This window comes from Balaenoptera physalus (assembly GCF_965194825.1).
Source record: "Balaenoptera physalus genome assembly, chromosome: 3".
NCBI lineage: Eukaryota > Metazoa > Chordata > Mammalia > Artiodactyla > Balaenopteridae > Balaenoptera > Balaenoptera physalus.
Genome location: NC_138890.1, coordinates 152,794,000 through 152,866,088, shown reverse-complemented (window position 1 = coordinate 152,866,088; position 72,089 = coordinate 152,794,000). Strand labels below are relative to the sequence as shown.

The window sequence follows — 72,089 nt, the reverse complement described above, 5'->3', positions numbered from 1 at the left end:
GCTTTGTCAATAACCATCAAACCTTAATGGCAAACAAGAAAATCTACTCGTCTCAAAGCATTTTATGATCTCCTAAAACTCAAAGCCAAACACCACTGGATCAAAAATGTTAGTTATTATATGATTGTAACATGCTATGTATTTTCTAATAGTGATAGGTTCAAAAAAAGACCACAATATTAGAGAAATATATTGCAGATGCTTTATATACATTTAAGAAGCATGAAGTGCCCATCTTAAACCATCAGAGAAAGCCCAGAAATTTCAATACTAGCAGTGGAAAATTGAGCAGATCTAATCTGAAGCAAGGGTATAATCCTTAGACACATATACTTCTCTTGTGTACTATCGAGGAACAAAAACTAAGACACTGATGTGAAACACAAACCATGGGACTGACTCTACCAAAAAGACCAACTCAACAACAATCCTAAGTAGCAAGAACCTCTGATGTACTTCTATTATCAAGGCTGTCCTTACCAACAGATTTTATAGGTGGAATTGTTTGGAGAATTGATGCCATCTTCTTTTACAAGTGCCCCATTGTAAATTCACTATTCTTAGTGTTTTAAGTAGCAATATATTTTATTGCCCATTTATAATGATATATAAAATAAAAACCCACCAGGGAAGGTCACACAATACCTTGTGTTTACATTAAGGATGCTCAGTGCCTATTCACAGACAGGTAAGCCTCTGTGAGAGAGAGAAATGACAGAGAAAGACTCACACAGGCTTAGCTTTGAGCAAAATGGGCCCTAGGACTTTTCTTTCAAATTGATGTTTCTATATTACTTCCTACCTCTCTCTACTAAGTAACTATTGCTCTTCTTTCATTAGGATACATTTTGATATTGCCTGGACATTTAGGCATGCACAAAATGGAGAGAAAGGAAAGAAAAAACAAAGTTCCACAAATATACTTTGAAATAATTAACACCAGAGTATCAAAGATGATCTTCACCTGCCCAACAAATTTCACATATAGAAGCCAATGGCCATTGTTTTGGCCCCTGAAAGTTCATTCTCTTTCAAATACTTCTGTGAATTCTAGAATGGTTTGTGCAGTCACACAAAGCACAAGCTCTGTTAGGTAGAAGGAAGTCGAATGGAGGTTTGCATATGGACACTTACTGTCCTCTTCCTACGTGGATGGAACAATTTGTCAGAAAGTGTTTTCTTTACTGAGGCCTAGAGTCATTTCGCTCTGGTGACAGCACTGGAAAGAGAGCAAAAGGGCAGCTAACCAGGGAAATCTGTGCCACCTCTCAATTGACAATGTAGTCCTATTCACAGACTCTGCAGAAAAAGAGAAATTGACTGCTTGGAAAAAATAGGCAGTGAAAGTCAAATAAATTGTTGAAAATGTGCTAGGGTTTGTCCTCCAAGAATGGGAAAGACTTGTCTACAGATGTTTTTACCTGTAAATTTCAAAAGTACTTGTACTAAAAATTGCAAACATTTTCAAGAAAGTTCTATTTATAAATGTTTCTTTCAAACATTCTGGATTAGAATAATATGGTGTGATGCTGGAAAAAAATAGCTATCAGATCGTGGGGAACTATAGAACTGGAAAGTCAAATCTGATATACACTTTCAAAGATGTGAAGGAACACATTAAAATGGTTATGTAAAGTATAATTTCCTCAGGAAAAAATTTAATATAGATTATAGGATTTAAGGGACGGATTTACTGTACACTGAGAAAAATATTAGTAATAAGAAAATATCAATTTTGTGTAAGATACAGGATGTTTTTTCTATCAAAATATCATCTTCCCCAAACTGCACTCCGTTAAGGAAGCTTTGGCTAATGTGTTACAAATTTACTGGGTGTAAGATGATATACAGGAAAGAAATAATTCACTAAGTTAAACATTTATTTTCCACCACGACCACCCCCAAAATATATTTAAAGTGAAATTTTGGAGAGAACAATGAGTGTCAGAGTTCCTCTGCTACTGTATCTTAGCAAGTAAATATCTGTGCAAAAAATTGCTCTATGAAAGTTTAGATGTTTTGATCTCATATGCTATTTTAGAAATTCTTCAGGAAACTTTAGTCTTATATACAGGAGTGATTAAATATCATGGACATATATACAAAATCAATTCAACTATGGGGATTCATATGTGAAATCTGAATATTTATTTTTATGTAATATGTTTTGATGGTGTTCCCTGTAATTTTTTTATTACTCATTTTTCCAGCACATGACTGTTGATTTTGTGGATTTATTCTTAGGTTTTAGGTTGACAGTTGAAAAATGTGATGTTTAAGTAATAAGATGTTCCAAATTTGAACTGTAACACTTTAAAAATTATATTTTAATTGCTAATACATATCAAGTATTGTTTTTATTCACCTGTTGTTATAAAGATTCATAAAATAAAATTTCAGTTCTCAAACGGCTTATGTCCTAATGAGGGAGGGAGTGCAGATATTAAATATATTACATTATCATAAGATCAATATAAAATTGTATAAAATGCTATTGGATATTATTAATCATATTTAAATTATTTAACATAAGTTGTGTGTTAAATGTTAAATTATTTAACATTTAACAATGTATTATGAATGATGCATACTGTATAATACAGTTCATAACTAACATATGACAATTTATAAATATATACCTGTTTATCTATAATCTATATAAATATATAATAAATGTAATGGACTTTCTAAAATGAATAACTTTAATATTATCAAAAGAGATCAAAAATTATTTATGAGCCACTGACAAAAGGACCATCACTGCAGCAATCTTTAAATCCCCCCAAACCTTTTTATAAAAGATCAAAAGAGATAGAAAAATAAGTAATTCACAGATGACACATTCACTGAAGCTATATGGCCAGATCCTCTAAGAACCTCTGAGGGTGAATGTGTGGCCAGACTGTTCCACAGTATCAGATCCCTGCTTGGTCAGCTGCTGCCCAGCGGTAGCAGAGAAGAGACAGGTGAACACTGAGGGACCATACAGGTCATGGAACCCAGGATTAACAAACAAAAACTTGATTTCAAAAGAATCTAAAACAATCTGCAATACTGTAAGAAGAACTTGCATGCTCCAGGTTTCTGACACATGTAAAAAAAAAAAAGACCCAGGGAAGCACACTGGGGCAAAGAAGAGATCAAACCATGACAGCCTAAATCCCCAGGCATCACTCAATGTACTGCAAATAGTCTTTTTCAGAAAGACAAAGACCTACCCTGAAGGAAAGCTGCTGGGGACATAATCCATGCTGAGAAGACAGGAGCACTAGGATCCCACAGAAAGATTGCTTAGATGCCAGGGGTAAATGGATCCAAAGAAAATAGATCTCAGAAAACAATATTCCAAAATAGCATAGTATTAAAAGTGAATCGTTACTTCAGAAGGCAAGGCCTATAGCATGCAGAACAACAGAGTTACAATCACACTAATCCTGAGATGTAGAGCCACGGCCACACAAAGAGGCCATGTTTTGAATACTAAACAGTAATGACAGACAAGGACATCCTTGAGCATGAAGTTCATCAAAACTCCTACAAAAGAAGCTCCTACTACAAAAACCTACTGTATTATTCAGGGTTCTCCAGAGTAACAGAACCAATAGGAGATCGGTATCTCTCTCTCTCTCTCTCTCTCTCTCCCTGAAGAGATTATTACAAGAAATTGGCTCACTTAATTATGAAGGCTGAGAAGTCCCAAGATCTGCAGTCAGCAAGATGGAGACCAGGAAGAGCTGATGGTGTATTCCAGTCTGAGTTCAAAGGCCTGAGCACCAGGAGAGCCAATGGTGTAAGTTCCAGTAGAAAGACTGCAGGCTTGAGATCTAAGAGCTCTTGACATTTCACTTTGAGTCTGAAGGCAGGAAAAGACCGATGCCCCAGGTAGAAGGCAGTCAGACAGGAAAAACAACTCAGTATGTTTTTGTCCTTTTCAGGTCTTCAGTTGATAGGGTGAGACCTACCTACCTTAGGGAGGGCAATCTGCTTTACTCAGTCTTCTGATTCAACTGTTAATCTCCTCCAGAAACATCCTCACAAAGGGACCTTCAAGATTGCGGAGGAATAATATGTGGAGGTCACCTTCCTCCCCACAAATACATCAGAAATACAACTACATGTGGAACAGAACACCTACTGAATGCTGGTAGAAGACCTCAGACTTCCCAAAAGGCAAGAAACTCCCCATGTACCTGGGTAGGGCAAAAGACAAAAGAAAAAACAGAGACAAAAGGATAGGGACGGGATCTGCACCAGTGGGAGGGAGCTGTGAAGGAGGAAAGGTTTCCACACACTAGGAAGCCCCTTCACTGGCGGAGACGGGGGTGGGTGGGGGGAGATGCTTCAGAGCCATGGAGGAGGGCGCAGCAATGGGGATGCAGAGGGCAAAGCAGAGAGATTCCCGCACAGAGGATCAGTGCCGACCAGCACTCACCAGTCTGAGAGGCTTGTCTGCTCACCCAACCAGGCGGGTGGGGGCTGGGAGCTGAGGCTAGGGCTTCGGTCAGATCGCAGGGAGAGGACTGGGCTTGGCTGCATGAACACAGCCTGAAGGGGTTAGCGCACCACAGCTAGCCAGGAGGGAGTCCGGGAAAAAGTCTGGAACTGCCTAAGAGGCAAGAGACCATTGTTTCCAGGTGCACGAGGAGAGAGGATTCAAAGCACCGCCTAAATGAGCTCCATAGATGGGCACAAGCTGTGGCCATCAGTGTGGACACCAGAGACAGGCATGAAATGCTAAGACTGCTTCTGCAGCAACCAAGAAGCCTGTGTGCAAGCACAGGTCACTATCAACACCTCCCCTCCCAGGAGCCTGTGTGGCCTGCCACTGCCAGGGTCCTGTGATCCAGGGACAACTTCCCCAGGAGAACACAGTTCTTCTCAGGCGGTTGCAACATCACTCTGGACTCTGCCACTGCAGGCTCGCCTCACATTCCATACTCCTCCCTCCCCCCAGCCTGAGTGAGCCAGAGCCCCCGAATCAGCTGCTTCTTTAACCCCGTCCTGTCTGGGCGGGGAACAGACGCCCGCAGGTGACCTACAGGCAGAGGTGGGGCCAAATCCAAAGCTGAACCCCGGGAGCTGTGCGAACAAAGAAGAGAAAGGGAAATCTCTCCTAGCAGCCTCAGGAGCAGTGGATTAAATCTCCACAATCAACTTGATGGACCCTGCATCTGTGGAATACCTGAATAGACAACAAATCATCCCAAAATTGAGGAGGTGGACTTTGGGAGCAACTGTAGACTTAGGGTATGCTTTCTGCATCTAATTTGTTTCTGGCTTTATGTTTATCTTAATTTAGTATTTAGAGCTTGTTATCACTGGTAGATTTGTTTATTGATTTGGTTGCTCTCTTCATTTATATATATATATATATATTTTTCCCCCTTTTTCTCTTTTTGTGAGTGTGTTTGTGCATGCTTCTTTGTGTGATTCTGTATGTACAGATTTGCTTTTATCATTTGTGCTAGGGTTCTGTTGGCCCGTTTTGTTTTGTTTTGTTATTTTAGTATAGTTTTTAGCTCTTGCTCTCATTGGCGGATTTGTTTTTTGGTTCAGTTGCTCTCTTCTTTCTTTTTTCTTCTTTTTAATTACTTTTTCCTTTTTTATTTTCAATACTTTATTTTATTTTTTATTTTAATAGTATTCTTTCTCTCCTCTCTCTTTCTCTCTTTCTCTCTCTCCCTCTCCCTCCCTCCCTCTCTCTCTCTCTCTCTCTCTCTCTCTCTCTCTCTCTCCCTTTTCTTCTGAGTTGTGAGGCTGACAGGGTCTTGGTGCTCTGGCTGGGTGTCAGGCCTGAACTTCTGAGGTGGAAGAGCCGAGTTCAGGACATTGGTCCACCAGAGACCTCCCGGCTCCATGTAATATCAAATGGCGAAAGCTGTCAGAAATCTCCATCTCAATGCTAAGACCCAGCTCCACTCAACGACCAGCAAGCTACAGTGCTGGCCACCCTATGACAAACAACTAGCAAGACAGAAACACAACCCCACCCATTAGCAGAGAGGCTGCCTAAAATTATAATAAGGTCACAGACACACCAAAACACATCACCGGATGTGGTCCCACCCACTAGAAAGACAAGATCCGGCCTCATACACCAGAATGCAGGCACCAGTACCCTCCACCAGGAAGCCTACACAACCTACTGAACTAATCTTACCCACTGGGGGCAGACACCAAAAACAAAAGGAACTACGAACCTGCAGCCTGCGAAAAGGAGATTGCAAACAGTAAGTTAAGCAAAATGAGAAGACAGAGAAATACACAGCGGATGAAGGAGCAAGGTAAAAACCCACCAGACCAAACAAAGGAAAAGAAAATAGGCAGTTTACCTGAAAAACAATTCAGAGTAATGACAGCAAAGATGATCCAAAATCTTGGAAATAGAATGGAGAAAACACAAGAAACACTTAACAAGGACCTGGAAGAACTAAAGACCAAACAATGATGAACAACACAATAAATGAAATTAAAATTCTCTAGAAGGAATCCATAGTAGAATAACTGAGGAAGAAGAACAGATAAGCGTCCCAGAAGATAAAACAGTGGAAATAACTACTGCAGAGCAGAATAAAGGAAAAAAAATGAAAAGAATTGAGGACAGTCTCAGAGACCTCTGGGACAACATTAAATGCCCCAACATTCAAATTATAGGAGTTCTGGAAGAAGAAGAGAAAAAGAAAGGGACTGAGAAAATATTTGAAGAGATTATAGTTGAAAATTTCCCTAATATGGGAAAGGAAATAGTCAATCAAGCCCAGGAAGCACAGAGAGTCCGATAGGATAAATCCAAGGAGAAACATACCAAGACACATATTAATCAAACTATCAAAAATTAAATACAAAGAAAATATATTAAAAGCAGGAAGGGAAAAGCAACAAATCAATACAAGGGAATCCCCATAAGGTTAACAGCTGATCTTTCAGCAGAAACTCTGCAAGCCAGATGGGAATGGTATGACATATTTAAAGTGATGAAAGGGAAAAACCTATAGCCAAGATTACTCTACCCAGCAAGGATCTCATTCAGATTTGACGGAGAAATTAAAAACTTTACAGACAACCAAAAGCTAAGAGAATCCAGCACCAACAAACCAGCTTTACAAAAAATGCAAAAGGAACTTCTCTAGGCAAGAAACACAAGAGAAGGAAAATACCTACAATAACAAACCTAAAACAATTAAGAAAATGGTAATAGGAACATACATATCGATAACTACCTTAAATGTAAATGGATAAAATGCTCCAACCGAAAGACTTAGACCGGCTGAATGTATACAGAAACAGGACCCATATATATGTTGTCTACAAGAGACCCACTTCAGACTGAGGGACACATACAGACTGAAAGTGAGGGGATGGAAAAAGATATTCCATGCAAATGGAAATCAAAAGAAAGCTGGAGTAGCAATTCTCATATCAGACAAAATAGACTTTAAAATAAAGACTGTTACAAGAGACAAAGGACACTACAAATGATCAAGGGATGAATCCAACAAGAAGATATGAAAATTGTAAATATTTATGCACCCAACATAGGAGCACCTCAATACATAAGGCAAATGCAAACAGCCATAAAAGGGAAAATCGACAGTAACACAATAATAGTAGGGCACTTTAACACCCTGCTTTCACAAATGGACAGATGATCCAAAATGAAAATAAATAATGAATGAAACACAAGCCTTAAATGATACATTAAACAAGATGTACTTAACTGATATTTATAGGACATTCCAACCAAAAACCACAGAATACACTTTCTTCTCAAGTGCTCATGGAACATTCTCCAGGATAGATCATATCTTGGGTCACAAATCAAGCCTTGGTAAATTTAAGAAAATTGAAATCCTATCAGGTCTCTTTTCCAACCACAATGCTATGGAATTAGATAACAATTACAGGAAAAAAACTGTAAAAATTACAAACACATGGAGGCTAAACAGCACACTGCTAAATAACCAAGAGATCACTGAAAAAATCAAAGAGGAAATCAAAAAATACCTAGAAAAAAATGACAATAGAAATTGAGGAAGGTATTAATGGTCTCCTTGTTCCTGGATGAATTCATGTCCATGTTCATAAGAGTGCACTCTCACTTGTGAATCCCATCATGTCACTTCCTTTCCCAAATCTCTTCAGGATAAACCATATATATATATATAACAAGACTGTACTATCTATTCCCCACCGAAACAGTAAACTCATCTCCTGTTGCTCCCTTTTGTGGCATTTTAAGTTCTCAAAAAATATGTAAATATAGAGAAGATCAATAATTATCAACATATGTCCAATCGTGTTTTGGCTCTACCCAAAACACGATTACTTGAAGGTTACTTTAGGATTACTTCAGGGTTACTTTAACCCCTGAATAGTATAGATGAAAATCCTAAACATAACATTTCATCGGGAAAAAAACAGCGTAAGGACTAAAAAAGTACAAAATAAGACAAAAGCTTTTCCAGCTATCCACCCACAAATTTAACAATAAACCCTTAATATTAAAAAATATAGTCAGTGTATATATCTGCATGATGTATCATAATTTATTTCCAAAGTTGATTTATTGAAATCAGAATCCCAACAGGGCTCAGAATATTGATAGCTTGGTTGATTATTCTCTTGTCTTTAAATCGATAGGTTTTCCCTCTCTCTTTTTTCCATGAAGTTTATTCTTCCTTGTGGGTGGTCATTTGCCTTGTAGAGTTAACAAAATTTTGCATTTTTCTGTGTGTATTCCTGTTTTATTTTTAACATATTTCTCTGATTTTCATGTTTTTCTTTTTTAACAAATTAGCGATTGGGGACTAGAGTTTTGATTCAGATTTGATTGGTAAGAGTTCTTCATAGCTGATGTGTTACACTTCTTATTTCTTCACATTAGGGAGCACATAATATCTGGTTGTCTCAAGTTTTATGTTCTTAAAATTAATCACTAGGTTCATTCACTTAAAATCCCCCTCAATGTGTTATGATTCTTAAGCACTAATACATTTAGATGTACTGTTTTCTCTATGGTTTTGAGTGCCCACAGCATACTTTACTTATATAGCATTATAATAATTATTTTAAAGAAATAAAGCAATTAACAAGGATTAATGTACAAGAATGCTTATTATAGAATGGGGATAGAAGAAATTAGAAACATTTAATATCAAGTAATAAAGGCACAGATAAATTATGTGGTACTTGCATAAGATGGAATGTTTTATAGGTATTAACATGCTTTCAAAAAATATTTAATAACATGGAAAATGTTCTTAATGTAATGCTACATCAAAAAGTGCTGAAGACACACATTGTTCCTTAAAAAAATACAAAAGCTTATCAAATGTAATTTCAAGAGCAAAGAAATAATTTGTAATTTGAACTTCCTAGTGTTTCTGACAGTCTGTAAATATACTAAGTTTTAATTTAGGATAATGGATAATAAGAACCAATATTACTAAGTATCAACAAACTGATTTGTAATTACATATGGCTGAATAAAGTTGTTTCTTTTACCCTTTTCTCAGTAATTTGGTGCCAACAACAAAAGTAAAAGTTAATGAAAAATATTTTAAGTGCATCTTCAGTAAGAATAAAAAATATTTTTTACCTCTCAAAAGAAGATTTTGTTAGCATAAGGAAATATGACCAAACTGAGGAAGAACTGTGAGATCATAAGATTAACAATACAGATCTCAATAACACAGAACAAAGTTCTAAAATTAGGTGACTATCCTTGTGATTCCTGAATTAAAGTTTGGGAAAAGGAGCAGGTTTCTTCAGGAGAATTAATGAGTGCTAAGAAAACACATCCAAACCAAATTGTATGGATAAGGTTGTCTCATATACAATTGCTGGCATAGCAACCAAGTGAGGACAACTCGAAATCCCCATAAGAATGACAAATTATGAAGAATCCAGAATATGTGCTATGAAGGTATTTTGAAAAAGTTATAAATCTATAAACAGACATGAAAAAGTCTCTAAATCTTACCATCAAATAGAAAGCAAAATGCAAAACAATACAGAATGTTAGTCCAATGTTTATATTTCCATCAATTTGAATAGTTTACATTTAACAAATTTCATGAATTAAACGTATAGACAAAACATTCATATTATTTTTATTTTAAATTTTGTTTTGTTGAACACTGGTTAGTTTGAGCATTTCATTGTATTTATCACATTTTTTACATTTGCTTTTCTGAATTTCTTCTTCCTGGCATTTGTTCAATATAATATTTACCTTTATTTTTTAATGAAATCTCTTGCCCCTATATATATATTTTTAAAATTAATTAATTAATTAATTAATTTGTTATTTTGGTTACACCAGGTCTTAGTTGCAGCAGGCGGGCTCCTTTGTTGCAGCACACAGGCTCCTTAGCTGTGGCATGTGAACCCTTAGTTGTGGCATACATGTGGGATCCAGTTCCCTGACCAGGGATTGAACCCAGGCCCCCTGCATTGGGAGCGCAGTCTTATCCACTGTGCCACCAGGGAAGTCCCACCCCTATATTGATTATTTTGCATTGCAGAAGTTATTTCTCTATTTTGAGATTTGTTTAAACTTTTTGAAGCTTTTGGTGTTTAACCAAATCATTATGTCTGCTTTTATTGTGTAGCTCAGAGTTTCAGTTATCTCCTGTATTATTTCAGTAATTTTATGCTCTATATATTTAAGTCCTTATTCCATCTGAATTTTATTTTGATTTGTATTTTAAAATCTATATAAGGAGACCAACCATCTGCTAACTAAAATGTACATATGTATTTTGCATTATCATATCATGATATTTGTGCCCTACAGAAATCTCAGAATAAAGCATACTACTTTATTTAGTAGTTGAGGGGAGGGGCGGGGTGACAGTGTGTCCTTAAAGAGAATAACTTACCATCAAGAGAAGAGTAGGTCCTTCAAGAGAGAACAGAAACTTAACAGAAAATGTTAACTTGCTGGGCAAGAGAAAACACATTTCAAGTTTCTCCTTAACCACTATTCTACAGAATGCCAAGCACTTGAGAGTATTCACTTTTGATAGTAGGTGATAGAGTGTATTAAATAATTTTGATACTCACTAGCTGATCCCATGAAGATGGGCTGCTGCTTTGGTTGCTTTGGAAAACCATAAATATCTATTTAAAACTCAGTTTGTGAACATCTGTGGTTAAGTTAATCAAATATTTTATCAACGTTTTTTCATGCATTCTCAGTTCCATGAGGTGAAAACGTGCTTCATTTTTCCCCCCTCAGTCCACCATTCACCAGAGGAAAGTTCTCCTTCGTTTGCAGCATTATGTTTTTATCAGATCAAATGTTGGGCAATTATCAGCTTCATCTTGACTTGTGTCTTCAGAAATGTTGAAAGGAATCTGAAACCAGTAACTGATAAATAACTATGTCACTTTCTGGATTAAAAAAAAAATCTTGTAATTTGTAAAAGTGACTGTTTCATGAAGTTACAATTTTCTGTAGATTGGATTTTATTTTCCACCTTCTTTCACTTAACTTTTCTCTCATCACACCTAGTTTCTATTATTTTCTTCTGAATTCTGAGAAAAATTGAGTATGTATGTATGCTGAGTATGTATTTCATTGCATTGATTTTCTAAGGAATATAACTTGCTGCTTACTGCTATCACAATGATTTTAAATTTGATAATTCTGTTTTTAATCAGGAATAATAATTTCTTTATAATCTCTAGAATAATAAAGAGGTAATGATAGCTTTGAATCAGGTCGAAAATGGAGTGGTGGTTAGACCCTGGGTTTCTGGGGTGCTAGGTATGTCCCAACCACATCTGGGGCTGCCCATGTCTAGAGGTGCCTCAAGCGAGGAGGGCTTAGCTCACAATTGGAAGGCCCCTATTTACTTTGTCATGTTCCCCAGGGTGGGAGTCAGCTTGCTGAACGCCTTCCTGTTTGCACCAGAGAAAACATAAGAACCCAAGTTTTTGCCTATCCCCATCTCTGCATCAGGTCCAAGCCCTTTTCCTAGAGATATGGTAACCATTCTTTATTCCATAACCCTCATTTGAAGCCACTTCTGACCTGCAATGAAGATGAATAAAGAAAACCTGGACCATTGTTCTACATCGTGGACCAAAGCTCAGATTTGGACTATTCTTGCACATGGACCAGTAAAATGTATAGGACCTTAAGCTCATGTTCTTTATTTGCATCAAATGATGACCAGTAGACTGATTTTCCATCACTTTTCTTGTAGCAGGAGATGAATTAAATAAATAACTTAGGTAAAAAAAGAAAAGGAGAGAAAAAAAGGTAATGATAAGAGGAAGACCATGTCTCACTCCCTCTTTTCTTTTTCTTGTTGCCCTAGATTCCGTCCTTCCAAGCAAGGAATCATAACATATATATATATATATATATATATATATATATATATATATATATATATATATATATATATAAACATATACATGCACATATATATACACACGTTATTTATGTTTTGTGCAAATAAACATTCTGCACACTACATAAAAGACAAAAATTGATCAGTTACAATTAAAGTTCCCACTACTCAGCACTGTGCAAAGAGAAAGTTGGAAAAATCAGTTTGAGATTAGTTCTCACTTTGATGCAATGGTCTCAGCAGAGGTGGATCTAGAGGAAGTGTAAGGTGGCAGGTCTTCTATGATGAATGGCTTATTAGAGGAGAGAATGAATTGGTAATAAAAAACATGTGATTTCAGTTCACAAGATGAGCCTACAGAGGTGGTCAAAACCTAAGTTCACAGGAAATGCAGGAGCATAACTTGACACCCTCAAAATATTGATAAAAGTCTTGAAAGAAAAGGCTTGTATCAATATGCAGCACAGTTAAATCATTGTCCAAAATATTTTAATATGTTGGCCTGGGTTGCCCTAGAAGGTGTGGTAGGGAAGGATGGGAAATTGGTGATACCTAGTATGTAGCACTGCATTTTTTGTTTGCTTTAATCAATTGATTTATTTCTGAAAAAATTTTAAATATATTTTATAATTATTGATTTAAGTAGTTTCTGTAAACTGGTTGCAAAAAAAAACATTAAAAGTGGATATCTTCAGGTCTCTAGTAATTAGCAATATTCTAGAACAGTAATAAAAATATTTTATGATGTATTTTTAGTCAAGATGAAAATTGGCAGGTGAAACTAAAGTAACATTTTAAAAATTTTCAAATGCATTGAGGATTTCTGCCATAAATAAACCTCAACATTTTTTTAATCCAACATTTCAAAATGCACTTGACTGCCCACCCTAATTTTTTTCTATCATAATATCTACTAATATATTGCATAATCAATGTTCCAGTGTTCTGCTTATTTTAGATTACTTATAAATATGGGCTTTAGAAACAGGTGTAATAAGTAAAAACACAAGAATTTGGAAAATCATCTGTTTTCCACTATTTGTAAGAGATTCATAGTTTGGTCTATATGAGAAACTTTTTCAAGAAGGTTGTGTTACTTAACAAAAGAGGTCTAGATAACATGAAATAATATGAAGTGTTAAAAAAAATTCAGCTGTGTTTAATGACTTCTCATATGTTAAACACTTTATTCAGTGATACAGAATTGCTGAAAATTCCCCAAGAGATAGAGGAAAGAGTGATTTAAAGGGGAAAAAAATATGCAACTTCAAAACAAAACTAGTTTTTCCAAAAAATGAGGGCCATCTTTTGCCCCCATGTAATGATACACTCCCACTGGCAAAGCTTTGTTTGTAAGTATTATTTGTAAATATATAATTTTAATCAGGAATTGTACTCAAATATTTTCATCACTTCCTCCTTGTGCATTGCATTTAACACTTAAAAACTTAATTTTATAATAAAATAGGATGCCTGCAGCTACACTGGTGAAGTATTAGAAAATTGCTTAAATTGTCATTATTTAAAACAAAACTTTCAAGTAAAGCTAGTAACAGTTTAAATCAATACAGGAAGCTAAATTTAAATAGAGTAAAAGGAAGCTTGATGTTTTCTTATGATTAAAAATAATAAGCTCAAATATGTAAAATGAATAAGGACATTCAATAATGTATTGACAATTCATATATAATTGTATTGTACATATAAATTAATTCAATTCTAGGAGCATTAGAGTTTAGGTGCATAGGTATTTGTACCATTACTTGAAAAGTGGAGACAACAAATATTATATTAAGGGGAAAAATTTGTTTTAAATCAACATTAGGAAAAAAATTATCAGAGGCTATGGAATCAAACAGAATAATTATTAAAATGAATCAGTGGTTTCGTGGATCTTCCATTGAGGAAGGGGTAGGAAGAAGGAAATAAATGCTTTGAAAAGCTCCACCATATTTCTGGGAATCTAGGAGGATATGTTCATGCACACACCCAGAAAAGACCTGAGAAGGTGCTCTGACCTCTGCCTGACCTTGAGACTTAACACAAACTGTAACTGAAGGTTATGACACCATTTTAAACTACTGGCTAAAGCATTAAAGATGCACCCCATCCCCCCTACACCAGAGCCCCTTGGCAAAGGCCCAGAAACTTATTAGTTCAAGGTGTTTATCTCTCTTTTGTGAGATTACTGAAGTAGAGACTTCAGTAGATATGCACAACAAAGAATACAATTATCAAGTTAGTCCCAGAAAAGTCCTAAACAACCAGCAACAACAAAAACAAAAACAGCAGCAAATAGCAACAATAACAAAATCAGAGGAAGAATATGATTTCCCGAGTTGACACATTGTATAATTTTAAATATCTTGTTTTCAATAACAACAAAATTTTTGAAACTCACAAAGAAACAAATTTTGGACCATATACAGACCAAAAGCAGTCAATAAAAACTGTCCATAATGAAGCTCAAGCACTGGATTTACTAGACAAATACCTTTAACCAGGTTTTTTAGATATGTTCAAAAGAACCAACAGAAACTATGACAAAAGAATTAAAAGGAAATATAAGAGAAACGAATCACCAAATAGAGATTATTGAAAGACACAGAATTCTAGAAAAACAATAAAAATTTCTGAATTGAAAAGCTTAATAACTGAAATAAAAATTTCATTAGAGGGGGCTCAACATCAGGCATGAGCTGGCAGAAGAAAGAAGCAACGCACTTGAAGACAGGTGAATAGCGATCACTAGTCTGAAGAACAAAAAAAAAAAATTTTTTTATAAGTAGCAGAGTGTTAGACAAATGTGGTATACTACTTTATTCTGCTCCCTGGAAGTTATTTCCACCATTTTATTTTCAAGCTCACTTATCCATTCTTCTGCCTCAGTTATTCTGTTATTGATTACTTCTAGAGTATTTTTAATTTCAGTAATTGTGTTGTTCATCACTGTTTTTTTGCTCTTTAATTCTTCTAGATCCTTGTTAAATGCTTCTTGTATTTTCTTCATTCTGTTTCTGAGATTTTGGATCATCTTTACTATCATTACTCTGAATTCTTTTTCAGGTAGGTTGCCTATTTCGTCTTCATTTATTTGGTCTTGTAGGTTTTTACCTTGCTCCTTCATTTGTAACATATTTTTTTGTCGTTTCATTTTTTTTTTTTTTGATGGGTGGGGCTGTATTCCTGTCTTACTGGTTGTTTGGCCTGAGATGTCCAGCACTGGAGTTTGCAGGGAGTTGAATAGAGCCAGGTCTTTGGTGCTGAGATGAGGACCTCTGGGAGGCCTCACTCCGACTGATATTCCCTGGGGTCTGAGGTTCTCTGTTAGTCCAGTGGTTTGGACTCAGAACCCCCACCACAGGAGCTCGGGCCCGACCTCTGGCCTGGGAACCAAGATCCTGCAAGCTTCGTGGCGCAGTAAAAAAAAGAAAAAAAAAAAAAAAAAAAAGGAAGAAAGAAAGAAAAAAAGGAGCAGTACAATATCAAAGAATAAAAAACAAAATAAAATTAGAAAGATAAAAAATATATTAGGAACAATAAAACTATAATTGAAACAACTGCAACAAGGTAAAATAAAACCACAACAGGAAAAAAAAAAAAAAAAAAGCAGGGGGGAGAAACAAGCCAAAAGGAGAGATCACTAACAAAGTATAAAGAATAAAATAAATTAGAAAAATAAAAGACTTATTAGGAAAAATGAAAGTATAAAAGAATCAACAAGGTAAAACCACCCCAATCTAAAAGAAAAAAGAAAAAGAAAGAAAAGAAAAAGCCTTGGCTATGGGGGTGGAGTTTAGGCAGGAGGTGGAACATAGGCAGAGGTGGGGTTTAGGGTGGAGCAGGACCTAGGCAGGTAGGGGAGTGACGTTTGAGTATGGGGCAGGGCCTCTGCTTAGGACCTGCATGTAAGGGAAGAAGCAGCATGTCGAAAGGAGGGCCTCTGGAATGTGGAATGTGGAGTTCCAGAGTTTGGAGGTAAGGCCCTGGGTGAGGGTGTGTGGGTCGGGTTTAGGCCCAGCACATTGGAGGGGTTCTCAGAGGGGGTCTCTGAGTGTAGAGGTAGGGCCCTGGGTGGGGGTGTAGGGGCGGGGCTTGGGTTCTGAGCAGCAGGAAGGAGGCTCTGAGGGCAGAGGATTAGGCCCCGGAGCCCAGCAGGCTTCCCGGTGCCCAAGTGGACAGGGAAAGCACTGGCCCCGTTCCCTTCCGTTCCTCCATGCCCCCCCCACCTTCTCCCCCAGGGTCTCCCCCATTGCCGCTGAACCCCTAACTGTGGGTGGGTCCCGCTGGGTGTAGGAACTCCTCCCCTCCCCCAGCTGCCCCTCAGGGGTGCTGGTCCCATAGGTCCGGCCTTTACTTTTGCTCTCCCTTCCCTCCCTCCCTCCCACTCGCTCAGGACCCACGAGGCTGGAGGGGGCCTAGGTGGGCAGAGGATCAGGCCTGGGATCTCAGCAGGTTCCTGGGGGCCCAAGTGGGCAGGGGAAACCTGGCCACACTCCCTTTTGATCCTCTGCCCTCCCAATGGTTCCCCAATTACCCCTTCTGGTGTGGGATCTCTTCCCCTGCCCCAGCTGCCCTCAAGGGCACCAGTCCCGTCCCGCCTCCACTTCTCCTCCCCCTTCACTCCCCCCATTCCCCATGTCCTACGCAGTTGCTGGGGGTTTCTCCCTGGGGACACCCCTTAGGTGTCCGTGGTCCCCCACCAGTGCCTGGTAGGTGCCCTAGTTGTGAGGAGATGCGAATTCCGTGACCTTCTAGTATGCCATCTTGACTCCACCCCCCCCCGTATACTACTTAATATAACAACATATGCTTATGAGAAGCCCAGAAGAAAAGATGATAGAGATATGGACAGAAGGAATATTTGAAGAAATAATGGCCAAAAACTTCTCAAATTTGAAGAGAAACTTTAATTTGCTGGTGCATTTTGAAATAACATCTTGAAATATGCTGAAGGGAAAAGTAACCATATTGAAACACTCTCAGTATTCTGTTTTGTATAACTTCCCTCAGAAGAAACTGCTTTATCAGAACCTAAACTATGTGGGGAAAGGTGAATACTCAACTCTAACCCCTCCTCTAGTATTTCTGTCTTACCTAAATTGAGGCATTAGATGATGGGGAAAGTTGAAAAACAGTTTTGATGATCACAACCCAGGGACACCACAGGCTCATTAAAAGAAATGACAGTGTATTACAGCAGAAATGACTGCAAGGTTAAACCTCTAAGAAGAAATTTATAGGGAAATCTTGATTGTTCATATTATGTGTCAACTTGACTAGGTTATTGCTTGGTCAAACACTAGCTTAGATGTTACCCTGAGGGTATACTTTAGATGGGATTAACATTTTAATAAATAGATTTTGAATAAAGCAAGTCACCCTGCTCCCCATAATGATAGTGGGCTTCATAAATCACCTGAAAGCTTTAAGAGCTAAGATGCTAAGACTGGGTTCTCCAAAGAAGAAAGGATTCTGAGATTCTGTCTCTAGACTGCAACTTCGAAATTCTGCCTGAATCTCCAGCCTCTGGAGTCAAGATTACAACATAGATTTTTGCTTGAATTTCCAGCCTTCTGGCCTGGCCTGCAAATTTTGGACTTGCTAGTCACAATTGCATGAGCCAATTCCTTAAAAAAAAAAAAAAAAAAAAAAATCTCTGAAATAAACTCATTAAATACTTCTTTTTCTCTCTCTCTCTCTCTCTCTCTCTCTTCTGTCTTTCTGTTCTCCTCCTCTCTTCTTTCTCTCTTTATCTATCTATTTATCTACCTATCTATCTTCCCTATTGGTTCTTTTTCTCTGGAGAACCTGACTAATACAAAATCAAAAGACAACACAGGAGACCAAAATAAATAAATAAATAAATAAATAAAACAAATGCACTAGAGGAAACAGAAGACTCTGACACCTACAGTTACATCAGATAATAAAAACAGGCTAACTCCTAGCTAGATAAACATAAACCTTCACACTAAAAGCCTATTTACCTAAGCTCTTATTCCCAATACAATATGTCTGGCATGCAACAAAGATTACAAGGAACACTAAAAAGCAATAAAAATCATAGTCTGAAGAGACAAACCAGGTAACAGAACCAAACTCAGAATTGGCAGACATCTTGAAGTTCTCAGATTGGAAAATTTAAGATAACTGTGATTGATATGTGTAGTGCTATAACAAAAAAAGTGGACAATATGCAACAACACATGTTAACAGAGATATGGAAACTCAAAAGGAAACACGAGAAATTAAAATCACTATAACAGAAATAAAGAGTGCCTATCATGAGTTCATCAGTAGACTGGATACAACTGAGGAAAGAATCACTGAGCTTGAAGATATGTTAATATAAACTTTCCAAACTGAAATTCATGGAGAAAAAAATATGAAAAAGGACTGCACAAAATATCTAAGAACTGTTGTACAATTACAACAGGTATAATACAGATGCATTGGGAATACCAGAAGGAGAAGAAAAAGAACAAAGAACAGAAATAATTTGTGAGGTGAAATTAGCTAAGAATTTTTCAAAAATAATGACAGACACCAAATCATAGATCAAGGACTCAGAGGAGTCCAAGTGGGAAAAATAATAAAAAAACTTTCACCTGGCATGTTGTGTTCAAACTACAGAAAATCAAAGAAAAAATCTTGAAACACACACACAGAAAAACAACACCTTACCTATGAAGAAAGAAGTATAAGATTTATAGCAGACTTCTTGTCATCAACAATGCAAGCAAAAAGAGAGTGGAGTGAAATATTTAAAATGTTGAAATGTTGAAATAAAGGAATCACCAACCTAGAATTCTGTATTAAGGAAAATTGTTCCTCAAAAATGAAGGGGAAATAAAGACTTTCTCAAATGAACAAAAATGAGGAATTTTTCACCAGTAGATCTGCCTTTCAAAAAATGTTTAAAGAAGTTTAATTTTTTTAAAGTTTAGAGAAAGAAAATGATGCAGGTTAGAAACTGAGATCTACGTAAAGAAATGAAGGGCATTAGAGAGGGAACACATAAAGGTAAAATAAACCCTTTTATTTTTCTTTTTCTTACTTGATTTAATATATAACTGTTCAAACTAACAACAGCAACAATATATTGGGTGAGTATAGCTTATTGATAAGTGAAATGAGCGACATCAATGTTAGAAGGGATGAATTTGAAATATTTTAAGGTACCTACACACTCATAAAATAATATAGACCTATTTGGAAGTGGACTTATAAATACATGTTGTAAATACATGTTGCCATCCTTAGGGCAACCACTAAAATCATTTTTTAAAAAGAAGTATAATTGATTTGTTAAGAAATGAGAGAAAACAGAATCATATAAAATGCCTAATTAAACCAGATAAGGCAGAAAAAGGGTAGAATATTTTTAAAAAAAAGAAATAAGAAGTGCAATGAATAGAGAACAGTACAGAAAGGGGAGAGATTAATCCAACTATACACATAATCACTTTAAATGTGAATGGATTAAATGCAACTATAAAAAATAAAAACAGAAAATGACAGAGGGGATAAAAAAAAACAACTGACTATATGTTGTCTGCAAGAAACCCACTTTAAAAAGAAAGACACAGATTATAAGTAAAGTGATGAAGAAAACTATACCACACTAACACTAATGAAGGGAAAGCTGGAGTAGCTATATCAATTTCAGGCAAAGCAGACTTCAAACAAGGAAATTTATCAGGGATAGAGAGAGGCATTACATAACGATAAAGGGGTCAATTTTCTAAGAAGACTTAATCCTTAATGTGTATGTGCATAACAGCAAAGTACCAAAATAAGTGAGGCAAAAACAGATAGAATGGCAAGATGAAATAAACAACTCTATTATTATAGTTAGAGACCTCAACAGACCTCTATCAGTAATTGACAGATTCTGCTTACAGAAAATCAGTGAGGATACAGTTGAACTGAACCACCATCATTATCAACTGTATCTAATTGACATTTATAAAATACTTATCCAACAGCAGAAGAATACAGTCACCCCTTGGTATCTGAGGGGGATTGGTACCAGGAGCCCCTGCATCAAACCCATGTTATTTAAGAGTCAAGTGCACATTCCTCTCAAGCTCACATGGAACATTCACCAAGATACATCACATTCAGGGACATGAAACACACCTCAAACACATTTAAAAGAATTGAAATCATCCAAAGTATGCTCTCAGAACACAATGGAACTAAACTAGAAATCAATAACAGAAAGTGGCTACAGAATCCCCAAGTATTTGGAGATTAAACAAACAACACACTTGTAAATAATACATGGGTCAAAAAAGAAATGCCAAGAGATATTAAAAATAATTTGAACTTAGTGAAAATTGAAATAAAACCTATCAAAATTTATGAGATGCAGTGAAAGCAATGCTTAGAGGGAAATTTATAGCATTGAATGCATATTTTTTAGAAAAGTAAAGATCTAAAACCAAAAATGTAAGCTTTCACCTTAGGATACTAGAGAAAGAAGAGCAGTATAAACCAAAAGAAAGAAGAAGTAACAAACTTAAAGCAGATATTAATGAATTTTAAAATAAGAAATAGAGAAATATCAATAGAGACAATGAGAAAATTAATGAAACAAAAAGGTGGTTCTTTGAAAACATTAATATAATCAATAAACTTCTAGCCAGGCTAAGAATAAATATAAAGACATAAGTTACCAATACCAGAAATGAAAGAGGGACCATCATTTAAAAATATAATAGACTATTATGTAAAACTATATGATCCCAAATTTGACAATTTGAATGAAATGGACTAATGCTTGAAAGACACATCATACCAAAACTGACACAAGGAGAAATAGATCATCTTAATAGGCCCATATCTATTACAGAAATTCAAACAATAATAATAATTCCAGAAGAGAAAGCACCAGGCCCAGATTTTTTCACTGGTGAACTCTACCAATCATTTAAGAAAGAAATGATACCAAATCTCTTTAGTATCCTCCAGAAAAGAGAAACAGAGGGCACACCTCCTCACTCATTCTTTGAGACCAGAATTACCCCAATATCAAAACCAGAAAAAGACAAGAAAACTACAGTCCGATATATCTCATGGGTAGCTGCAAAAACCTAACCAAAATTATAGTTCACTGCATCCAAATATGTATGGAAAGAATGTACTCCATAACCAACTAGGATTATCCCAGATATTCAAAGCTGTCTAAACATTCAGTAATCAATGTAATCCATTGCATCAAAAGGCTAAAGAAAATTTTGCAGCAGTATTACCTCAGACATGTTACCTTGCATTCTTGTGTCTCATTTTTCACATTTGTAAAGTATGGTTTATAACAGGACACACCTCAAACAAGGCAGGCTGTGAGGAGTAACTGCTGATTCCTTTTTCTCATTCATTTTAGGAGGAGACCACCAAGCACTAGTCTGAGTCTAGCAGGGGAATCAGACATGGCTGTCATAGAGTTCAGGAAATGATGGTACAGAGATACAAATACAGGCCTGGAATACAGTAGGTAATTGCTAAGTATTTGTTGAAGGAGTGACAAAATGAACATAATACTATCGGGACTCAGATGAGGGGCAGCTAACTCTTTCTGGTAGTTTCATGAAAGACTTCTTGGCAAAAGTGATTTTTGAGCAGGTCTTGAAGGATGTATAGGAAGCTATCCAAAGGAGGAGATGTATATACCAAATTTCATAGTCAAAGAGCAAGGGGGGTCCCAAGTGACAGGAAGTGAGGCAATGAGGCCAGGAAGAGCTGTAATGCCCCTCCCTCCCTCCTTCCTTCCTTCCTTTAGGTTTGTGGCTGGTATAGATTTAGGGCTTTATAGTTGTTGAGATTATCCGGTCTGGGAAACTTGCACTGTACCTGTTTTTGTAATATAATTTTCTTCCCATTGTATAACATAGCAAGACTTCAGGTACTCAATCTAAACATTTTGTCTTTGGGCTGAGCTGACATTCTGTTTTAGAAATACCACTCTAATATTTAGGTGTTATATAGTTATGAGCACTGCTTACTACTGTCTGCTCTCATTTGCCAGGTCTAAGTTCTACCAGTTGTTACATATTTAGAAAATCACACGATAAAAATACTAATTTTCATGCAAAATTTTGGCCAAGTGTAGACAACAGTATCCATTTGACATGACTTTTAAAAATCTTCTGCTTTTACTTTTATTTTCTTTTGCCTTTATTTTGACTGTGTAAATATTTCCAAAATTTTGATATTTTTACAAAGAAAAAATACATGCATAGTTCCATCCATTTTGTAAGTAGACTTTTAATTTTGTGTTTATTTCCAAGACTTCTTCTTTGAACACCACCATTTTGTCATTGAACTATCCAAACTATGTGAATTAAAAAAATTTTTGGTTATATATTTATTAGTAAACTTTATTTTTTAGAACAGTTCTAGATTTACAGAAAAATTGTGAAGCTGGTACAGAAAATTCCCAAATAGTTCATATTCAGTAGCCTCTATCAAAGCATCGTACATTAATATGGTACACTTGTCACAATTAATGAACCCAAATTGTTAATTATTAAATAATTATTAACAAGTTCCAAACTTTATTCAGATTTGCTTAATTTTTACTTAGTGTCTTTTCTCTCTTCCAGGAACTCACTGAGGATACATTACATTTAGTTGTAATGTCACCTTAGGCTCCTCTTAGCTGTGACAGATTATCATACTTTTATTGACTTTTGATGACCTTGAAAGTTTATTTATTAATTTTTAAAAATTTTATTGAAGTGTAGTTGATTTACAATGTCATGTTAGTTTCAGGTATACAGAACAGTGATTCAGTTTATATATATACATAAACTGAAGTTTATATATATATATTTTTTCAGATTCTTTGGCCATATAGGTTATTACAAAATATTGATTATAGTTCCCTGTGCTATACAGTAGGTCTCTGTTGGTTATCTATTTTATATATAAAATATATAACTGTGTATATGTTAATCCCAACCTCCTAATTTATTCCTCTTCCTCACCCTTCCCCTTTGGTAACCATAAAATTGTTTTCTATGTCTATGGGTCTATTTCTCATTTGTAAATAAGCTCAATTGTATCTTTGTTTTTCAGATTCCACATATAAGCAATATCATATGATAATAATCTTTCTCTGTCTGGCTTACTTCACTAAGTATGATGATATTTAATCCATCCATGTTGCTGCAAATGGTGTTATTTCATTCTTTTTATGGTTGAGTAATATTCCATTGTATATATACCACATCTTCTTTATCCATTCATCTGTCAGTGGACATTAGATTGCTCCCATGTCTTGATTACTGTAAATAGTTCTACAATGAACATCGGGTTGCTTGTTTCTTTTTGAATTATAGTTTTCTCTGGATATATGCCCAGGAGTGGGATTGCAGGCTCATATGGTAACTCTATTTTTAGTTTTTTAAGAAACCTCCATGCTGTTCTCCATAGTGGCTGTACCAATTTACATTCCCAACAAGAGCATAGAATGGTTCCTTTTTCTCCATACCCTCTCCAGCATTTATTGTTTGTAGAATTTTTGATGATGGCCATCCTGACTGGTGTGAGGTGATAACCTCATTGTAGTTTTGATTTGCATTTCTCTGATAATTAGCAATGCTGAACATTTTTTCATGTGTTTTTTGGCCATCTGTATGTCTTTTTTGTAGAAATTTTTATTTAGGTCTTCTGCCCATTTTTTGATTGGGTTTTTTTTTTTTTTTTCTTTTTTGATATTAAGCTATGTGAGCTGTTTGTATATTTTGGAGACCTTGACAGATCTGAAAACTGCTCAGGTATTTTGTAGAATGTTCCTAAATTGAGAGTTGCCTGATGTTTTCTCATTAGACTGGAGTTTGGGATTTTTTGGAAGGAAAACTATAGAAGTAAAGTGACACTTTCATGTCATATCAAGGGTACATATTATGAACATGACTTAGCACTGTTGATGTTGACCTTGACCACCTGGCTGAGGTAGTGTTTGTCCAGTTTTTCCACTATAAAGTTTTTACTATTTAAAAACTTTTATTTTAACTGCCTCCTTTCCTTGCTTATCTGTAAACTGCCACTCCAATTACATTCTTACTTTTCAAAAATAACACATATAAAACATGGAGAATACAAATGTATCAAGAAAACTGAAATTACCAAAAACCTCCCCACAAACAATACATCAAAATATTCTCAATTTTTTTTCCTGAACATAAACAGCTAAGATTAAGTTATCAGTTTTCTAGGGTGATTACTATCATAATAGTAGTCATGGGAAATTTCCCATATCTAATGGAATGTTTGATTTAAAAATAATTAATCCATGATGTGAAATCTACGAAATTTGCTCCAAATGGGAAAAAAAAGCTCATCTTTTTGCCCCCTTCAACACACCTGCATTTTAGCAATAGTAATAGCTACCATGAATTTCAATGAATCTTACATACCAGGTATCATGCTAAGTACAATGCACATATTATTTTCTATAATACTCAGAGCCATCCTTTAATATAATTATTTCTCTCATTTCACAAAGGAAACACCTGAGTTTTGTAGAGATAGAATACATTGTCTCATATAGTAAGTATGTAGCAGAAAACTGAGTCAAACAGAGCAAGAAACTAATTTCTTTACCACTCTTTTATATGACATCTTGCATTTTGGTCCTCTGTTCACCACTAGTACATTTAGAAACTACAACTGAATTGTATTGCTGATTATTTTAGTCATATAGAGTAGGTTGACATGATAGTGCCCTGAAATGTAGCAACTGTAGGTACAATTATTGTATGTGCACTTTACAGTTCAGAGATTATAGATATACTTTTATACATTGAATACTTAAAAACTTCTGTCAGGGTCACTGGCTAGCTCTAAAGGGGAAACCCAAATTAAAGGAAGTGTTTGATTATTTTCTGTCTCTATGCTACAATGAAGTTCTATGAGGGCAGGGAGTTTATTTTTTAAGAGATCTATTCCTAAATCCTAGAAAAGTTCCTGGCATGAAGATACAACGTTAAACATTGCCAAATATTTGTGGGGAAGTGTAAACTTAATATAGAGTTATTTTTCAATGTAATGCTACCAGATTTTGCTCCTATTTGTATAGATGAACAAAACCACAGCAACAAAATACTGCCTTCATAGAGCTCAAATTTCAGTAACTCATAATCATTCCTTCTCATTTCGCTGAGGATCCTTTCAATTTATTCATTTCTAGTGATATTTTAATGGAATTGGTTGCTCTCAATAAAATATAGTCTTAATTATGTTGAGCTTTTAAGAATACAATGGCCACTTCATTTCGTAGTTGTGAATATCTTCACAACAAAAAAGAGTATTTAACAGATATTTTAATGCCGGTTGGAATAAATTAAATGAAATGTGCAATACAAAATTATTTACAAAGCTCTTTTAGGAACTAAAATTTTGTTTCCATTTTGGTTTTATTCAGCTAAGAAAGTTAATTTTCTGTTCTGAAGTGCTGTGTGAAACAGGTTATAAATGAACTGAATTTCATAAGCCAAATGAACCTGCAATTCTTGTCCAAGTTTAAATAAAAATGTGGTATATAATACACATGCAATTAAAATAGTGAAATCGTGCAGGGCATATATTATTGGCTCTATATCTAAATACATATATCATACAAAATCGCAATCCAGAGGTAAAGTGTACTTATAGACGGAATTATGTCTCCCCCAAATCCACACATTGATGTCTTAACACCCAATGTGCCTGCATTTGGAACTAGGGACTTTACAGAGGTAATTAAGGTTAAATGAGATCATAAGGATGGGGCCCTAATCCAATAAGACTGGTGTTCTTACTAGAAGAGAAACCAAATAAAAGGTCATATGAAGACACAGAAGGCAGGAAGCCAAGGAAAGAGGTCTCAGGGAGAAGCCAAACTTGCCATCACCTTGATCTCTAGCCTCCAGAACTGTGAGAAAATACATTTCTGTTGTTTAAGTCATCCACTCTGTGGCATTTTGTTATGACATCCCTAGTTGCCTAATACCACTGCCTAGACTCTAAAGACACAAGAAAAAAATCCCCTAAGGAAAACTTGATAGTGCGTGTAGAGAGCTTTTTTCATGTATTTAATAGTTTTAGGGTTTATGCGTGCATGTGTGTGTGTGTGTGTGTGTGTGCTTGAAAATACAGCTCATGCAATATATACATTTATATGTATATATATATACACATATACCCCAAGCAACTTAAAATCGGCAATATGTATACTTTTTTTATTTTGTGTATTAAGAATGAATAGAAATTACTTTATAGGTGTTATACAAATGAGCCAAAGATGTCCCTTGTTTATTGTGGCCCCCATGTTTTTACTTCATCACAGCAGTCTAAACTGTTAGCTCAAAAGCCTACTGGTGCTAAACTCAAATTCTTACACATCCAATTGCTTTAAATATAGCCCTGATAGGCCTATTTTTAGTCATTTAGAAGCCAGTCTTCTCTGCAAACCCCAAGAAAATGCACCCAACATCTACTAGCCATAAATAAGGTAAACCATGGCCCTTTAAAGATCCCAAGCCCCTGCTGGCTTTGAAAGCTCTCTGACCCAGAAATCACCTAGACACTTAAGCCTCCTCTCCAGCTCTCTTCCCCAGTCATTTCTTTGTCCTCTTCCCTTTATGGATGGTGGACCTAGGCTGCTGTGTCTAAGAGGTCTCCTGCTGTGAGGGATCTCCCCTCACATGCATCCTGTCCAAGTGCTGCCCACAATGCAACTCCTTGTGTGCTACTGCCACCTCCTAGCATATGTCTTGTCCTTGATTAGCCACCCAAATCCTTCAATTCAATGCAATGGGTATGAGTATCTTAAATATGGATAGGCTTGTAGTCAAACTTAGAAATACATATGAATCAAATAGAAACCAAACATTTATTAGAAGTGGCAAAGCTCTTATAAAGTACAACTATCTCATAAGGGTGTTGGGAGGAGTAATTAATGTAAAATAGAATAAAGCTTGAAACACAGCAAGTACCTAATGATATTAAGCAAATATTAATAATCTTGGTAATCTAGACTCAAAAATGTGGATCTAATTTATTCATTTTTTTTGCTCTGCTAACTTTTTATTATCATTTTATAACTTATTCAGCAAACATATTTGAGTACTTTCATTGTGCCAGGTCACTACATGGTAGGAATTTTCCATAATTGTGCCTCTTAATTTAAATAGAGTATTTCACATGGAACTTACCATATGAAGAGAATTTCCTGTCCAGATTAGTCAATTTTAATCATAAATCATTTAAGAGATTGTTCTATAATCACTTAAAAAAGCTGACTAAGTACATATAGATTAAATGAGTTTAAAGTCATTAAAGTTATAATGTAAGAGAAGATGATTCTAGGACAATTTATAAAAGCCTATGCTTTCCTTCCATATTATTTCCTTTTGTGATCATGTTTACTATTTCCTTTTGGTTTGAGGTTTCTAGGGTACTGAATACACCGGTTTCTTTGATTCTTCAATTTTTATCAAAACTTATCTATTATGTCTATTTATCTATAATGTATTAAAAAACATCAAAACCAAAATGTATAAGAATTTTTGTATGTTAAATTCCTTTGGAAACGAGAGTCAATGTAAAAGACACATGGATTCCAGGTTGTGTCAGCACCTTGTGTCCAGGAATGTGTTAAACTTTATCTCAATTAACAGAGATGTTTATTAAAAAATTAATAGCAGTTAACACTGCTGTATGATATATCAGAATTGTTAAAAGAGTAAATTCTAAGAGTTCTTATCACAATGAGAATTTTTTTTTATTTCTTTTCTTTTTATTGTAGCTATATGAGATGATGGATGTCAGCTGAAACCATTGTGATAATCATTTCAGAATACATGTAACTCAGACCATCATGCTGTGTGCCTTAAACTTATACAGTAATATATGTCAATTATTTCTCAATAAAACTCGAAAAAAAAATAAGTGGTGGTTTTAAAAATTTACCAAAGTGAAATTTACTAATGGGAAACTAGAACAGCAAAATAATAAAATAAAAGCTCCCACATGGCAGTGTGAATTTTCTCTTTGCTACCTCTCTTCAAATATCAATATTTAAGCCTTTGAAGAGAAACTTTATAAACAACTTAAGTGTGTTTAAAAACACAGAACTATTTTGGTAGAAAGTCCTTTATATTTTGATTACATCACGTTCAGACTGAAAAACCAATAATTAAAGCTTAGATAATTAGGAGGTTAAAAATCTTCAGGTTTTGGGGCTTTTACTGAATTGCAATGCTTAAAAAGGAAGTTTGCAAATAAGAAGATGCTGAAGTGTACCAGTATGAAAGTAAAGTAAGGAACAATCTATGTGACCTTGAACTTGGTGACACATTTTTAGACGCAATACCAAAAGCACATTCCATGAAAGAAAAACTTGGTAGGTTGGATTTTTAAAATTAAAAATTTCTAAGCTGTGAAGCAAACTTTTAAGGGAATAGAAAGACAAGCCATAGATTGGGATAAGCTATTTGGAAAACCCATGTCTGATAAAGGCATTGTATGCAAAATACAGAAAGAAATTTTAAAACTCAACAATAAAAAAAAAAATTAAGGCAAAATATCTGGATACCTCACCAAAAAGGACATACAGACAGCAAATAAACAGGAATATGCTGAAAATTATTTGTAATTAGGGAACTGCAAATTAAAACAACAAAGAGATATCACTACACAACCATTAGAAAGATTTAAAATCCAAAATTTTAACAATACCAATTGCTGACGTGGATGCAGATCAACAGGAACTCTCATTCACTGATAGTGAGAATGCAAAAGGTTCAGCCACTTTGGAAGACAGCTGGCAATTTCTTACAAAGCTAAACATACTCTTACCACACAATCCAGCAGTCATGCTCTTAGATATTTACTCAACTTATTTTAAAACATATTCACAAAACCCCTGCAGACTTCAGGTTTTTGATCTACATGAAAGAAGCTTGGAAGTCACCACTCTGTCCTAACAACAAGTAAAACGCTGAACAGACTGGAAAATCAACAACTCTTCTTGAATTCATATGAGAGGGGAGGACACAGTGCAAACTGCTGTCTCCAAGACTGGAAAGTCAGACAAGTGAATACAGAGAGTCATGACTCACCTGAGCAGAGTCTCGCGGGCAGAAACTGGCAAGGGAACCAGTGCTGGAGCAGGAAAACCTGAACTGGAATTGTCTAATTGCTGGAGGTTCAGTGTGGACAATCCTGACGGTTAAAACCTCCAGGGGAACCCAGTCATAGTGGGGCTCCCATACTTTAGTGAGTTTTACCTCCAGGAGCTCAACTGGATTCTCACAGTAAGTATCAGAGAAAAATCCCCTTGTGCTGTCAGCAGCAGGAAGCGAAGAGGAACCATTTTGAAATACGCCAGAGCAAGCTGTTCTACTTAACAAGGCCTGCGCTCAGGAGAAATTAATTAACCAAAGTCTAACTGGCTGCGATATTAGCAGAGCCTAGCTCACCTGGGAGAAGGGAAATACCCAACTCTTGTCAGCTGTAGCCTTCCACATAGGAGAGGGGGAATACAAAGCTCTAGCCCACTTGAGCCATCCTCATTCACCTAAGGAGAGAGACAAAAACTGAAAAACACTCGTGAAGCTCATGATCCAAAGGCACTGGCCCACTAAACAACTGAGAGCTAGTTATTAGAGATTACAGAATTATAGGTATAGAATTATAGAACACTTCCCCTCCCCCCACACCTTACCACCACATTACTAATGGCCTGTTTACAGCAGTTCTTTGTTCAAATCTGGCTGTCAAGAAAAATTAAAGGCATACTAAAAGGCAAAGAAAACACAAGAGATAGAAGGAACCACACATTGCAGGGATTGGGAATGATCATACCAGGATTTTGAAAGAACTATAATTAATATGTTAAGAGCTCTAATGGATAAACAGCATGCAAAAACAGATGGATAATGTCAGCAGAGACATGGAAATCCTAGGAGAGAACCAAAAAGAAACACTAGAAATGCAAAACACTGCAACAGAGATGGGAAGAAAGCCTTTGATGGGATTATTAGTAGACTAGACATGACAGAAGAAAGAATCTCTAGAATATCCAAGGTCTGTGGGACAACTACAAAAGTTGTAACATACACGTATAAGAATACCACAAGGAGACAATAGAAAATAACAGAAGAAATATTTTAAACAATAATGACTGAGAATTTCCCCCAAATTAGTGTCAGTCACCAAATCACAGATCCAGGAAGCTCAGAGAACATCCAACAGAATAAATATCAAAAGATTACATGAAAAAAAAAAAAAAAAAAAGATTACATGTAGGCGTATCATTTTCAAACTATAGAAAATCAAAGATAAAAAAATCCTAAAAGTCACCTTCATGCAAATGTTTATAGCAGCTTTACTCATAATTGTCAAAAATCAGAAGCAACAAAGATCTCCTTTTAACAGGTGTGAATAAACAGTTGTGGTACATCCCAACAATGAGATGTCATTCCATGAGAAAAAGAAATGTGGTACCAAACATGAAAAGATATGCATAAGTTGTAAATGCATATTGCTAAGTGAAAGGAGCCAGTCTGAAAAGAATAAATCAAGAAAAATTGTATGACACTCTGGAAAAGGCAAATCTATAGAGATAATTTTAAAAAGTCAGTGGTTGCCAGGTGTTTGGGGACTGAGAAGTGTTAAATAGGTGAAGTACAGAGGATTGTTTAGGGTAGTGAAACTATCCTGTATGATACTGTAGTGGTAGATACATGATACTGTGCATCTGTTAAAACCCATAGAAATTTACAGTGTGAATACAGAGTGAACCTTAATATACATAATTAAAAAAAACATTCATTTAGATATTCTGGAGAGTCCACAATGGAACACAGAATGTGACAAAACATCTAACTGTATTACAAGTATGAAATAACTTCACTTAAGAAGTTTTGGGGAAAATGGGGTTGACCTAAGTAACTGTGGAAATGAATGGAGGCTGTAAAATGAAAGCCAAAGTAAACTATATAAAAGCACTGTAAAAAATTAATGAACAGATACTTTGCTAAGAAAAAATAACTCAGATAATATATTTACTTGAATTAAAGCATAACATCATTGATATTCCCCGTCTCTGACTAAATTGACACTGGATGACTCACCCTGGATTGTCACATCTGTTGCCTTTGAAGTCTGTGAAACACCAGTGTCTCAAGCACATGTTTAAGGCTTTACTTGAGATTTCACATACACTGATCTCAGGGACAAATTTACCTAAAATGGGATTTAAAAAATGTATTAAAGCCATGTAGGATCTTTACTTTGGTGCTGCCTGCACTCAAGTTGCAGATTCTCTTAAGATTCTAAATGTACACTTATCACAGCTGATGGGTTCAAGCAGATGTGTTGGTTGCAGAAGCTCAGAGACGAGAGAAGTTGAAGAAACCTGCAGAGATTTCTTGGAACCCAGCTCCTATTCACTAAAACCAATGGCAAATGTAAAGCAAACAGGAGATGACAAAGGTTGCAAAGACATTCATTGTTTATGTTTTCTCTGGTGTGTGCTGTTTGCCAGGAGTCCGTTCCCTCTGTCATCCATTCCCCAATACGGCATGAGTTAGAAATTTTATCAGTAAATGTTTTCACTCTCAATATTCAACCTGTTCTAATAGACCGTTAAAGACAGTTTTTAGGTTCACAGCTTGTCATCATTTGTCTATACCTGTGGCAAGGAATATGGAATAAGATGCTCTCAGCGCTTTTTGCACATTAAACTAAGGTGACAAATGCTGTGTATCAGAATGATCAGGTACATAAAATTCAGAGACCCAGCTGGCATGCTGTAGATATTTGGATTTTATTTAAAAAATGTTCATGATAAAGCGTTATAAGTTCAATATTATAAAGTCAGGTATACATTATAATGAAATGAACTACATGAATTAGCAATATGCACAGTACAACTTATTCTTTGATCCTGACTTTTAGAATTCATGTTATGTTTATCAATTTATACATTATTCTATTTAAATACAGTTAAACAGAGCTATAATAAAAAGCATGATGTTTTATAATTGGGATGAGCTTTCTCAATAGGCGGAGGGAAGGAATGTGACTGACATCTTTATTTTCTTCTTTGTGTAAAGGAAAATCACTTTATTTTGACATACCTCAGTATTAAAGTCAGCATTATAAAATATTCATTGTAATCCCTAATTTTCATACTGATAGTCAAGATTTAACAGAAGTTATAAGAATTGCACTGATATAGATTTACGGTACTCCAAATAAACATCAAATATGGGCTGTGAGCTAAAAGAGCCTATGTCATACTGCTTAGGTCAGCTTCAGAAAGACATAGTAGATTTCCAGATTCTTCAGCACTATAAAATATGCATTGTAATCCCTAATTACAATGCAGATACAAGTCTGTCGATGCCCTTTCACATATAACTCCTTTAATCACTGCTTCAGATATTGGCAAATCATGATTTACAATTAATGAAAATTTAGAATTACACAATTATTAATCAAATAGTGTACTATCAAGCAGGATGGACTAAATTATGCTGTGATAATTTACAATCACAAAATCTCACTGGCTTAACACAGTCACAATTTATTTCTTGCCAATTAAGCACATCTATTGTGGTACTGCAGGGGCTTTCTGCTTATAACTGTCACTCAGGAATCTAGGGTGATACAGACTCGTTCTGGACACATAATTCTACAACCATTGCAGTAGGGAAAAGGCTAGGTGGAAAGTTGCACCTTGATTTCAAATTTTCCAATTGGAAATCCATATAATACTCTGTTCACATTTCACTGGCCAAAGCAAATCACATGGCAATTCTTAATTTAAAGATAATGGAAGAGGAATAAACCTGGGATGATTCCAACACCAATCATAAGTACTACAATTATTGAGGAGGCCTCCCAGTGCACTTCACAGGCATACCTATGTTAAATTTATTCTAGCCGTTAGCTTCAGCTGAGTGCCAAAAGAAAAGCTGGAGCTCTTTGCAATCAAACTACTACATGGTAAAGATTACAGTCAGCAAATTACCCAGGGCTGGCCCATGACTGTTCCTGTAGGTAAAGTTTTCTTGGAATCAGCCATGCCCACTCCTTTATGTATTGTTTATCGCTGCCTTTATACAACAACAGAAGAGTTATGTAGTTACAACAAACTCTGTATGGTCTGAAAAGTCTAAAATATTTACTCTTTGGAGTTTTAAAGAAAAATTTGCTGGCTACCAGTGTAAGTGCATACATGACAGATGATAAAAGATTTTATTTTTGTTTCTTCCTTGTTTTTTCTTTCAGTAGTGCTTGTTTCTGATGTAATATTGTACACGTGAAAATTCAAGGAGGTCCCCACAGGAGTCTACATTATTGATTAATGAGTGTGAAAAGCATCAATCCATATTTACCACCAGAAATTACTGAGAAAGGTTGAGTTTGTACCTGTGAAAGGATAAATATGAATATATGTGCCTTTTGGTAAACACAGTATTTTTATATATCTTTTGTGTATTTTTAATTAAAAAGAATTTCATTAATAGTTACTTTTTCATTTTTTTCTATTGTGGCAAAATACACACAAAGCAAAATCCACAATTCTTATCACTTCAGCTCTGTGGCATTAAGCATACCCACACTGCTGCACGACCATCACCACCATCCATCTCTAGAACGTCTCCATGCTCCCCAACTGAAATTCTATACCCATTAGATACCAACTCCCAATTTCCTCCTCCCCACAGCCCCAAGTAACAGTATCTGTCTCCATGAACCTAACCACCCTAGGTATTCCCACACAAGTGGGATGTTGCAACATCTATCCTTCTGTGACTGGCCTACTTCTAGCATAACATCTTCAAGGTTCATCCTTGCTGTAGCACGTGCCAGGATTTCCTTCTCTTTCAAGTCTGAACAATAGTCAACAGTATGCATACACTACATTCTGTTTATCCTTTCTTCCTTGGATAGACACCTGGGTTACCCCCACCTCCTGGCTACTGTTAAAAATGCTGCCAGAACATAGGTGTACACGTGTCTGTTCAAGTCCCTACTCCCACCTCTTTTGGGTATATACCCAGAAGTGGAACTGCTGGATGACATGGCAATTTGTGTACAATTTTTGAGGACTAGACAGTCCTCCAGAGCCACTGCACAATTTCATATCCCCATCAGAAAAGCACAAGGACTCCAACTTCTGCGTATCTTTGCTAACACCTGCCACTGTGTTTTGTTTTGTTTCAACAACAGCCATCCCAAGTGTGTGAGGTAACATGCCATCCTGTTCTCGGTCTGAATTTCCTTAAAGATTAGTGATATTTAACATCCTCTCATATGCTCATGCGCTACCCATACATCCTCTTTGGAGAAATGTCCACTCAATTCCCTTATATTTAATTGGACTGCCATGTATTTTTATTGCTGAGGTGTAGGACATCTTTTGGTATTCTGGGTATCAATCCCTTATGCAGTATATGATTTGCAAATATTTTCTCCCATTCTGTAGATTACATCTTCACTCTGTTGACAGTGTCCTTGGATGCACAAAAGTTTTAAATTTTGATGAAGTCCAACTTATCTATTTTTTCTCTTGCTGCCTGAGCTTTCAGTGTCGTATCTAATAAAGCATTATCAAATCCAATGTCATGAAATTTTGCCATGTTTTCTTCTAAGAGTTTGATAGTTTTACCTTTTACATTTAGGTCTTTGATCCATTTTCAGTTAACTTTTATATATGTTGTTAAGAGCATAACTTCCTTTCTTAATGCATGTGGATCATCTACTTCTCCCAAAACCACTTGTTGAAAAGATGTTTCTTTCCCCATTGAATAGTCTTGGCATCCTTGTCAAAAACCAGTTGACTACTTGAGGTCCCTTTAAATTCCATGTTAACGTTAGGATGGGTTTTTCTATTTCTTCAAAAAAAAAAAAAATCATTGTGATTTTAATCAGGATTGCATTGAATCTGTAGTTTGCTCTGGGTAGTGTTAACATTTTAACAATATTGAATATCCCAATCAATGAATATGGGACATCTCGCCATTTATTTGTGTCTTTTTAAAATGTTTCTTTAATTTCAGTGTAAATTTTTTTTTCTACTTGGTTAAGTTTATTCCTAAGTATTTTATTCTTTTTGATGCTATTGTAAATTGAATGGTTTTCTTAATTTCCTTTTTGATTGTTCATTGTTAGCATACAGAAATGCAACTAATTTTCATTGTTGATTTTGTATCCTATAACTTTGCTGAATTCATTTATTAGTTCCATTTTTTCTCTTTTTGGGGGGTGTAATTGTTTTGGTTTTCTACATATAATATCATGTCATCCGTGAACAGAGATAAGATTAATTCTTCCTTTCTGATTTGGAACGTTTAAATTTCCTTTTCTTGTCTAACTGCTCAGGTTGACTTCCAGTACTATGTTGAATATAAGTGTTGAAAAAGAACATTCTTGTTTTGTTCTTGATATTAAGAGAAAAAGTTTTCACTCTTTTATCATTGAGTATGAAGTTAGCTATGAGTTTTTCATATACGGCCTTTATTATGTTGAGGTGATTTCCTTCTATTCCTAGTTTTTTGTGTTATTATCATGAAATGTGTTCAATTTTGTCAAATGCTCTTTCTTAATCCATTGAGATGATCATGTGTTTTGTTTTGTTTTGGTTTTTTTCTGCTAATGTGATGTATCAATATTACATGGATTGATTTTCATATGCTGAACCATCCTTGCATTCCAGGAATAAATCCCACTTGGTCATGGTGTAAGTAAACAGAATGTTTATGGGGAAATTTAACAAACATTTTTAAATTATAAAACTGTTCAAATATTTACAAAAGAAAGGTCAATAAATCTTATGAATTCATCATCCAGCTTAAAAAAAAAACATGTTTTAAATCTATCCCCTAATATTTGTTCTTTAAACCAAACAACTTTAAAGTTAATATGAATCTCAAAAATAGTAATAAAAATATTTCTTACATAAACACAATCACATTAGCACTTGTTACAATTTATTAATGTTATATAATAATATTCAATTCATAATTGATTTCCTTTACCTTCTAAAAAATGTATTTTCACAGTTTTTGATCACATCAGAATTTTAAAAAATCATGCAAAATCCTCCATTTTAATTTTTTGTTTTTCAATTCTATTAAAATTTTAAAGAAATGTAGGCAATTATTCTATAGTATACTCCAAATATTGGATTTTATTGATTGCTTCCTTATGAGATAGTTTAACTTTTTCCCTGTTCTCCATATTTTCTGAATATTTTAGTTAGATATAAAGTTTTGAATATATTAAACTTCAAAAATTTTGTCAAGAATACTGTGTAGATAATTTTAGGTGATTCAATTGCATAACATGGAGAAGCATAGTATGTTTGTTTGTCTCAGGACTAGTGATTCTAATCAGGAATGTCTAGATTAGTTAAGGCCTGAAGCTTTTACAATTTGAAGTCTCTTCTTTAACAAAAAGGCTACAGAATTACAAAAAAGTGACAAATATAAATGTTTAGTTAGAATAGTAAAGAAATTACAGACACAAAAATTAAATACATAAAACCTAACTAATTTTTTCAAACATCATACATTGTTCTGGCCCCTTCCAGAGCTTGGAAGTGACATATGCAAATAAGGGAAGCTGAAGCTAAAGCTTAATTACCTTCATGGTAACCTGCTTCTGATACTAAGATTGATTACTGCATTCCAGTCATGACATAACTCCTTCTTTATAATTCTTTCCATTAGCATTCCACCTTAGTACAATGGTAACAGCTATCATGACTGTCACCTAAATCCATTATTTCAATATAGATTGCAAAAAGTTATTTAAATTTGATCATTTCTTCTCCATTTTTGAGGTAGAATTCATTTTGAAGAACAGTGACCCTCAGAGCTATTTGACTATCTGAAATACAGTTCCTACCATAAAGATAGTAAAATGTGTATTTCCTTACCATTATCTATTTTGAGAGTAATGAGTTGATGTTTAAGCAAACTCTAATGATTTTATCATTTTGATTTGTTACTTTTTTCTTCTTTTTATCACCATCTCTATGAACTCATTTTCTACATTTAGAGTTTTAATCAACTGTGAAGTCATTAAAAAAATTTTTTTTAACTATGTTACCATTGGCTTAAAGATTCTATTCAAGCTGACTGACCCTTGGGTCCTCTTGACATGACCCCATAAGTTTCGAGTAGCCAATTTTTCTGGTGTTTTAATATGTGTTAGATTCATCTTATACATTTCCTGCCTCAAACACAGAACCAGTCATTTCCCCCAGGCAAATCCCAGGCCCCCTTAATTGGGTACATTATATTAAAGACAACAATCTTGTCATTGGGTATTATATCACTGTAAAAAGTGGCATCTCCTGCTTCTTTACAAAAATTACATTTCAAATTATATCACATCAGACTAAGTAAAATGATTGCCTGTAGTCTACTCTGATATAATTGTATTAGTAAATATAATTTGGATGTATTTTTCTTTTGAGTCTCAGAAAACTTGCATTTCTAACCAGATACCCAACTCACTGTTTTTATTTTTAAGAGCCAAGGATTACTACATTGGTTTAAAAACTAGTACATCTTCTATAATAGGGTTACAAACAGAAAAACACCTTCTGAGTTTACTAAATATAGACAAATCATATGTGGTGATATATACAAATTATGTGTGTCTAATATTTTATACATACTTTACTTATGGCTGAATAAATAGATAGTATCATGGCTTAGCTGCAAGTTACTGTTTTCTTATTTCTAATGACAAGTCCTATAACAAGAGAAAGTCAAGCATATTTCTGTACATAAAACATGTAGCATTTTTCCAAAACTCTTCCCCTCCAGGGCTGCCTTATTCAGAGTATCCCAGTACCCATTATCAAATGAGTTCCTCAACTATCAATTCAGAGAAATGTAAATTTTACTTTCACTTGGTAAAAATAAAAAAGGATTGTCATAAATAATCTTTACTGAGAATGCATTTAGTATTCCCCACCCTTCACTTCATACCCATGCCTATTACTCAACAAGTAAGTTGACTGTCATAGGAACCTGTGGTAGCAACATTGGTGCACAGCTTCCATTTCATACACAGTAATTACTTCTACTTAGAATCTGTGGCATTGGAGATGAGTGCCTGTCATGTCTGTCATCGAGCTTGCCCTTAATTGGAAAAAATGATGGATCGATGGATAGACAGGAGGCAGGAAGATGGACAGAAAGACGGAAGGCAGCGAATAATAACAGCAGTGCATAGATTAAAATATGTTAAGCTTTGCGAGCACTGCAAGAGGCCAGACAGCTTGAAAGATGCTTATGTTCAGTTTACAGATTTATGACTTGCTCTCTCCAATATTCATGAACATGGAGAGTATTTGCCTAAGGCATGATACAGTGGCAAAGCATTAAAATTGACAATAATTGCCTAACACAATGAACAACATAATTATAGACTTTTGGCCATTTTATCCATAGAGTTCAAGATACATTTAGTAAACTTAAATGTATCTGCATGTACATAAATGCATTCATCTGAAGCAGAGGTCAGTTGCCTACAAGATTTTAAAATCTTTTTATCTCTTAACTAATGCTGTTTTTTCCCCTTTCATTTTGTTTACAGCATGTGAATTGCAGTTTTACTTAATTCAACAGATCCTTGACTAACTGGCTGCCAGTTCCACTGTGAATGTTACATTCAATAAGCTACAATTATAAATCCTTAAGAGTCTTCTTATTATTGAAAGGAAGGTGAACACACAAAAGAATAACATTATATTTTTACATTTAACCAAGATTATTGGTTCTTTGCAGCAAGGTTTTCAGACAATAAAAACAACTGATGTCATTTTATTTATCTCCAAATATCTTTTACAGAGCAGGGGAACTAATGTTCTTTTGTTCTGCTGGCGAATTTCCTTGCTGTTGTGTAAACATTATAGTTTACTTTTAAATTAAAAAAAATTAAAAAAAAGAAAGAAGGAAACAATTCATATTGACTATATGTTCCTTTCCAGGTAGACTGTATTTTCTTCTACTCCACAGCCAAACTTTTTGAAGGAACTATCTGCATATAATTTTCTTTTCAAAGGATCACCTAAACACTACTCAACTAATCAACTACAGTTTGGCATCACTCCTCTTGCTCTATTAAAAGTGGTCTTTGGAGGACCCCAACAAACCCCATGTTGCCAAATCTAAGGAAAACTTCACCATCAATGTCGTACCAGAAATGTCAGTACTTGATTTTTCTCAAACCACACTCTGATTTCTAGTTCAACACAAGCCCTGGGCTGCCTTCTTCTTCCAATCCTTCACGATTGTAGTAATAAATACTTTTATGTCCTAATATTGGTAATCACGATCACCATCTCTCCCTTTTCTTAAATAGTCATGTTAGGAGTCTACCAATTTTATTAACTTTTTTTTCACGAAAAACAACTTTTGTCTCTATTAATTGTATTTATGTTGAGTAGTTTTTTTTTATTTCATTGATTTCTTTTCTATTTATTTATTTATTTTGTATTGCCTGGGACAGTTATACCATATACTGTAATTATTTTGGCTTAATACAGATAGTTGTTCTTCAACTAAATTAAGAGCAGGAAAAAAAATTTTTTTTTTTTTTTAATAACAATACCTGTTTTCATTTCGTCTATACATGAGTTCCAATGGGTGGTGTTTCCCTTCAGCCTGAAAAAACATCCTTTAGTATTTCCTTTAATACCATTCTACTGGCCAGAAATACTCTCAGCTTCTGTTTTCCTGATTTTGTCTTTCTTTATCCTCATTATGATTGGATATTTCTCTGTAGATTCTGAGTTTGGTTTGTTAGTTTTAAGCTATATTACACATTAAAATCTAGAAGATTCTCGCCTAACCATTCTCTGAATAATTTTGGTGGCTAGTTAAGGCGCTCTGACCCACCGCCAACATCCTGGGCTCAAAGACTGGAGGCCCCTTGTAATAAAATTACAGAGGGAGCTATGATTGAAAGTAGATCTCGGAGGGGGTTATGTCCCTACCACAGTGGATCAGACTCCACTGAAGGTAAACTTCTTGGCTTCTAGAACCAACCTTGTCTGCCCCCTTCCACATGGACTGTGTCCTGAAGCCTAGTTCCCATGAAGCATGTTTAGAAGTTGAGCTAGTTTTCGGAAAACTTCTCCTGACTCTTGGTGTATTGTCAGGCCCACTCTCCAGCCCCCACTACCTTTGTCAGCACTGGACAGTTTCCCCCTTCTCTTCATGCCTTGTTTGTACATAAGTGTCTCCTCACAATCAATAAATAGTTCCAAGTTTGTAAACAAACAAGCAAGGAAAAACTTTCACATTGGCATAAAGGTCACAGCATAACTCTAAAAATTGATTTCAAATTTGAATCACATTGAATTTTAATATAATTTTGGAAAAACAATATCAAAAACGATATCATAAACATGTTATGTTTCCATCAAACAATACGGTACATTCCTTCCCTTTGTTCTGGTCTTGTTTTATGTCCTTCAATAAAATTGTATTACTTTCTTCATAAAAGTTGGGTACTTTTCCTTTAAGTTTATGCCAAAGTATCATAGCTTTTCTACTGTGTTGAATGGATTATTAAAAAATCCTATTACTACTTCTAATAGGAAAGACCTAGTTATAAATTATATTTTACATCCCTTCAATTTTCCTAGATCCCTTAATATTTTTTTAAGAATTTACTTGTCTCTTAGTTTTTGTAGGTACAAAAATACATCATCAAAAAGATATATTTTATCTCTTCATTTTTAAAATTTATAAAGATTATTTCATGTTATCTTATTGGTTGTAACTGAAAATTTATAATAATATTGCATAATAATGTGGATGCTATCCCTCTCTGTCTTAATCCTGGTTTCTCCATGCTGAAGATTTAGAGTCCTGTTATCTAAAGTGTTGCTTGCTATTAAAATTTGATAAAGGATTTTGATTACAATTTCCATTTTGCTTGGAGATTTTATTAAAAACAAATTTCAAATGATACCAAGAAATTTGCCTGCATATTAGAGAAAATATTAATGTTTTATTTTATGGATATTATGAGATGTATTGATAGTATTACTGTTACTGAGCTAAATTTTCAGTCTTGCAATATATTCTAGTTTATCATATTATGCTTTCAATACACTGTTTATTATATTATTTATGTTCTATATATAAACATATCAATTACATTTGATATAGAACTGGGCTTTAACCTTAATCTTTTTATGTTGCTATATTTTTATTTTACAAAATGAATTTAAAAAATTTACATTTTATTTCATGACTGAAATGGGTTCAATATCATTAGAGTTACTTACCATTTAAAGTTTGTAGAGAAATTAACTGTCCAAATATCTTTACCTCATTTCCTTTTTTTGTTATTTTTTCCAGCATTACTAAGGCATAATTGACAAATAAAAATTATTTATATTTAAAGTGTACAACTTTGTTTTGATATATGTAAACATTGTGAAATAATCACTACACTTAAGCTAATTAACATATCTACCACCTTACATAGTTATCATTTGCTTTTGTGTGTGTGCACCTGGTATGAACCCTTAAGATTTACCCTCTCAGAAAATTTCAAGTATACAATACAATATTGTTAACTATAGTCACACTGCTGTTCATTAGATCTCCAGAAATTATTCATCTTGCATGACTAAAACTATGTACCCCTTGACCAACATCTCCCCCTTTCCTCCTTCCACCCTGCCTCCTGGAACTCACCATTATACTCTGTTTCCATGAGTTCCATGACTATTTTAGATTCCACAGATAAGTGAGATCACACAGTACTCGTCTTTCTGAGTCTGGATTATTTTATTTAGCATAATGTCCTCCAGGTTCCTCCATGTTGTCACAAGTGTCAGGATTTCATTCTTTTTTTAAGGCTGAATAATCTATTATATATCTACATTTTCTTTACCCATTCATCCACTGATGAGCATTTAGGTTGTTTCCTTATTTGGCTGTTGTGAATAATACTGCAAAGAACATAGGAGTGCAGATCTTTTTGAGATACTGATTTCATTTCTTTTGGATATGCTGTATATGTAGAAGTGGGATTGCTAGATCATAAGGTACTTCCATTTTTAATCTTTTGAGGAACCTTATTGTTTTCCATAATCGCTGTATGAATTTACATTCCTACATACAGTGGACAAAGGTTCTTTTCCTCCATATCCTTGTGTGTTATTCTTTGTCTTTTTGATGACAGTCATTCTAACAGGTATGAGGTGATAACTCATTGAGGTTTTAATTTGAATTTCCTTGATTAGTGACATTGAGCAGCATTTAATGTAACTTTTGGCCATTCTGATGTCTTCTTTTGACAAATGTCTATTCAGGCCCTTGGTCCATTTTTTAAATTGGTCTGTGTTTTTGCTATTGATTTGTATGAGTTCCTTACCTATTTTGGATATTAGCTCCTTGTCAGATATAAGATTTGCAATATTTTCTCCCATTCTTAGGTTACCATTTCATTCTGTTGATTCTTTTGCTGTGCCAAAGCTTTTTAGTTTGATGTAGTCCTGCTTGTCTATTTTGCTTTAGTTGCCTGTGCTTTTGGTGTCATATCCCAAAACTCATTGCCAAGACCCATTTCAGGGAGCTTTTTCCTTATGTTTTATTATTGTAATTTTATAGATTCAGGTTTACATTTAATACTTTAATCTATTTTGAGTTGGTGTTTGTATGTGGTATGAGATAAATGTCCAATTTCATTCTCCAGCATGTTAATATTCAGTTTTATTAGCATTACTTATTAAAGAAAACTATCATTTCCTCATTGTGGGTTCTTGGCAGCTTTGTTGAAGATCAGTTGACCTTAGAAACCTGGATTTATTTTTGGCCTCTCTACTCTGTTCCTTTGTTCTACATGTCTGTTTTTAAGCCAGTCCCATACTGTTTTTATTACTGTAGCTTTGTAATGTATTTTGAAATCAGGAATTGTGATTCTTCCAGCTTTGTACTTCTTGCTCAAGATTGCTTTGGCTATTTGGGGTTTTTTGTAGTTCCATATGAATTTTGGTATTGTTTGTTCTATTTCTACAAAGAGCGTCATTGGGATTTTGATAGGGATTGCATTGAATCTGTAGATCTCTTCGGGTAGTACAAACATTTCAACAGTATTAATTCTTCCAATCTACAAACACTGGATATCTTCCCATTTGACTGTGTCTCACCTCTTTGGTTAAGTTTATCCTCAAGTACTTTATCCTTTTTGTTGTTACTGTGAATGGTAAATTTTTCTTAATTTTCTTTTTGAACAGTTTATTGTTTATGTGTAGAAATATGACTGATTTTTTTCTTCAGTTATGATAGACATATAACACTATATTAGTTTCAGGTGTACAATGTAATAATTCGATATTTGTATATAGTGCAGAAAGATCATCACCATAAGTCTAGTTAATATCCATCACCATACAAAGTTACAAAATTTTTTTCTTGTGATTAGAACTTTTAAGATCTACTCTCTTAGCAACTTTTAAATATGCAATACAGTATTATTGACTATGGAAAATGTGACTGATTTCTGTACAGTGATTTTGTACCCTGCAATTTATTGAATTTGTTTATTATACTAGCAGTTTTTTAAATTGAATCCTTAGATTTTTCTACAGATATGATTGTATTATCTGAAAACAGAGATTATTTTATTTTTTCTTTCTTATTTGAATGACTTGTATTTCTTTTTCTTATCTACTTTCTCTGGCTAGAAATTCCAGTACTATGTTAAATAGAATTGGCAAAGGTGGGCATCCTTGCCATGTGCCGGATCTTAGAATAAAAGCTTTCCATTTTCCGCCATTAATTATTATATTAGCTGTGGGCTTCTCATATACAACATTTATTGTGTTGAGGTAAGTTCCTTTTACACTTTGTTGAAAGGTTTTTATTATGAATGAATGTTGAAAAAAGATGCAAAATCTTTTTCTGCATCTCTTTTCTAAGGTGAGTGATCTATTCAAGTGTCCTAATTAATTTAAAATCAAGATTGGTATTTTACATATAAATTATTATTATGTTTTCAAATTTATTGAAATAGACTTCCAGGTAATACTTTGTAATTAAATTTCAATCCATCTGTGGAGTTTTGTCTCATTCTTTTACCTATAGACTATGCCTACTTCAATTCTACAACGGTAGATTTCTACAGTTGAGATAGAAACCATATGGCTTCAAAACCTAAAATATTTATTTTCTGGGCCTTTATGAAAAATGTTTGCTGAGCTGTTATAAAGAAATACGTAGAAAATCTAAACACTAATACTTTATTGTATTTTAGTTTCACTTGGAATTTTCCAGTAGACCATAACTGTACCAACACAAAACGCTCTTCTGTTTTTCTCTATACTAAATATTATACCTCATTTCATTTTCTTTCTTCAAAATCAAATGCTTAATTTCTTTGTTACAACCATCCCTCTGCCTTTCCTATCCAGTTATACACATCAGAAACCTGGGCTCCTTTTGGGTACATTCTCCTTCTACACACTGCAGCCAATCTATTATTTATAAATTTCTTAGACAAATAATGTTGAGTTACACTATGTCTTGGTAACTAAGAATAATACTGTGTAAAATTCTAATTCCCTACACCAGATATTTTTAACTATGTAAAACAGTTATTACATTAAGCAATCTGTAATTGGTACACCATTATATTCCTTACATAATCTGAGATTTGCATATTCTAGTTCCTTCCTATTTCTTCACCTTTACCTTGTGTACTTTCTTGCCTCTTCAAGCACAGTATCTTTCTTCAAGCTTCTCTAGTGCAGAAAGCTCTTTCTGACACTTAGACATCACTGAAAGATGTTTCTTCTCCCTGAAAAGCCCACTCTCCTGAACAATGCACTCAAACTTCAGTAAAAACAGTGCCTCTCAAAGGACTTTTTAAAAATTTTTATTTCATTTTATTTTATGTTTTTTTACACTTTTATTGGAATATAATCGCTTTACAATGTTGTGTTAGTTTCTGCTGTATAACAAAGTGAACCAGCTATATGTATTACATACATCCCCATATCACCCCCCCTTGCACCTCCCTCCCAACCTCCCTATCCCAGCCCTCTAGGTGGTCACAAAGCACCAAGCTGATCTCCCTGTGCTATGCCGCTGCTTCCCACTAGTTATCTACTTTACATTTGGCAGTGTATATATGCCAAGGCCACTCTTTCACTTGGTCCCAGCTTACCCTCCCTGCACCATGTCCTCAAGTCCATTCTCTACGTCTGTGTCTTTATTCCTGTCCTGACCCTAGGTTCATCAGAACCATTTTTTTTCTGATTCCATATATATGTGTTAGCATATGGTACTTGTTTTTCTATTTCTTACTTACTTCACTCTGTATAACACACTCTAGTTAATCCATCTCACTACAAATAACTCAATTTCGTTTCTTTTTATGGCTGAGTAATATTCCATTGTATATATGTGCCACATCTTCTTTATCCATTCATCTGTCGATGGACACTTAGGTTGCTGCCATGTCCTGGCTATTGTAAATGGTGCTGCAATGAACATTGTGGTACATCTCTTTTTCTAAATTATGGTTTTTCAGGGTATATGCCTAGTAGTGGGATTGCTGGGTCATATGGTAGTTCTATTTTTAGTTTTTTAAAGAAACTCCATACTGTTCTCCATAGTGGCTGTATCAATTTACATTCCCACCAACAGTGCAAAAGGGTTCCCTTTTATCCACACCCTCTCCAGCATTTGTTTGTAGGTTTTTTGATGATGGCCATTGTAACTAGTGTGAGGTGATATCTCATTGTGGTTTTGATTTACATTTCTCTGATGATTAGTGATGCTGAGCATCCTTTCATGTGTTTGTTGGCAATCTGTATATCTTCTTCGGAGAAATGTCTATTTAGGTCTTCTGCCCATTTTTGGATTGGGTTGTTTATTTTTCTGATATTGAGCTGCATGAGCTGTTTGTACATTTTGGAGATTAATCCTTTGTCAGTTGCTTCGATTGAAAATATTTTCTCCCATTCTCAGGGTTGTCTTTCCATCTTGTTTATGGTTTCCTTTGCTGTGCAAAAGCTTTTAAGTTTCGTTAGGTCCCGTTTGTTTTTACTGTCATTTCTCTAGGAGGTGGGTCAAAAAGGACCTTGCTGTGATTTATGTCACAGAGTGTTCTGCCTATGTTTTCCTCTAAGAGTTTTACAGTGTCTGGAATTACATTTAGGTCTTTAATCCATTTTGAGTTTATTTTTGTGTATGGTGTTAGGAAGTGTTCTAATTTCATTCTTTTACGTGTAGCTGTCCAGTTTTCCCAGCACCACTTACTGAAGAGGCTGTCTTTTCTCCATTGTCTCTTCTTGATTCCTTTATCAAAGATAAGGTGACCATATGTCCATGGGTTTATCTCTGGGCTTTCTATCCTGTTCCATTGATCTATATTTCTGTTTTTGTGCCAGTATCATACTGTCTTGATTACTGTAGCTTTCTAGTATAGTCTGAAATCAGGGAGCCTGATTCCTCCAGCTCTGTTTTTCTTTCTCAAGATTGCTTTGGCTATTCAGGGTTTTTGTGTTTCCATATAAATTGTAAACTTTTTTTTCCTACTTCTGTGAAAAATGCTATTGGTAGTTTCATAGGGATTGCATTGAATCTGTAGATTGCTTTGGGTAGTATAGTCATTTTCACAATGTTGATTCTTCCAATCCAACAACATGGTATATCTCTCCATCTGTTTGTATCATCTTCAATTTCTTTCATCAGTGTCTTATAGTTTTCTGCATACAGGTCTTTTGTCTCCCTAGGTAGGTTTATTCCTAGGTATTTTATTCTTTTTGTTGCAATGGTAAATGGGAGTGTTTCCTTAATTTCTCTTTCAGGTATTTCATCATTAGTGTATAGGAATGCAAGAGATTTCTTTGCATTAATTTTGTATCCTGCTACTTTACCAAATTCATTGATTAGCTCTAGTAGTTTTCTGGTAGCATCTTTAGGATTCTCTATGTACAGTATCATGTCATCTGCAAACAGCTTTACTTCTTCTTTTCCAATTTGGATTCCTTTTATTTGTTTTTCTTCTCTGACTGCTGTGGCTAAAACGTCCAAAACTATGTTGAATAATAGTGGTGAGAGTGGGCAACCTTGTCTTGTTCCTGATCTTAGAGGAAATGGTTTCAGCTTTTCACCATTGAGAATGATGTTGGCTGTGGGTTTGTCATATATGGTCTTTATTAGGTTGAGGTAGGTTGCCTCTATGCCCACTTTCTGGAAAGTTTTTATCATAAATGGGTGTTGAATCTTGTCAAAAGCTTTTTCTGCATCTACTGAGATTATCATATGGTTTTTCTCCTTCAATTTGTTAATATGATGCATCACATTGAGTGATTTGCATATACTGAAGAATCCTTGCATTCCTGGGATAAACCCCACTTGATCATGGTGCATGATCCTTTTAATGTGCTGTTGGGTTCTGTTTGCTAGAATTTTGTTGAGGATTTTTGCATCTATGTTCATCAGTGATATGGGCATGTAGTTTTCTTTTTTTGTGACATCTTTTCTGGTTTTGGTAGCAGGCTGATGGTGGCCTTGTAGAATAAGTTTGGGAGTGTTCCTCCCTCTGCTGTATTCTGGAAAAGTTTGAGAGGGATATGTGTTAGCTCTTCTCTAAATGTTTGATATAATTCACCTGTGAAGCCGTCTGGTCCTGGGCTTTTGCTTGTTGTAGGATTTTTAATCACAGTTTCAATTTCAGAGCTTGTGATTGGCATTCATATTTTCTATTTCTTCCTGGTTCAGTCTTCGAAGGTTGTACTTTTCTAAGAATTTTGTCCATTTCTTCCAGGTTGTCCATTTTATTGGTATATAGTTGCTTGTAGTAGTCTCTCATGATCCTTTGTGTTTCTGCAGTGTCAGTTATTTTTCCTCTTTCATTTCTAATTCTGTAGATTTGAGTCTTCTCCTTTTTTTTTCCATGATGAGTGTGGCTAATAGTTTATCAATTTTGTTTATCTTCTCAAAGAACCAGCTTCTAGTTTTATTGATCTTTGCTATTGTTTCCTTTATTTCTTTTTCGTTTATTTCTTATCTGATCTTTATGATTTCTTTCCTTCTGCTAACTTTGGGTTTTTTTCTTTTTTCCTCTTTCTCTAGTTGCTTAGGTGTAAGGTTAGGTTGTTTGGATTTTTCTTGTTTCTTAAGGTAGGATTGTATTGCTATAAACTTGCCTCTTAGAACTGATTTTGCTGCATCCCATAGGTTTTCGGCCATCATGTTTTCATTGTCATTTGCCTCTAGGTATTTTTTGATTTCCTCTTTGATTTCTTCAGTGATTTCTTGGTTATTTAGTAGTGTATAATTTAGCTTCCATGTGTTTGTATTTTTACAGATTTGTTTCCTGTAATTGATATCTAGTCTCATAGTGTTGTGATCAGAAAAGATACCTGATACAATATCAATTTTCTTAAATTTACCAAGGCTTGATTTGTGACCCAAGATATCATCTATCCTGGAGAATGTTCCATGTGCACTTGAGAGGAAAGTGTATTCTGTTGTTTTTGCTTGGAATGTCCTGTAAATATCAATTAAGTTCATCTGGTCTAATTTGTTATTTAAAGCTTGTGTTTCCTTATTTATTTTCATTTTGGATGATCTGTCCATTGGTGAAAGTGGGGTGTTAAAGTCCCCTACTATGATTGTGTTACTGTCGATTTCCCACTTTATGGCTGTTAGCATTTGCCTTATGTATTGCGGTGCTCCTATGTTGGGTGCATAAATATTTACAATTGTTATATCTTCTTCTTGGATAGATCCCTTGATCATTATGTAGTGTCCTTCTTTGTCTCTTATAATAGAGTTTAAAGTCTATTTTGTCTGATATGAGAATTGCTACTTCAGCTTTCTTTTGATTTCCATTTGCATGAAATATCTTTTTCCATCCCCTTACTTTCAGTCTGTATGTGTCCCTAGGTCTGAAGTGGGTCTCTTGTAGACAGCATATATATGGGTCTTGTTTTTGTATATATTCAGCCAGTCTATGTCTTTTGGTTGGAGCATTTAATCCATTTACTTTTAAGGTAATTATATGTGTGCTCCTATTACCATTTTCTTAATTGTTTTGGGTTTGTTTTTGTAAGTCTTTTCCTTCTCTTGTGTTTTCTGCCTAGAGAAGTTCCTTTAGCATTTGTTGTAAAGCTGGTTTGGTGGTGCTGAATTCTCTTAGGTTTTGCTTGTCTGTAATGGGTTTAATTTCTCCACTGGATCTGAATGAAATCCTTGCTGGCTAGAGTAATCTTGGTTGTAGGTTTTTCCCTTTCAGCACTTTAAATATGTCCTCTCACTCCCTTCTGGCTTGCAGTGTTTCTGCTGGAAGATCAGCTGTTAACCTTATGGGCATTCCCTTGTATGTTATTTCTTGCTTTTCCCTTGCTGATTTTAATATTTTGTTTGTATTTAATTTTTGATAGTTTGATTAATATGTGTCTTGGCGTGTTTCTCCTTGGATTTATCCTGTATGGGACTCTCTGAGCTTCCTGGACTTGACTATTTCCTTTCACATGTTAGGGAAGTTTTCAACTGTAATCTCTTCATATATTTTCTCACTTTCTTTTTCTCTCCTTCTTCTGGGACCACTGTAATTTGAATGTTGGTGTGTTTAATGTTTTCCCTGAGGTCTCTGAGACTGTCCTCAATTCTTTTCTCTTTATTCTGCTCTGTGGCAGTTATTTCCACCATTCTATGTTCCAGGTCACTTATCCATTCTTCTGCTTCAGTTATTCTGCTATTGATTCCTTCTAGAGAATTTTAAATTTCATTTATTTTGTTGTTCATCATTATTTGTTTGCTCTTTAGTTCTTCTAAATCTTTGTTAAACGTTTCTTGTATTTTCTCCATTCTATTTCCGAGATTTTGGATCATCTTTACTGTCATTACTCTGAATACTTTTTCAGGTAGACTGCCTATTTCCCCTTCATTTGTTTGGTCTGGTGGGTTTTTACCTTGCTCCTTCATCTGCTGCATATTTCTCTGTCTTCTCATTTTGTTTAACTTACTCTGTTTGGGGTCTCATTTGCACAGGCTGCAGGTTCGTCATTCCTGTTATTTTTGTGTTTATGCCCAGTGGGTGAGGTTGGTTCAGTGGGTTGTGTAGGCTTCCTGGTGGAGGGGACTGGTGCCTGTGTTCTGTTGGATGGGGCTGGATCTTGTCCTTCTGGTGGGCAGGGGTCCGTCCGGTGGTGTTTGGGGATGTCAGTGAACTTAGTATGACTTTAGGCAGCCTCTCTGCTAATGAGTGCGGTTGTGTTCCTGTCTTGCTAGTTGTTTGGCATGGGGCATCCAGCACTGGAGCTTGCTGGCCATTGGGTGGAGCTAGGTCTTAGTGTTGAGAAGGCGATCTCTGGGAGAGCTCTCGCCAATTAATACTACATGGGACGGGAGGTCTCTGGTTGTTCAATGTCCTGGACTCGTCTGTCCCTCCTCAGAAGCCCAGGCCCAACATCTGGCTGTATCACCAAGACCCTTCCATCCGCATGCCTTGAAAGAAAAGGAAGAAAAAAAAAGAAAAAAAAACCAAACAGAACCCCAAAATAAATGGTAAAAGCAAAACTAAACATAAAATCAAACAAAGAAACAAACACACACACACACACACACTCATTAAAAGAAAAAAGAAACAAGCAAACAAAAGAAAAAAAAATAACAGGAAAACAAACAAAAAAACGAGCAGACAGAACCCTCGGACAAATGGTAAAAGCAAACCTAAACAGACAAAATCACACAAAGAAACATACACACACACACTCATTAAAAGAAAAAAAAAAACAAAAAAGGAAGAGAGCAACCAAATCAATAAACAAATCCACCAATGTTAGCAAGCACTAAAAACTAAACTAAGTTAAACATAAAACCAAAAACAAATCAGACGCAGAAGGCAAACCCCAAGTCTACATTTGTTCCCAAAGTCCAGCGCCTCAGTTTTGGGAGCATTCATCGTCTATTCAGGTATTCCACAGATGCAGGGTTTATCAAGTCGATTGCAGGGATTTAATCCGCTGTTCCTGAGGATGCACAGAGAAATTTCCCTTTCTAACCTCTGTTCGCACAGCTCCTGGGGTTCAGCTTTGGTTTTGGCCCTGCCTGTGTGTGTAGGCCACCCTCAGGCATCTGTTCCCCGCCCAGACAGGAAAGGGTTAAAGCAGCGGCTGATTAGGGCTCTCTTGATCACTCAGGCCGGAGAGGAGGAGAGGTATGATAGTCATAATTGGAATACCGGGTGAGCCTGCTGGGGGAGAAGCTGACATGACATTGCAACAGCCTGAGACATGCCTTGTGTTCTCCTGGGGAAGTTGTCCCTGGATCACGGGACCCTGGCAGTGGTGGGCTACACAGGCTCCTGGGGGAGTGCGGGTAGTGTCCTGTGCTTGCACACAGGATTCTTGGTGGCAGTGGCGGCAGCATTAGTGGTCTGTGCCTGACTGTGGGGTCTGAGATGATAGCTGCGGCTCATGCCCATCTCTGGAGCTCGCTTAGGCTGTGCTCTGCCATCTGTGGGCACACAGAGCAGGAAGCCCCTCTCCTCGTGCATCCTGAAACAATGGTTTCTTGCCTCTTAGGCAGGTCCAGACTTTTTCCTGGACTCCCTTCTAGCTAGCTGTGGCACACTAGCCCCCTTCAGGCTGTCTTCATGCAGCCAGCCCCAGTCCTCTCCCTGGGATCCGACCTCCGAAGCCTAAGCCTCAGCTCCTAGTCCCCAGCCCCCTGGCAGGTGAGCAGACAAGCGTGTCACGCTGGTGAGTGCTGGTCAGCACTGAGCCTCTTTGCAGGAATCTCTCCGCTTTGCCCTCTGCACCCCTGTTGCTGCACTCTCCTCCGTGGCTCCGAAGCTTCCCCCCCACACACTCTGCCCCCGTGTCTGCCAGTGAAGTGGCTTCCTAGTGTGTGGAAACTTTTCCTCCTTCACAGCTCCCTCCCAGAGGTGCAGGTCCCATCCCTATTCTTTTGTCTCTGTTTTTTCTTTTTTCTTTGCCCTACCCAGGTACATGGGGATTTTCTTGCCTTTTGGGAAGTCTGAGGTCTTCTGCCTGCAGCGTTCAGTAGGTGTTCTGTAGGAGTTGTTCCACATGTAGAAGTACTTTTGATGTATTTGTGGGGAGGAAGGTGATCTCCACGTCTTACTCCTCTGCAATCTTGAAGGTCTCTCTCAGATTTTTTCTTAATGTAAAACACGTTTGTTCTTTCACTCTTAGTCTCATAAAATACTACACATTTTTTGGATAGTATTCATCACAGAAAAATATGTTATTGTGAGATTTTATTTCGCATCTCTCTCCTCAGTACTTTGTAAGCTCCATGATAACAAGAATCAAATTTCCTAATGAATACCTAGTACTAAATTTGAAATACATAAGCATCTTGCTCAAGATAGGAATTCAAAAATACTTCTATTGAATAATACTGATTTTGTATAAAAATATTTATAGAGGCATTACTTACAAAAGCAAAGGACAATAAAAAATGTAAGTATAAAAACTGGGGAAAGATGGAGTAAATTAAAGTTCACACCTAGGACTGAATTCCAGTCATTTGTTACACATAGTGTTTCAGAAGAAATATTTAACAGCGTTAGTATTCTCAAAGCATGAGAAAACATTATACTGTTTTGGTTATCATTTTCCTCTGGGCACACAACCCTCTCTATTGACAAAACTAAAATGAAAACGAATATTCTTATCATGAGCTGTCCAGCCACTGAAATAAATACCCAGTGTAATTTTTTGCTCTTCAAGGAAACCTGAAGTCACATGGCTAAGTACCTGAATAGCCCAGAAATGGAGTACAGACATATATAGACCATCCTGTTTTAGAGGGGGTTATCATAAAAGAGGACAGAATGGAGTGAAAAGCACTTTGTTTTCTGTAAAACTAGGCCCCAGAGATGCTTGATGTATGGAATAACTGTGGATACCCCTGGAAAACTGTCCTATATAGAATCTCTTCACAAGCACCCTCTAGGTTTCCCAGAGGGAATAGATGGGGAATATGATTATATTATTTAGAATGCTTTGGATTAATTAATAGGAATTCTATATAAACTTGCTAAAACAATGAGACCATCTATTGTCTCATAAAACTGGAAGTTGGAGCGGATTTCTAGGCTCACTGAATACATGACTTAATGAGGTCATCAGAGTCATTGGTTTTATTTGTCTTTTCTCTCTTTTGTCCTCAGGTTGGCTTTATGCTAAGACTGGTTGCCCTTAGGGTTACAAGGTGACTGCCAGTACCAATCAGTGTTAGAGGCTTATTCCTGTTCTTAGGTTCTTGACTGAAGAGCAAAGAAGAACTTTCCCAGAAGCCCTTAGCTGACTTCCCAATTCTTTTAATTGTCAGTAAATTCCATGTCTCTTTTCCAACCAATCACTGACAGGTGGAAAGATAAATACTGTGATTGGTTTAGACTAAACAGAGCCCACTCACTCTCTACTAAGTTACATAAGCTTCACAGAATGAACTGGATATTTGGGGAAAATGAGTTCAGTTTCTAGTAGGGAAATGGAAGGGGGCATATGGAATATAAATGGATAAACAACAATTAAAATCCAATATTACAAGCTCTTTGGCTATCCAAGAACTTATTCCACATATATATTTTCATTTCACATATTCTACAATAAATTTTTAAAAAATATTCATGCCCACATGAAATATGTCTTAATTCCTTCCCAAAGGGAGAAAATCCAAAGTCAATTACTGCATTTATTCTGAAGTACAAGATCTCTGGGTAGTGTTCAGTCCTCTGATGTGGCTCCCAATGGTCCAGTGATAAAGTGATTTATCTTCCTTAACTGTACACAAAGTGGTAAAAAGCATGATAATTACAATAAAAAACTCCTTTTTGTAAAGGTTGACAATGGGAGAATATGCAGTTGTCTATAATATACTTTACTTGTTGGACAGGGATACAAAAACTTCCTGTTCTGTCAGTGAAGTGATTTTCATAGCTTGTGAATCAGACAGCTTTTATTCTCCATTCTCAGAGTATAGCCATGTCTGTTGTCTCTGTGACCTTAGAGTGGACAGTGTAATATTTCTTTTCTGGGTCTGCACCAGACCCAAAGCAACGTACTTTCTGTAGGTGAAAATTCTTGGGACTAGTGTTTTCTTTAGAAGGTTTAGCAATCATATACTCTAACGAGGCTTGGGGTCACTTTGGTATACATTTCTTTTAAAACTAGTTATCCAGTCTACTTGTTTTCAATTAACTGCATGACTACAAATACACAATCAGCAATTATTTGGGCCTATGAATCTGGAAGTTTCTGGTTTATGATAACAAGCTCTGTGCTCTGTCTGTGCCATGAGACCTTAATGTAACACTATCCTTTTCTCTTGGTCTCAGTTACCAGGTGATGTAACCAACTGCCTCTGGCAGGAACATCGCTGCTTTAGACAGCTGTATCTTCCCAATAATCAGACTGTGCCCTTTATCAGTCACACAATGCTTTACAGGAGGTGCTTGGGAGAGGTTTGGGGGGACAAGTGTTTTGTTCTAATCTTGTTTTCTCTCAAATTCCCAAAAGTCTAGATTATCGTTCTTACAAGCCTTAGCTTTTCTAAATCATCCAGGCCCCTGATTACTAAACTTCCAATTGTTTTGATTATAATCCATAAGTGAAGATGACCTCTCTTAGCAGAGACATATTTTTCTCGCTCAGATTTCATATGAGTCACTTGCAGACAAAAGTTTTCTCCATATTTTAAGGTGTTATGTAATGCCAAAGAAAAGATTCAACCTAGTTCAATGTCATAAATATTTCCTACTAGGATTCATGATGTCTCAGCCATCATCAAAATTTGATACATCTCAATATACAATAGGCAATAGTTAAACAAAAATTTTCTGTAGAATAACTAGTATTTTCAGATTCCTGTGACAGAAAAATATTCTTATTGCCTTGTATCAATTTTACTCAATTCCATATTTTAGAATGTTATTTTCAGATTTCCATTTCTAACACAAATATCTTATTCATTTAGGATGCTGGCTCAAGGAACTCTGATTCAAACAGCTTAAATATGATTGCTATTAATAAGCTGATACAGAAGAAGTCTAGGAGAAAGACTATCTTCAGAATTTATCAATTTAGGAGCTCATTAGTATTATAAAGGCTCAAGTTTTACTATCTCTCAGCTCTCCTGGCCACAGTATTGATGCCATCCTAAAATTGGTTCTGGACATACTTGTAGAATTACTGGCAAGAATGCTCATGATTACCTGCATTTTCTTTCACATCAGTGATAGAAGAAGAAATGTTTCTGGAAATCATTGCTAATTACAGAGAAATGATTTTTCTAAAAGCAAATTTCTTTATGATTCTCTGTGATCTGAATTTCACTGCATTTCTATTCCTGAAAAAAAAAAAGATCTCTGACAAGTAGAATGACAGCTTAACCAGAATGTTTGATGAATGGCACGTTATTGGTTTCCAATGTGTCATCCACAGCCTATGGATATCCAAGCTGCCTGTGGGAAGGTTGGATATCTAATCAAAATCAGAGTTGTAAGTAAAAGGAAGCAATGCTATGGCTTAAGCAAACAACCATACCTACTGTAAGGACGCTAGGAAATTACTGGATTTCTTGATAAAAAAATGTATTAAGGCTTAGGACATGAAGATTGATTGAACTGCTGGAAATATAAAAGCAGTACTACCCCATAGGTAAGTACAGTAATCATAGGGACTCCATATATAGTTTTGCATGATTACAAGACATTAGGGAAATTCAACTAAATTTAGATGTATTTTCTTTGGAGAACTATGTTGTATTTCTTCCTGCATTGTTTTACTATATTATTAACAGATATTGTTCCCAAGAACACACATTAATAGCTCTACTACATGCAAATCTCAGATTCTTAGAGTCTGTTTCCAAGGGAATTCTATCTGCTACAGAATCTGATTGGGTCAGTTAGATATTATTCCATTATCCAATACATGGTGTTTCTAATAGGATGAGTTTCTGATGATGAATAAACTCCTGGTCTTCCTTATGTCTGTCTGTACATGGTGGATTTTACCAAGGTGCTAAAAAGAAAAAAAGATTGATATTAAGAATATAAACATACCTTTTACAAAATATATAAATAAGTGTATTAGAGTAGGTTTTAAAAAGAATACCAGTCCACAATATTACTAGAGAGAGGATAAAATAACATAGAAGTTAATACATTGCTGAGATTGTAAGAAGATAAGGCAGGCAACTAAGTTCTCCCACCGAAGAAATAAAACACAGAACAATAAAAACAACAAAAGATGACTTGTAATCAGAGAAGTGATTTTAGTCAAAGAAATCTGAGACTGTCTTAGAAGCAAATTCAGTATCAGTTTAGGAAAAACTGACTAAATCACGGACTTCTGCTAAGTTGGGGATGAATCTTACACCTGTATATTAAGTGCAGTGTCTCACTGGGGGCTAAAACAGGAGGGTACAAAAAGGTGCCTATCACTAATGGAAGGCTGTAAGAAATCATATTTTTCTGCTGTGGCTGGCGGTTAATAATGATATACCCTGCATGTTTGCAATTACAGATCTCACTTGGGTCTGAAGTTCAAATCAGAAGTAGATCTCTAATCATAAAAATCATATATTGATAAATTGAAGCTATGTTCAAGATAGTTTCCCAGGTTAATAGTGTTCCTTGGAACCCAGAAGAAGCACATTTAAACCTATTTTAGAGGAAATTATTCTCTACTTAAGCCCTCAGAATTTCAACAAACTAAATTGAAAAAAAAAATGACCTCAATATCAAAGATGAACTGTAGATGAAATGAAGTCAAACATAAATAAAAGTCAGCTAAAAAAAAGAGGAACTGACATACATACCATGTCCTTCAATAAATCCAATGATTTTTGAAAAATCAGTTCTAAATGTAAAGAAATTTTATAAAATAAAGACAAAATCAAGAAAAAGTCTATATCTATTTGCAAAATATCCAATGCAGTTCTTAAGAAAGAAAAATGTTAAAATTAAAATCACAATAAATACATTAAACGTAAGATTTAATTTAGCTAAATAGACAATTATTATTATTTATTTATGACATACCCAATTTAACAGGACATAGAAAGCTTGAAGTATAAGTGACAGAAAGAATCTAAGGGGAGAATACTGATCAAAAAGAAATGGATTTAATTATAATAATATCAGAAAAAGAAGTCAAAAATACTATCAGGGATTAAAAGATATTTACTATGATAAAATGTATCAATCATTAAGAAGACCTAGTAAATCCAGCTTCTCAAGCTTATATAAATATAGCAACTCAATCTTCACAAGGGAAAATTGAAAATCCACAAACTGGAAAATGTTCTCACACTTCTTTCACTTAATGCTATATCAAAAAAATATTTATAGATATAGATAGGTAGATGACAGATAGATGAATGAATGGATGTGTGTGTGTGTGCACGTGCACATGCATATGTGTATAAGAGTCTTGAATCAGCAACTGAATTCTTGAATCTGACACTGACCTACAATAAACAAAGTGGAAATGCAAGAATGTCTGTGGCACTGAATTAGAGAATATGTAAGAAAGCTCAAGGATGCAGTAATGTTACAATGGACTGACTATGGAAAACCCAAGCTCACGTACTTAGGCAATTAAAAAACGCACTGGTGAGATAGGCACTACCTGCTTTGAGATAGCTTGGTGGTGCCTGACCTGTCTAAGTCAGGGTTAACAATGAGGTATATTGTCTTGATTTGTGTTCCCTAATATCAAAAATATGAGGGGAACCCAGGGTAACAAAGACCGAATAGCACTTAACCACTAGAAGAAAAGTAAATGTAATCCTATAAGTGGAGTGCCTTGATCCACAGGGATCTGTGGTGGTTGCTAATAAATCAGGGAATGCCTGGAGCTGAGAGAGACAAACACCTTGTGTGAAACTTGTTTTAATTAATAGGAAAAGAAAATGAGAGCTGGCAAGTGAAAGCAGACATCAGGCACTGCAATAGATAGCCACAGCCTAATCTGTAGATCTGAACCAATACACCTAGCATTCATTAATTTAAGGGGAACAGGCTTCCTTTGAGGAAACACTTCGAAAACCTCATCACAAATACATCTAGTATAAACTTCTTGAAAAGATCCTGCAGCAATTTGTAAGGGTAACTCTACACAGGTGAAAGGGGTAACATTCAGACACTTCAAAAACATCTAGATAAGTGGTCTGAGGTATCAATAACATCTATTAAATAGAAATGATACCCTATCAAGTTGTTAGCATGAGAGATATGGAGGTCAGGTGATAAACTGAGTTCTGACCCAAGCCCAACTCACAGTGTGCTCACTGGTTCATAATGAAATTTGTGGATATTTCTCCAGTTCCTGAATATATAAGTGGGAAAAACACAGTTAGTGATAGAACATCCCTTGTCTTGCTTTTCAAATTTGTGTAGGAGAGCCAAATGAAACTGAACTGAACTTGTCTCCCATTCCAACAAGCTTGAAATCAACAGCAATACTGCATTTCTGGAATTATTGAAGAGATGTGTGTTACTGTCAAAGATATGAAAAATGTAGTAGTTGTGATTCCTAGATATCCCCATTTAATTTGCTTACATGTCTTTAGCACAACAGTGATGGATCACGGCACATAAACGTGGACTCCTGTATACTTAACAGGTGGTAGCCTGATTTTGAATTGAAACTGCTCTGTCTCCATGTGATACCCTGACTAGAAAAGCTTATCATAGACATTATCATTGGAGGTTTAGGTATGCATCTATTGGTTTGGAAAATAATAAATAAGTAAATTTTCAATCTCCATTAAGTGTGTGTGTGTCTATGTGTGTGTGTTTATATGGTAAGGACCAAGGACGATAGTTCCACCTTCATGGTTTTATACAAGTACTATGTCAACTCTCTTGCTTTCTACATAATACTGTATATAGGAAATTTATGATCTTGATAATCCATAGAAGATACCAGTAATTTGCTATATTGATTACATCAAATTAAATTGATCTGTTAAGCTGGAAGTGTCAAGTTCCCTAGATGCCATGTAAGATACATATATATTCCCATTACATATTCAGTATCCTTTTACATGGATAAGATCTTTATTCTTGTACCTCCAACCACTAAGTAAAAGACTCAGGTCTTGGTTGACAAATCTAGATTTTGAAACAACACTGACTACACTTGGAAAACTGTTCCAACCTATTCACTGGGTTACCTGAAAGTTTGCTAAATTAAAGTAAGGTCCAGAGGGAAAAAAGCCACATTTCCAGGCTATGGTAAACTTTTTATTTTTCTTGTGTTGTACACTGTAGCATATTCAGTGATATACCAAGAAAAGTAAGGATGCTAGATGATATATATCAAGCCCTAATATGAGAGTAGGAGTAATTTCTAAGGTTTGGGGGAAAGAATATGCATTCTTTGTCATAGAACTACTCCTTATGTGTTTATAGCACCTGGGATGCTACCATGTCCTAGAAGTGAAAGATTTCCTAACCAGGACCACAAATTAATCGATACTTTAATGCTCACCATGAGCTATGTTTTATCTCATCAACCATGTTAATAAGTCATGTGTGTCCTGCAGCCATCCTTTGGTTACACCAGACTTAATCAGGTCAAGAAAGCACAAGTAAATTACATGAACAGAGTCCCATGACAACTACCTCTGCCACATTGTTGCTCATCCCAAATCTGTGGCTTTACGAAAACCTTCCTACAGCCAACTGATAAAAAAGAAGGGACTTCGGACTGATTCACAGATGGGTTTCCACAATATATTGGCAGTAGTCAGATGAATAGTGGAGACACATAAAAGCCACATTTAAGGATGCCTCGAAGATAAAATAGTGAAGGAAAATGTTCACAGTGAGGAGAGTGGTGAAGAGTGTACCTTTCTATCCACTTCCTGTGGATTAGAGGTAGTGTGGGGTTTTTACATACATCAATTTCTGGACTGTGGATAATTTCAGGGTCATTTCATCAGGACCTGAACTAAACAAGACAGGATCACTGAAAACAAGTTTCAGGGAAGAAATACATGATGGGCCTATGAGAGGCATATGAACTATAAGGATTTTTCATGTCACAATAATACCTGCCGGAAATCACCACCTTCTACAGTATTATGTGTCAGGATCACCCATATTTTGCATGTCAGACAACTTCTCTATTGAGCGTCCCCAAATCCCATGAACAGAGGGATCATGGTGGCAGAGATGGAAGATATTCATACGTCCAATAACATGGAATTTCTCTCAGTGAGGCTGATTCAGTTACTGCCATTGCTGAATGTCTAAAATGACAGAGACAGATACTGGGCCTCAAAATAGCACTATTATTGTGGCCACCTGAAGGCTGTCATTTATATTGGACTATTTCCAACTTGGAGGAAGCAGTAATTTGTCTTCACTGGGCTTGACATATACCCCAGGTGAGGGTTTACCTTCCCTGTTCACAGTATCCATACCAGCATCAAGGTCTGTTGCCTTCAAACACCGATTGTATCAACGTGGTATCATACAAATATTGCCTGGAACCAGTGCATAGCATTGAACCCTATCTCTTGGAAACAGTCAGCCTGATAGAATATTGGAACACAGTGGTGAAACCTCATCCAAGGCACAGGCTCTGGCACTGTCCTCTTTGACCTGGTATACACCTTGAACCAAAATCCAATGTATAAAATTGCTCGCTAAAGCTATAATACACACCTCTGGGAGCCAAGGGAATGTGTGAAGAGTAGAAATTATCTCCCTTAAAATAATACCCAGAGATTCATTTATAAAATTTGATTCTGTCCCCCCAATATTATATTCTTCTGGGTTAGAATTTCTGGTTCCTTCAAATCAGAAATGGGAAACATTTCTGCTAGAGGAATACAACAGGATCTTCTACTAAATTGGAAATTGTATTACCAATTAGGGACTTTAATCTCATGTCACTAGTCTTATAGGCTAAATAGGAGTTATTATATTGGCTAGGAAAATCAATCCAAAACATATGACTATAATTATAACTACATATTATATAATTATAACTATAATATGACATGAAACATAGTGTCATGCATGGTAATGACTATCAAGGTACAACTAAAACAACAACTGCCTAATAAGGACATTGCATTTAACAGATCAGACTCCTTGGGAATGACAACTTTGGTCCCTCTTCTAAACAAATAAGCCAGACTAGCCAAAGTGATAGCTAATGATGAGCCTCTTTTACTTCTAAGCAATGATATTGAGTTGGCCAAAAAGTTCCTTTGGTTTTTAAGTAATAATAAAAGACACATTCTTCATTTTCACCAAGAACTTTATTGAACAACGTATTCACCCTTTTGTTTCACTACTTTCTGCCATTTTTCAGGCAACTTCATAATTCCATCTTCCCAAAACTTTTTATTTTTTGAGCAAAGAACTATTCCAAGTGCCTTTTACAGCCTTCCATTAAGAGAACTTTGTTAAGACCAAAATAAATGGAAATCTGAAGGTGCAATATCTGGTGAATATGGCTGATGAATCAGAACTTGCCAGCCAAGCTGTGACAGTTTTTGCCTGGTCATCAAAGAAACATGTGGTCTTGCATTATCCTGATGGAAGATTATGCGTTTTCTGTTGACTAATTCCGGGTGCTTTTCATCGAGTGCCACTTTCAGTCGGTCTAATTGGGAGCAGTACTTGTTGGCATGAATCATTTGGTTTTCCAGAAGGAGCTCATAATAGAGGACTCCCTTCCAATCCCACCATACACAAAACATCACCTTCTTTGGATGAGGACCAGCCTTTGGTGTGGTTGGTGGTGGTTCATTTCACTTGCCCCACGATCTCTTCCATTACACATTATTGTACAGTATCCACTTTTCATCACCCATCACAATTTGTTTTAAAAACGGAACTTTTTGTTACGTTTCAATAGAGAATCGCATGCGGAAATATGGTCAAGAAGGCTTTTTTTGCTTAACTTATGTGGAACCCAAACATCAAAGTGATTAACATAAGCAAGCTGGTGCAAATGATTTTCAACGCTTGATTTGGATATTTTGAGTATGTCTGCTATCTCCCACGTGGTATAACATTGATTGTTCTCAATTAATGTCTCCATTTGATCGCTACCAACTTCAACTGGTCTACTGACCGTGGAGCATTGTCCAGCGAGAAATCTCTATCACGAAACTTCGCAAACCACTTTCGACACTTTTGATCAGTCACAGCACCTTCTCCATATACTGCACGAATCTTTTTTTGCATTTCAGTTGTGTTTTTACCCTTCTTGAAATAATAAAGTATAATATTCCGAAAATGTTGCTTTTATTCTTCCATCTTCAATATTAAAATGGCTACACAAAAATTCACCAATTTTGATAAGTTTTTTAAAATGCACACTGATATGACAGCTGTCACAATATAATCTAAGAAAATTGTTTCGAATGAAGTTAAAGACAACTAAGCGCTACTAGAGCCCTCTTATGGAAAAAAATGAATGAACTGCTTGGCCAACCCAATCATTAGCTGGTATTTTGGAGGAGACTGACTAATTAGACTCGTACTTCTCCTTGATTTATAAAGTAGGGATGATTTATTAACATGAGAGAAAAATGGAGAATATAGAACTAAGATAAAATGGGAAGTCATAAAATATTTAAGTGGCACAATGAGTGGACTGAATTGGGCAAGGTTATGTGTGTCTCTGTTACTTCTTCAATTCCTCTGAATGTCTTCGTTGTTCTTTTCTTTGAGGTTCCATTTTCATGGGATCTCAAATCCATTCTTGGACGAAATACTACACTATAGGGCAGCAAATATGTCTTCCTGATGAGACATATATTGCAACCATAAAGTCTGGGGTTGTTGCATCCCTTTGTAATTAATATTGATGAATCAGTAATAAGAGAAAGAAAGTTGAGCATATCACTTCTGCCTTAATTCTCTCTTCCATGAATAATTCTAAGATGAGTTAGTCTCATGTGCCTAGTGCAACAAACATCTACTAAATAATTTGGTGTTTCTGTTTATGGATTACTGCTACGTATCTTTTCTAGCCTCATTTTCCTTTTATTCCCTTTTTTTTCATCTTCACCACCCTGGATGTGTTTCCTTCAAAATCAAGCCCAGAATTGTAATCTTTGTGTTAGGCTTTAAAAGCAAACCACATTCTTTTCTTTCAAGGGGATAAAATAATAAATAGAATCACACCCCATGCAATCAATCAAAAATTTACAGCACAGATAAAAACTGTTAAAATAGAAAGAAGACATATGTATAAATCAGGGATCTCAAAGAAACACAACCAATAGAATGTGTGTGTATGTGTGTGTGTGTGTAGTTATCTCTGTTTGCTGATGATATGATCTTGTATACAGAAAATCCTAAAGGCTCCACCAAAACAATGTTAGCACTAATGAACAAATCCAGTATTCTCTTGTGAAATTAAGTGAGGTTATCTATGTAGAGCCTTAGGACAGTACCAGTCACAAATATGCATTCAATGATGTAGCCTATTACATGAACAGTGGTACACAGTTACTGATGATATGGAATTTATACTGCTGATGCATTTTATAGTGGAAATTTTGAACTATGAGTATATTTCAAAAGAAATGCCGTTAATTTCTCAATTGTTCTAAGCTGGAAACAATGGGAACTCTCAAATGATCCTTTTTCTGGCAAGGGTAGAGAAGCAGTCTCCAAGGTAACTAAATCCCAAACCATATCAGAATTTAGAAATAAAATCTATACTTTAAATTTCACTAAGAAGCAGAAGGGTCATTGGTAACACTTTGCAGCTCAGTAGCAATATGCCCTGTGTAGTCAACCCAGTCTTCAAGGTTAATAACCAGTTATTACTGGTTTCATACTAACAGCAATTCTACTCAATTTAAGTAAAATTCAAGTCCTTCAGCATTGTTCTATGTTTATATTTAGAAGTTTCGGTGTCTTAAATTAACCATCCACCTCACTGAATTTTGCTTTCATTTTTTTATGAATAACCTTTAATTGACAATTATAAAATAGAACATTGTGCAGTACTATTTGATAATATTTACCACGACATTAAGACATAGGTTAATTAGAAAGTGTTTAAACTATTCAGAATATAATTTTCAGTTGAATGAAACAGTTGTATTTGCTGTTCCTCTTATCTTAATTACTTGATAACGTGTAGATGAGATGAATGCATAATTCTATCTATTAAGAATATGAAAGTAAGTGTTTCTTTTTTTTTATAATCTCTGAAAATAAAGTTTTAATGCCAATGCATTGTTTCCGCAGTTCCATAATGGGTTTTGGGCTATAAATGCTCATAGCATATTACAATGCAAAATACATTTTGTGTGTTTCTCTGAAAGTTTCAAATCCACTGCACCCAATGCTTTCTACATAGCTTCCAAATCAGTCATATAGTACTGAAAAATTCATACTTTTTTAATTTCAAAGAAATGTCTTATTTTCTAAGTATTTTTTAAAAGGAAGTACATTCTTCAACTCAAAATTTGCCCAAGCATATTTCCTGCTAGGAACCAACACACTAAGTGTGTTAAAATCAAGTGAGAAATATTACTTTTGCTTAAAATACAAAAATTTTGATGAAAAAATTAATGTTACTCAAGTATCATCAAGTTATACCACAACATTACTTACATATCATTGGCAATGGATGTTTCTGACAAAGATTCAAATATAATATCAGCTTTGGAAGATGGAGGAAGCGGAATTTTCCCTCTCACAGCATCTGTAGGCATGCACTGAGTGAAATACATATTGATACCTGCTTAAAATTACCTTCATAAAATATTCAATAAAACCAATGGAGAAAGAAGGACAGTGCTTTGACCTTTTATAAGACATAAAGGTTGCTAAAATCAGCTAAGCTATCAGTTTGGTCCTTGACTATGAAATTCATTTTTTTTTAAAAAAAAGGCTCCATTGTCTCTTTAATTACACTATTGGCAACAGTGAGAATGTGAAGACTTGTAGGAATTTCTCTATTGTCATGATAGATGCTATGAAATTTATGAGGCCTTTATTAATTGCTCATAATGTTGCAGCATTGCACTTTCTTTGCATTTGAAAACAGTGCATTTTATGGAAAGGAAATAATGAAGTAAATGTTCCACTTGATTTTAATGAAGTTTGGATGGTTTGATCAAAATGTCCTTCAGATTTAGTCCATGAGTACTCAACAGTCCAATATTTTTCATTAAACGAGAATGCATTCTTGAAAAAAAAGTCATGTCAAATTTTTATCTTCACTTACTCAGTACAAATAGATAGAGACAGTCTCTGGGCCAATGAGAACCTGTCGGGCAATGATGACTAGAGAACAGTAAGGCAGATCTGGACAACTAGTCATCTAAGTGATAAAAAGTGTAACTTCTATTTATTTTAAAATACAATTTAGTCCCCAGGTAAAAATGCCATCACTTACTAGTACCTTAAGCTAGATATTTTTTTTTTAATTATATTTTTCCTTTTATCATCTTCCTGTCAGGAAGGGTCAGGATGGCACATACATGTGGGGTAGAAAGATTAAAGACAAAACAGAAAGCCAATCATTTCAGGACCAAAAGCCTCCTTTTTTCTTACTAGTTTACAGTAACTGTGATAAATGTTATTAAAATCATCACTCTTTAAAAATTTATATGTGAAATATTTTTAAACTAATCTTCAGGGAAAAAAATAACTGCATGCCATATAAACTATTTTAGACTATGGAAAATATAATATCTTTGCCAGTTCATTCTATGAGGATATTATTTGCATGCTATCCAAATAAGTCAGATACCAACACACACACACACACACACACACAAACACACACACACATTTTGCAAGCCAATTTCACTTACAAAGACAGAGTAAAAGCTTCCAGCTAAAACATTAGAAAATAAATTCCAGCAGTGTTTTAAAGAATTAATTCAACATAACCAAACAGGGTTAATCCAAGAATTTGAGGATAATTAACGCATATATCAATACAATTCCACATATTAACAGATTAAAAAATAAAACAACAAGGCCATCTTGAGAGATAATGCAAAAGCACTTGCAAAATATGATAGCAATTCTTGACAAAAGAGATCAGTAAATAGGGCTAGAGGTAAACATATAGTGTAAAAAACTGAACAAAATGTTATATATATTTAGTGAGTAAACTAGATAAATGCATAGAAAATTTCAAGAATGACACACTCAGCAAACCTTGAAGACAGGTTACCACTGGGAAAGGGTATGGTATTCAGGGAAAGGTTTATCAGTTTAAAAAGAAAATTCCAATTTCTAATTTATCTCCTTCTACATTATTGGCATATTTACAATAAAATAGTATTTATATACCAATTATGCTTTTAATAAATCTATCCCTGGCTTAACTTTAACCATCAGTTAACTATGTATTTGGACCTTGCTAGATTAGCCAAGCTTGTAATTGCTTTTGCTGAATTAAATTGGAAGATGATAGCACACTATTTGGAACATTACTTTAAAAAATCACATGAAAATTTTCACTCTTTTATGTAAAGATTTGCAAAGATGCAATTAATGAAATTACAGGGGAAGCTTTCTATGAGGTTCCTTAGGGAAAATATTTTTCTAATTTCAACATGACAAATAGATGTGTTTTTCCTGAATAAAACACTATGAATGTGACTATTAAAGACTGGTTATTACTACTTATTTATATTAGCTTTTATAAAAGTTAGATCCACGTGGAAAAATAATATTTAATAAGGATGAAACATATTTTAGCATGGAATTTTTGTATGCCCATGACTTTGTATATGCATTAACTTTTAAGTATTTTACATAAGCAATTTTGATTGTTGTAGACAAATTATGTTTTGCCAAAAAAGTGGAAAAAAAGTTGAAAATATGTACAATCCCAACTCACAAAGACAAGTATGTTGATACATTGGTATGTTTTCTTTGCCTTTAATTTGGGTGGCATATATTTAATGTTAAATTTACACACTCACAAACGTACAAAACACCATACAAATATGTTCCTATATAATATATACACAAACATATATAAAATATATATAAGAAACATAAAAACATATATATTTGTTTTTTGAAAATTGCCATCATTATATATATATATATATATATATATTTATATTTATATTTATATACCCTGAGTTTTTTTCACTTTGCAATTAACATTTTTTCCTGTTTCTGCTTATCATTACATATTTTATATTATAGCTTGGTGTAGTTTCTCATAAATTATTGTTTATGCAAATTAAATTGGATTTTTCACAATGTCAAGTAAGATGATAATAGGAATAATTTAAAATATATGCTTATGAAGTTTTGAAATCAATTAAAAATATAAATTAATTTGGTGTAAAAGTGTTACATATCCTTCATGCTTATTGTTAAGTTAATTCCTAGGGGTTTTATGCTTTTGTTGGTTTTATAAATGGATTATGTTTATATGATATATTTTTTAACTGTCATGATTGTGTTAAAAAAAAAAAAAACTCTTGATTATGGTAAAAAGCAGTTAACTCTTCTATGTGTAAGAATAATTGCAATCCTCTCCCCTAACTGATCATCTTAAATTTTATAAAGATACCATCTACAAATTTAGAAAATAATATTTGGCCCTTCTTTCCTTTACCTAGAATTTTAAATTCTATTCTCAGTACTTCCACCGCTTAAATGTTCAAACAAAGTTTAATGAAAGCAGAGCAATCACTGATCACACTTCTTTGTTTTTAACTCTAATGAGGGAACTCTTATTGCTATACTGTAGAAGCTAAAAAATCACCTGGAATTTTATACTCTCCACCATGCCAAAGATAACATTAAGAAGATATTTATTTATAAACTTATAGTGACTTTATCAAGAAATATTTTGCCACAGACTAACTGAAAAATTTTATTTTCTTAGTGAATCCGTTGTATATTTTAATATTGAACTACATTTGCATTCCTAAAACATATTTACTTGCTCATGGGGTATAATTATATTATATGAAACTGAAATTATTATTCTGAAATTTAGTTTTAGCAGTGGGATTTGGCAAGAATTTTCCTTATGTGCATCACTTGTATCGAAGTTATAATAGGTTATTAAAATAACGTGTAATGTTGCCTGGTTTTACAGTCTATGGATAATATTTTTATAGCATGAATCATTTGATTCTTGTTAGAAATGCAATAACAATTTATGCACTACATTCCATTTCTAAATTCTCAAAAGTTCTGATATCAAAATACATCTGGGCTCACGGTTTTGAGTAAGAGACTGTGCTAATGTATTCACTTGAGCTCCTTTATCATTGAATTCCTTTCCTCTTTTTGGGTCTCCCTCTCTTCCTCCTTCTTTTTTATTTTAACCTTTCTTGATTATATTTGCCAACAGTTTATCAGTTTTATTCTATATATTTTTAGATATATTGAGTAAGACCCTTGTTTTCTAATTCATTTGATTTACTTTTTAAATTGAAGTCTGTTGACTTACAACATTATACTAGTTTCAGGTGTACAGCATAGGGATTCAGTATTTTTGCAGATTATGCACCACTGTAAGTTACTACAAGATAATGGCTATAACTCCCTGTGCTATACAGTATATCCTTGTTACTTATCTATTTTATATATAGTAGTTTGTATCTATTAGTCCCATACCCCTAATTTGTCCCTCCCCTCCTTCCCTCTCCTCTTTGGTAACCACAGGTTTGTTTTCTTTATCTCTGAATCTGCTTCTGTTTTGCATATACATTCATTTGTATTATTTTTTAGATTCCACATGTAATACCATACAGTATTTGTCTTTCTCTGTCTGACTTATTTCACTAAGCATATTATGCTTACTTTTACTTTTGCATACTGTTTGTCCTTTTTTTCCCTGGGGTTCTTTATCTATTCTTTTCAAAACTATAAAATGGATTTTGACAGGCTTTGTCAAAATTTTGGCACTGTATTCTGTCACTATTTTAAATTACCATTCTGAATTTCTATTCACTACATTCTTCTTGCATATCTAATATATTATATCTTGCTAATTTTTGAAAACTTATGAGTTAGTATAAATAACTTGCATTGGAAAGAGAGGTAAATGGAAAAACAAACGGATATAAATAATTTTACATGTATTTTGAGAATCTGAGATGTCATTCTACTTTACCATCATGTTATATTTCAGCATTTCCCCAAATAAATTGCAATTAGTACCCTCACTGTATAATGTATACTTATTTTATAGAAAGTTTTATTTAAAACCTCTTCTTCATAATTTAGCAATTATTATGTAGAGTAGATCAAATTATGTCCTCATACTCTGATGAAAACATTTGCTGTCTCTCTCAACCATGTAAGAATTAAAATACAGCCCCCATTATTATAAAACCCATTGAGTAATTAGCTTAATTAATGTGCAGTTTTACTTTATTTATAAAAGCTTATATGTAGCTAGATTTGTAAAATCTAAATGCCTTGACAATATTTACTAAAGCTGGAGATTGGGAAAAATAATAAAAAATTATTCCTTAAGGAGACATAATAGGCCAGAGACCTCTTTAAATACATATGTTTACCACAAGTTTTATTAAATAAGATCTAACTCACTTCTTTAAAAAATGACCTCATTTAAAATATAAAGTATTTAAAAGATAATGTTTTAATAAAAATAATTTTTTCACAGAAAAATTTAACAATTTTTGCCTTTTTTTTTTTTCAGTATATTTAGGAAATACTAATCTCAGTAAATTTCTAAAAGGACTTATGTTATCTTTTGTTAATAAGACACTGAATCTCAAGTATACTGACTTAATAAATATTATGGTATTTATCTGTGGACATGACACAGTTGAAGAGAGAAACTCTGAGCTTTTAATTTTAGCTGCAGCAATGGAAATAGAGGGTGTTTGACAGTGGTGAAATGAAACAACTTGTAACAATAAGAAATACAACAATAGAAAAAGAAGAATAACAAAAATGTATGGTTCATGCCCAGTTTTCATTATGAGTCTATGGGTGTGTTATTTTTTCCCAAATGCCAGAAAGGTTCTTAAAACTAGTTACATAATATATTCAAAAGAAATTTTGTAGAAGGTAATATCCCAATCCTTACAGACAGGAGATATTCTGAGGAATGCACTGATACTGAAGGTAAGTAGAAATAAAATTTCTCTCATGTTTTATAAAATAGTGAATATGAATAGAAATAGGTAGATCAATAAACACAGTTTAATAAAGTGTGTACATTTGCAATAGAAAGCATCAGCCTTCAAAGTTTGATACTGGAGCAAATACAATAAAGAGATTAAAGAATTCAGCAAAAATCAGTGTATCAACTTGGGACAACTGCATCAAAAAAACTCTGGGCCATACTTGTCTACAGAACAGCAAGGGACTTAAAAATACATGAAGAAGAACCATAAGACATGTTCTGAACCCAAAGAGTCTGCACCACAGTAAACTCAAAGTTTCATAGCTAATCATAAAGCCATAACATGAACATGTAAGCCCATTGTTCATTGTTTTTTCCTCAGTGCCTAGAATTTCATCAGTAACTTATCAATAAATGATTGATTAATAAATAAAAAAACAAGCTATAGCTACACTTACACTTATCAAGGCATAAGGAGATTTTATGGATAAATCATAGATAGATAACAGATTGATGATAGGTAGATGTTTGATAGGTAGGTGGATAGATAAAGACAATTTAGCCACTAATATATGTTCCAAACTTATCAAATCATATGTAGTTCTTTAAAAGTTCCACATTGCAGGAATATCTTCAAATAGTTTCAAGAAAACTTATTGGAGTTGAACCAATTAAACAACATTTGCAGAGTCAAAAGGTAAGTAACATTCTTACTGAATTGTGTCTGTATAGGTATTATTTCTTTCTCTTTTTTTTTAAGCATCTTTATTGGAGTATAATTGCTTTACAATGGTGTGTTAGTTTCTGCTGTATAACAAAGTGAATCAGCTATATGTATACATGTATCCCCATATCTCCTTCCTCTTGCGTCTCCCTCCCACCCTCCCTATCCCACCCCTCTAGGTGGTCACAAAGCACCAAGCTGATCTCCCTGTGCTATGTGGCTGCTTCCCACTAGCGATCTATTTTACACTTGATAGTGTATATATATCCATGCCACTCTCTCACTTCGTCCCAGCTTACCCTTCCCCCTCCCTGTGAATAGGTATTATTTCAAATTAGGCAACACTCCAGGATCACATGTTCTGAAATCATTACTATAGCCAATAGTTAATATATACTCCTGATGAGTAGGAAATATTAACAAACTTTAACTATTTAAGGTGCTCTGTAAAGAAAATCAAATAATAACTTTTAGTAAATGTTATGGTCTACCTACAAGTCATAGAAATTTTATACTAGTGGTTTATAACAGTGAGTGATCAGCACTCCCCACTCAAAATAATGATAATAAAAAAAAGAAACAAATGAACAAAAATCATCTCTTCCTACTTCCAAAATAAGAAGTTAAATACAGGAAATTATATAGTTTTGGCTTTGTCAATTTATTGATAATTATGTCAATCTTTGTCATTTATTTTGAGACTGTGTGGCTAGGCATATATAGATTACAGCTTTTATTTTAAATTTGGGATGAATTTCTCCTTTTATCAGGTCATGATCTATTTTATCACTACTACTAATATTTGATTTTAGGTTTGATTTTTACAATAATAATTTTGGCAAACCTTTTTTAAAAAAGTATTTGCCACATA

General features: G+C 34.9%; 1 long non-coding RNA gene across 1 annotated transcript; it reads left to right on the top strand.

Moving 5' to 3' along the window:
- The first annotated feature begins 12,434 nt into the window (after positions 1-12,434).
- LOC309656883 lies at positions 12,435-30,311 on the top strand. The gene is made up of 3 exons (XR_014261568.1): positions 12,435-16,343; positions 21,757-21,867; positions 28,165-30,311. It is a non-coding gene; the product is annotated as an uncharacterized lncRNA (long non-coding RNA).
- Positions 30,312-72,089: the final 41,778 nt, after the last annotated feature.